Source organism: Tripterygium wilfordii, chromosome 19 (assembly GCF_013401445.1).
Source record: "Tripterygium wilfordii isolate XIE 37 chromosome 19, ASM1340144v1, whole genome shotgun sequence".
Taxonomy (NCBI): Eukaryota; Viridiplantae; Streptophyta; class Magnoliopsida; order Celastrales; family Celastraceae; genus Tripterygium; species Tripterygium wilfordii.
Window position 1 is genome coordinate 11,026,100 of NC_052250.1, and position 68,692 is coordinate 11,094,791.

At 34.5% G+C, this 68,692-nt stretch overlaps 4 protein-coding genes across 4 annotated transcripts; 3 read left to right on the forward strand and 1 right to left on the reverse strand.

Moving 5' to 3' along the window:
• Window positions 1–844: 844 nt before the first annotated feature.
• On the reverse strand, window positions 845–17,484 carry LOC119985728 (probable LRR receptor-like serine/threonine-protein kinase At1g56140). The gene is made up of 24 exons (XM_038830094.1): window positions 17,228–17,484; window positions 15,814–16,006; window positions 14,661–14,732; window positions 14,373–14,444; window positions 14,219–14,290; window positions 13,747–13,818; window positions 11,931–12,002; window positions 11,752–11,823; window positions 11,511–11,582; window positions 11,354–11,425; window positions 11,173–11,244; window positions 10,818–10,889; window positions 10,664–10,729; window positions 9,472–9,537; window positions 8,573–8,617; window positions 7,695–7,759; window positions 7,010–7,362; window positions 3,678–3,876; window positions 3,427–3,594; window positions 3,035–3,153; window positions 2,188–2,398; window positions 1,871–2,102; window positions 1,592–1,742; window positions 845–1,335 (listed from the first exon to the last, which is right to left on the reverse strand). The coding sequence occupies exons 1-24, from the start codon at window positions 17,337–17,339 to the stop codon at window positions 991–993; spliced, it is 3,045 nt and encodes a 1,014-aa protein (XP_038686022.1). The 5' UTR covers window positions 17,340–17,484; the 3' UTR covers window positions 845–990.
• A 5,737-nt stretch (window positions 17,485–23,221) lies between these two features.
• Window positions 23,222–26,043, forward strand: LOC119985562. Its single transcript, XM_038829852.1, has 4 exons — window positions 23,222–23,308; window positions 24,827–24,974; window positions 25,134–25,557; window positions 25,662–26,043. The coding sequence occupies exons 1-4, from the start codon at window positions 23,222–23,224 to the stop codon at window positions 26,041–26,043; spliced, it is 1,041 nt and encodes a 346-aa protein (XP_038685780.1).
• Window positions 26,044–31,181: 5,138 nt separating this feature from the next.
• Window positions 31,182–31,962, forward strand: LOC119985733 (auxin-responsive protein SAUR71-like). Its single transcript, XM_038830103.1, has one exon. It carries the CDS (start codon window positions 31,362–31,364, stop codon window positions 31,743–31,745), a length of 384 nt encoding a protein of 127 aa, XP_038686031.1. The 5' UTR covers window positions 31,182–31,361; the 3' UTR covers window positions 31,746–31,962.
• Window positions 31,963–50,007: 18,045 nt separating this feature from the next.
• LOC119985564 (transcription factor MYB10-like) lies at window positions 50,008–52,225 on the forward strand. The gene is made up of 3 exons (XM_038829853.1): window positions 50,008–50,146; window positions 51,145–51,274; window positions 51,388–52,225. The coding sequence occupies exons 1-3, from the start codon at window positions 50,008–50,010 to the stop codon at window positions 52,223–52,225; spliced, it is 1,107 nt and encodes a 368-aa protein (XP_038685781.1).
• The last annotated feature ends 16,467 nt before the right edge of the window (window positions 52,226–68,692 follow it).

The window sequence follows — 68,692 nt, forward strand, 5'->3', positions numbered from 1 at the left end:
TCTACATGGGATTAGGGTACTTCACCGGTATTCTACCAAAAGGTGTGGTCTCAATTCACAAAGTGTTGACGAGATATTTCAAACCTCGAATCCATGAATTTCATGGAATGCCAATAATCAACTTCGCCAACCCCTTGGAGTTAAATCATGGGAGTTTGTTTGTTGAGTTTAAAATATATGACATATGTTGATTGGTTTAAAAATGACGACGTATCTTTGTATATTTGTAACTACATATAAGGAATCATTCCAACACTAATAAACCAAATTTCATTATGATTATATAGTTAAACGTGCTTTAACAAAAGCACTAGTAGGATAGGTGCTCCTTTGGAAGTCCTCAATCAAAACACTAACGAATGATTAGCTCTTTTGAGTAATTTAATTTTAAATAAATTCTCTCTTAGGGTCTTCACAGTAACTATCAACTATTTCATAAATACCTAGATGCTCATACATAAAAATAATAATATACAAATATGTAGGTTTAAATGATGTGAATGAGGAAGTTCTCTTAATGGCTGAGACATGCCTCTATATTTAACAACGTAGGTGATAGTTTAATGGTGAATCTCTCTAGTGTTAAACCGTATGTACTCGAAAAGTCATAAATTCGATTCCCACTAAGAGCAATACCTTTGTGATCACATGTTACGGTTTAACCCAACTTGCCATGTCATTAAGTGGAAAACTTCTGCACATGATTAGAATTTAAGCCTATATCGGTTGTCCAAGGACAAACTTATATGGTATCGTTCTCAAATTTTTTTTTTTGTTGATAAAACACCTCTATAGTTATTTGAAAGAAGGGCACAAAAGTAGATGGAAAACCAAAATTTACATGTCCCAACTATTCACTATCTCTTGAAAATTATATACCTTGTATTTCATGATCCCAAAAATGACAGTGGAATAACCAAAATAAAAAAAATGGTAGCCAATCAATATGATTTGACAATTATATACATATATTGTTCCCCAAAACCAGTCTTATCTACCAATAATCTCAGTTAGCATGGGTGTAGTGGCCTCTCCAGGGGAACCCAGTGCATTGGCGACCATGTTTGTACTTGTGAGCGAGTTGTAATGACTCCCATTGCTTACTTGAGTAGCATTTTCATTCATGAAGTATCCGGGCCTTGAAGTTACAGTGCTCACTTCAATATCTCCAGAAATCATCGCCATCGCTCGTGACATTGAAGGTCTTAAATGTGGCGATGCCTGAGTGCACAAAAGACCGACTCCCATCATACGTTTTACTTCTTCCTCGTCAAAGTTTAAAAGATTGGAGTCCACCAGTTCAAATTCACGATTGGTTTCATGTAGCTGCCAAGCCTGAGAGCCAAAATGAATAAAATCCTTTAGTGCTATTTTGTATGGGCAGCTAATTGTTCAAAAATCTAAAAGTTATTGGCTTGCATCTGATGCTCAGGTCGTGTTGATCCTCAGCCTACAAAGGATGAGGTGCACTTACATGTATAAAAGACGGATGAAAATGTGTCATGCACAACTGGTTTTTCATAGCATTTGACATGGTAAAAAGATAAAAGGAATAGGATGTAATGAGAGGAAAAGCTCAATTGTTTCATACCCAATCAAGAAGATATGCCTTTTCTGCATCCAAACTCGAGTCAGAATTTGGCCTCCCACTAATGATTTCAAGAGCCACGACACCAAAGGCAAATACGTCAGCCTTCTCTGTAAGGTGTCCACGCATGGCATACTCCGGAGCAAGATATCCACTAGAGTAACAGGAAAAGAAAGCATAGCATAAGAAAACATGAGTGACAAAATTTGTTTTTTCCTATGATGAATAGAAAGACACAAAGAATAGAAGGAAAATGAAAAGCTTAGCTATTCATGATCGTACATTGTTCCAGCAATGCGTGTGCTTATGTGGGTCTTGTTATCATCATATAGCTTGGCCAAACCAAAATCTGAAATTTTGGGGACAAGATTAGAGTCCAGCAGAATATTGCTAGCCTTCACATCTCTGTGTACAATACGGAGCCTTGATTCCTCATGAAGATAAGCAAGGCCTCGAGCTATCCCCAAGCATATATTATATCGTGTTGGCCAGTCTAGTTTCAGATGCGTCTTGCCTGTGTAATGCAAACCATATGTAAGCGATCAACATTGCTTACATGTATTAAAGTTGTATTGACACAACAAAAATGCTTCTCTTACCAAATAACGCCTGATCAAGACTCTTGTTTTCCATATACTCGTAGACAAGGAGTCGTCGATCTACCTCAATGCAGCATCCACACAACTTAACAAGGTTACGGTGTTGCACTGCAGATATGGTAGCAATCTCTGCCACGAATTGGCTCTTTCCGTGATGGGATCTCACAGAGAGTTGCTTCACAGCAACTAGTCTCCCATCATTGAGTTTTCCCTATAGAGCAAGATGTTAAATATGTAAAGAAGAAATAGTTATGCTACCACTTAAGGGTAGACCCTTAACCAAGTTTATTATATGAATTGAGCAAAGTAAGTACTATTATATTCGATCCCCCCTCCACACCCCCTATGAATTTGATAGAAATCGCAAAATTAAGCCTATGTTACTGTTGTATCTCGACCCGTTTACTTATAGCACTCATTACTCTTACATTTTTCCAATGTGGGACTTTTGTGTTGTGTTGGAAATACTCCCCAAACAGAAGAGTCCCCGAATATGGGCCTCTTTGCTGAACCCTTTCAAATATGGAGGGATTGGGCGTAAAATGTGTGGTCTCTCTGGAAGTATAGTAACAATGTGTGCAAACCATGAAATCCAACCACTAGGGACTTGTTCTCTTTTACTTTTCTTACCAAGGTCAAGGGCTATGGCAGGCTGTCTATCTAATGCTACACATCTTTTCCTCTCTTTCTTTTTCCCATACAATAGGTGGGCTAAACCCAATTGAAAAGGTCGAGGTGCCATCACATGAGTAAATGGAATTAAAAGCAACACCGTCAGATGATAAGATGACTTTATGTATGCAATCATATGGATTATAAGAAAAATCTTCGTAAATGGGTGGCTTACCTTATAAACAGGTCCAAATTCTCCCTCTCCAAGCTTACTGGAAGGGTTGAAGTCTTCTGTAGCAGTCTTCAGTTCAGCATAGCTGAAAGTGTAAGGTTTGGTATCTATTCCCATGAGCTCTGCAAATGGAAGGCAAATACAGATCATGTTGGTGACGATCAAGTCATCTATGGCAAACAACAACCATATGCCATTTTGTTTGGTTGAAGAATGAAGATTCATATGTTGTCGGCCAGAAAGTAATGAAGATTATTCAACCTATTATCTTAGTTTGTTGCTACTAAGGTAAACAACACCAATATGCCACTTTGTTTAACACTGGCATTGCAATGAAGAAAACAAAATATACCCACAATAAGATAATAGAAAGACTCAAAGATTTAATAGCTTACCTTCGTCTTCATAAGCCTGGCGCCTTTTTCTTTGGACAATAAAGGAAATGAAAAATAAAGCTAAAAGACATGCAGCTCCTACACCAAGAACAACACCCACAATAAGACCAGTTCTATTGTTCCTGATCTTGATTCCAGGAGGAATGTTACTAACAGTGGGTATGAAATCTGTACGCAAGCTCAACTGTTAGTAAACGCCATTTGCTGAAATTAGTAAGTGATGTAATCAATTTAAGATCCACCAGCATTACCTGGGGTCGCACTGATGGCTGAAATAGAAGGTCCATATGTTCCTTGTGATGGGATGCAACAAGTGCCTTTTCCAGCCCAGAACAGATGAATTTCTAAATAGTTTTCTGTCACCTGAGCCGTAAAATTCCTCAGAACAGCTCTGTTAGAAACTCCACCTGCCTCCTTTTTTATGTCAAAATCCTGTAAAACACGGTTTCCCTGTAATCAACGCAAAAGGAAGTTACATGAAGAGTAAGAACAAGAAATACAACAACTAAAGAGTTTTGCGAGATTATTTTCATTAACATGAACAGAGATATTACATAAGAATATATACGCAAAGCTTTGAGAGTAACGGCTATAGCAGACTGACACTACAGTGTCTGTACAGGGAGCCGTTTGAAACTAAACACTTTAATTTGATCTTATACAATCTTGAGCATGAGCTGTATTGTAACTCTTCATTGGGCCTGTTTCTGTGTGGGCTTGACTAGGTTTGGGCTTGGTGTACATAACTTCCTCTTTAACAACTACTTTGTAGGAGAAAATAGATCCCAGATTACTTGAAGATTTATCTTGTATTTTTTATTATCATGATCATACCTGAGACTGGGAACTGTTTGATACAGAACAGTGAAAATTCCTCTTTATTATTCCTGATTTTAGGTGTTCACAGCTGTATATTGTTTTTACTTAGTATATTGTAAATAAGAAGATTTGGGTTTGGTTGTTACCTTATCTCATTCCTAATCTAGTTTCCTAGTTTGGAGGAGTATTTTCTCATTCTAGATTAGAATCACATCCCTTAATTATGGTAAATTAGTTGCCGCTTTCCTGTATATATATTCTTGTATTTACCCAATAACGATTGTGAAGAGACTTGACGGTTTTCTCTAATAAAACTTCATGGACTTGGAGCAGGTTCTGAACCCTAAATCCTTCTACTGACAGATTAAGGGATAGCTACTGAAAAGCCAGTTTCAAACCCCAAAGTCACCTTCAACCAGGAAGCTATGATCCCAAGTAAAAAGGGAGGATCAGATAGCTCTCATCTCCCCATTACAGGTCACAAACTGAATGGCATAACTTCATTCAGTGGTCTCAAATCCGTGATGATGTTTATTTGCGAAAAAGGGAAGGACTATTATCTCACAGGAGTCTCCAACCCTCCAAAGAAGGACGATCCAAAGTTTAAAACATGGAAGTCATGAAACAACATGTTGATGTCATGGTTAATCAACTCAATGGACAACGGCAAAGGAGAGAATTTCCTACTCTATGGAATAGCGAAGGAGATATAGGATGCAGCAAAGTAGGCCTACAATGAAAACACATCAGAACTGTTTGAGATTGAAAGCATTTTTCATGATCTTCGCCAAAGAGATATATCATATATATTTCCCACCCAATACTTTAACATCCTCTTTCCGACAACATATTTTTTTGCTAGGAAGTACGGACACTTCTAAAATGACGAATTCCGTGTCAGACACCAACACGCCTCTTGACACGTGTCCAGACCGTGTCCTGGTTTTCTTTTTTTAAATATGGGGACACGGGTTGGACACTTGGGGACACGGGCTCAGGCTGGACACAGGTTGAACGTTGATTTTGCACAGGTTGATTTGAGAACTCTGGACAAGACTGTAAAAGCTTTTAAAGACACTACCAATATAAATAAAGTATTCTGTAAGACTTAACTCACAGTTAACCTATGATCTAGGCTTGTCACATTACATTAGTATTGCAATCTTTCTCTCTCTCCTAACTTTCTATGTCACATCAGATCAGTGTTGCAATCTCCCTCTCCTAGCTTTGTATCCTAACACACTAAATGCTTGTTTTCAATCTCCCTCTCATAGCTTTGTATCCTAATTCCTAACACACTAGATGCTTGTTTTCAAAATTTGTGTTACTAGTGGACTTTGTGTAACGTGGGCTCCCAATTATGCCTAAATCAAGCCCAACCCACTTGTTTTATAAAACCAAATAACTGAATAAGTCTCCAAATATGCACAATTCAACAAAAACCCACCAACATCAAGAGTTGTATATTAATTTCTTATATATGACCTATATATATTTGATACATATTTCAGGATTTGTATATTAATTTCTTATATATGACCTATATATATTCAAAATATATTTATGCATGCGTGTCCTTGCCGTGTCCGTGTCCTATACATTTTAAAATTATCATGTCAAAGTGTTCGTAGAGTGTTCGTGTCATGTCCCATGTCCGTGTCCGTGCTTCCTAGTTTTTTTGCCTTTAGGTATATAGTCGTTTGACTCACCAAGCACTTATTTTGCTACTTGTTTGATATAAACCATTATTTCTCCCCACATGTAGTTTATTTCCCCAACTAAATCCCATTTTGCATTTTTAAGTAATTTATACCGGTCATCATATAAAATTTGGAGGACAGATGGCACTGTCGTGCTTGTGACCTTTGAAGTGACTAGAAAATCCCTACCTCTTACTGCATCATCAACAAGAATTACTGAGAATGCAGTTCTTGTGGCTGAGCATGTCAGTCATGTAAAAGTTCAACATTGTCTTTTACTTGAAGAAGAGCACGCGAAAAGCGACAGGTTCACTATTTTGCCCTTTGTGGTGACAGAAGTAAAGAATGTTTAAGTACGTGAGCTAAGAAAAGCTTCTGAGAAGAAAACAACTTATAAAGTAAAGTGGATGATCTAAATCGGATAGTTATATGAGCCGTCTCGTCTTACGCCTCTAAAACAAAGGAATGAATCGATCATTCGATGCAGTCTCCTCTGATAAACAAGGATCATGATTCATGAGTCCCTGTCTAGACAAGCGAAGGGATTCCCTCCCATTTTTCTGAATCTTATTCCTAGATATATGTCTAAGAAGTGCCCTCAGCAGGGCAGTTTACTAAGATAGTTGGGGGGGGGGGGGGGGGGGGGGTCCGACAATTCGCTTCCCATGGACAGTTCTTCATGGGTTTCTAAGGCTTAAGTTTCTCATATCACTCTTTGTTATTTCGTGATATGCGTTTTGAACGCAAACCCATACCATTCATGTATACTATCAAAGTTCACCATCTCTTCCTACATGTCGATTTAGATCTCCTCCTAAAAATATTTTCACCCTACTTAGAATGCCCTAAACAATCTCATCGATATTCTTCCAAATTATTTGTGTATTTTCATCTAATCCTATTTGCAGGGTGCAAGCACTTATAACATTAATTTTTCTCTCTTTCCTTAACATCAATTTAGCTATTATTATCGCCTTAAAAATGGTTTGTAATAGAAATTTCAGCTTAAGAAGAAACAACTAGATGCCCTATGAGTCCATGAAAATTCTAAAGGCAACACAAACCTGGATATAAATATCAAAGAGACGTCTCCCGAGACCTTTCCATGTAGTGGAGTCGTCAATAGAAATTTCTGCAAACTGGAGGTTCACAATGTAGTTGCCATTCTCGAGGCCCAAGCCATAGTACCTCAGTGATGATGGTGAGACACGTGCTGTCTGGAACAGTTCTGAGTCTAGACTGTCTGTGGATTGAGATGAAATCCCAGCAAACAGTCCAACGTTACTAACTGCCCACCTGTTTGTGTCAGTAACAAAATAGTTTGCTGGACCAAGAGTTTCATTATCCCTCTCATACACAGTTCCTCCATTAGAAGATGTAATCTGTGGACCCCCACACTTAATTGCAAAGTTATAATCTGTTACACCAAGAGATAGTAGAGGTATTTATCAGAGTAGGTTAAGAAAAAGGTAATCTGACCATCAAATTAAGAAAAAGGTGATGATGATGATGTGATGATGACAACCACATTTGGAGACAATGATTAGGAATGCTTTTGGTCATACATAGCAACTAACAACATCAAAATTTGGCAGAAAAGTGTAAGAAATGTTTTCGGCAGAAAATTGTACATAAATGTATGCAGACACATGCTTTCAATTATCTTGATTTCAATCTCCATAAAAGTATGAATAAAAGAAAGCATTTAAAAATTCATTTTTAACCAGAGTTAACATTGCTTATACTTACACCTTCCACGGCCTCGATTGCAAGGAAAGTTCTTTTGAAGACAGATGAGTCCCGATGGCAAACCACTGAAAGCAGATAAATATGCACTTAGACAATAAATGTGGGATTAAGCCAGGAAACAGACACAATTATTCAAGGAATTGGGGAAAAAAGAGCCACATTCATGAATTTTGAGTCACTTGAACCCATGCTTGAAAATTTTGTTCCTATGGGTTCTCGTGGGTTTTATAAAGAAAGTAAATATCATAATGTCCTTATTAAATGTAATGTGTTTTAATGAGATTTTGAACTCAATAATTAATTAAGAATATATTTGTCCAGAAAGTTCATAACCCATGAAAACACCCCAATTTAGGGTAATTCTATGAAATACACCAAAATAATCATCAATGGGTTCTAAGGTGTTTGTTAAACGCATGAGAACAAATTTAAAAGGCTCCCAAGTTTTGCTTCTTTTAACACCCAAAACACAAGCCATCAAAATACTCCAAAATCCATAAAAAAAAAAAAAAAAACTCCTAAATTGGGGAAAAATTATTAGGCATCTCTAAGCAGACACAGAGAAATATGCAAGAGGAAAATCAGGAATAGCATGTTTTGGAGTATAAAATAAATAGGCTCAAAAACACAGTTCATACACTTCCTAGTTCCTATGAGCAAACATGTAGAACACTATTGCTCAATATCCATCTTTTTGCCCAAAAAGTTAAGAAGTAGTGTGTTGAAGCTTTAATAGGCATATTGGTCCTTCATTGGTCTCATGAGATTGTACTTGCCAATAACATTGTTCTTAGAAAAAGAAACTGTTCATTAAGCTGCAGAAATCTTTGTTTGAGACCTTCAAGCAGTAGAAGTAAACATATCACCAGGAGACTCACCTGATCTTTGAACCCTTTATCATGAAGTTGTTGGCAACCAAGTTACTGCATGTAACGCCCCCATAAGGGTCTCAACATTAGCGTCTATCTCATAAGCACATACACAGAAAGTTCATTTTGCTTAGCATAATTAACTAATATACAAGGTAATGAATAAGGCATTACAAAATCGTTTTAGAAAATGATAACAGCTAGTAGAATACCCCATAACAGAAATTTTTAAATGAAAAATGAATGCAAATCTAGCAGTAAACATGCGCACATGAAATTTCCCTTTCGGTTAAGAACATATGCACAGGGCCGGCACTGCCCTTTTGGTGGCCTTGGGCAAAAAATTATTTGGAGGCCCTTTATACTTAAAAAACATAAAATATAACACATGAAATTTTTGATGGCTAGAACCCAATTTTGGGAGGCTAGGCCATCACGCCTTGAATTTCATTACATAAAATTTACAATCAGTCATTACAAAAATTGGAAAAAGAAAAAAAAATTTACATTTTGAAAATTACATGAAATTACATAAATATCTTAGACCTCACAACATTTTGAACAATCTCTTTTGAACACCTTGGTGTTTTCCTTTTATATTAGACCCATTATCATATCCTTGCCCCCTCACATCATCAAAGTCAAGTTGTAGGCACTTTAACACTTCAATAAACTCCTTAAAAATACCCAAACCAGATGTATCATCTACTTGCAAAAACTATATAAAATACTCTTCAACTTTTTCAGTATACACTTATATATATATATATTGAGGCCCCCCAGATTGGGGGCCCTGGGCGGTCGCCCAGGCTGGCCGTGCTCAGGGCCGGCCCTGCATATGCATGTGCAAATGAAGGCATATATGTTTATAAACTGTTGTAAGAATGTGAAAATTTAGAGAGACTCACAGTTGTAAGTTTTCATTGCTGACCCAAGATGGTAAGCTTCCCATGAGATTGTTATATGAAACATCTCTGCAAGCATGAAGCAATAATGATGTTGACCATGTATCCAACCAGATGAAAACCAAATGATTGCTAATTATTAAATTCGTATATTGGCCAATCACATTTATCTTTTCCTTCTTCATATTGGCCAATCACATTTATCTTTTCCTTCTTCATATCAAGTAAGCATTTCACACAGTCAAGAACCCACAATTTCTCCATGCCAAGCTGATGCAGGACCACAGTTATGAACAAACAATTCAAATCATTGGGTGTCACATAAAACGGTCATTATTTTTCGAATCGATACCTAAAAGATCTCAGCTCAATTAAAAGCTTAGTTCCAAGGAACTCAGTTAGCCCTCACAAATCTATCCAAATAACTTACAGGATGCAAAAGATTTTACAAAGAGATGACTCATCAACAGAATCCATACATCTTTGCATTTAGTGCACCCACAATTGAAGAGAAACCATATCTTTTTTTTCACATTAGAGAACACTCACCAAAACATATTGAACAAATGCAAAGGAATAATATCACATGCATGCCACAATTTAGATAATTCAACTCACTCACTCCACATATACTTTGTACCAGCTCTCCTAGATAAGAATCTCCTGTCCAACTACTGGCTTTGAAGCTTATTATGTACAAATTGTAACTCAACCACTCACATTTCTTTACTTAGCATGCTAATAGTAGCTCAAAATTTCACTTTCTTTGACAGACTGTCACATCATTAGTATCGAACTACCGATCTTCACCCATTAGATTGGAATTTCATCAGCTCTTGGCATCTATAATTGTCCAAGAATATACAAGTGCTAGAAATAGCATAACGAGTAGAAGATATATAACAGGGAATTCTTGGCCTAGTGGTAGCCACTCCTTAGCATTTTGAACCTATTGTAGGTTCGATTCCTCCCACAAGCTAAAAACAACTAATAATAAAATTTGTGCGCTTTTTGCACATTTAAGTTCCAATTATTAAGAGATGCTAGATCAAGATACAAATACAGTAAAGATCCAGAAAAGTTTTCTTGCTGGTCAATACGAACATGATCTATTCAACTACATTAATATTGACGGCAAACTCCATGTTTGATGCATCATGACACCAGTGAATTCATATATGGCAGCTGCACTTACATGTTGCTAAGAGACGAGCTTTTTTCCACAGGAAGAGTTTCGTTCAGCGCATTGTTTCCTAGGAACCTGGGCTCAATGGCAACAAGTAACGCTTCATTACATCAAACACATTTTTGGAGGAGTAGAATACAACAAGAGAGAGCTGAATTATTACAAATGGGTAAGAGAACCCAGATTGAAGAGCGAGTCAGGAATAGGGCCAATTATCCTATTAAAGCTCAAATCCCTGGAAAAGAAGGGGGAAAGATCATCCATTTATTACCAGATAAACATGATCAGACATCCATAGAAAAAAAATGATGGATGTTTGAAGTGTGATGAGCATATTACTAAAAGAAAGTTAAAATGCAATCCCCAAAAAGACCTGATGTAATCTTGTTCATCATGACCAGCTTAGTGATGCAACGACAATTTCCTGCTTCAAATTCCTTAGTAGAACCTAATTTTATCATCATGTATTACAATTTCTATGGTAATTAAGCAGTCATCCATCCATGGGAATAACTCACAGTTGTGTCAAGCTCGGGTATTCTCCTATGTCTGATGGAATTGAATCAGAGATATTATCATTCCTTAGCTCCCTGCAGAAAATTAAGTACATTGCTGCAAGCCTTCCACAAGAGAAATGAAAAGGAGAAAATCACAGCATGCAAACATCTAAGATTTATGAAATCATACATATTTCCTTACAAGATAGTTAGAGACTTCATATTCTTCATAAACGCCAATGAGGAGCCCCCGTTAGATATGTCACTTATTCGCCTGTAGTCACAATTGACATGAGATGTTTGACATTTAGACTGGAAATGGTAAAGGAGATGGTCAACCAGTACATATAGAGACTCACAACTCTGTCAGAGCTGTTAGATTAGAAAACGTTGACGGAATTGGACCTTCAAAAGAGTTTCCTTGAAATCTCCTACAATGACATGTACAAAAAAGATAACATAACTGTATAAACATACATAGCATTCACAGCATAATACAAATTATTTATAAAGACACATCTTATATCAACAGAATTCATTATAAGCATAAGACTACTTGAGAAAAAAATTAAATTAAGAAAAATACGACAATAGTCATACAACGTTGTAAGCTTTGTCCAGTTTCCTATAAAGTCAGGAATCCTGCCAGTGAGATTATTGTCTGATGCCCACCTGAAAACAACATAAATATTTTCTCAAATTTGATCTGCGCCATATTCTTTCGATATATACTTGAAGAATAATTTCTTACAAGAAAACCACTACCGAAATGTTCTTACACTATAACCATGTTCTGCAGATTAGCAAATGTCGAAGGGATCTTACCGCTTACTCCAGCACTATCAAAATATCTGTCAAGATAAAGAATTTTCAAGTACTGGTACTGCCTAGTACAAGATAAGTAGAAGATTCCAGTTGTTCATATATAATGAAATGATAGAACGGAAGTTGATCATAAACAGGGGTGAAGCCAGAACGTAATATGAGGGGGTCGTCAGCCGTCAGGGGCGGATAAAAGATTTCAAGTTAGGGTCGGCAAAGTAAATTTTTTTGGTTATCTATTAATTATACTTTCAAAAGTACAAAGGAAACATTAAAAACCAAAAGTTTTATATAGGATAAGTAATAATTGTCACATGTCTTCTTGTTTTAACCATTTGAGCATGATTTTTTTGCAGCAGGTCTAAATTGAAAATTCAGGGGAGGTCTTTTCTTTAATTTGCTCTATACTTAGGACTAATTAAAAAATTTTGAGGGGAGTCAGCTGAATTTTAATGTTAGAAGCTTAGGCACATTATGGTCATACATAAGTATTGACGAAAAAATCACCATGGAATCAAAAAAAAGACTTGAGAAATTCACCATGGGTGAATTGTTTTTGAGCTGTAGTATGGAAATATATTATTAAAGTAGTGCTGCAATCAAGCAATTGGTAGCTACTATTGTCCACAAACAAAATATTTGATCTCAAAGCTTCCAAAGTATAGATACACTAGCAACTAAATGATGGATAAGTCTAACAATAATAACATAACCATGCAAAGAAAATTTGAAAAAGAAAAAAGGAAAAAAATCAACACTTCAAAAATGCATCAAATTCAAAAAAAAAAAAAAAAACACACACAAAATATCAACACTTATGTTAAGATTAGTTACTTTGTCATTAAACCCGACAAGTTAACCTTTTGGGTTGGGATATTTCATATCATTTATACATATTCTAACACTCCCCCTCACATGTTGGCTAGGCAATCCGACGGCCCAACAGTAGGGCTACTCTCACACAAGGCCCTCACTTGGGGCAACGACAAACACACACAAAGGCCAACACTTGGGGCAACAACAAATGGGAGTTTAAATTGCAGAAGCTAAACTTTGAACCCAACATCTCCTGCTCTGATACCATGTTAAAATTAGTTACTTTGCCATTAAACCAAATAAGTTAACTAGTTGGGTTGGCATTTCATATCATTTATACATATTCTAGCAACTTCAAAAATGCATCCACTGATTAGAGCAGGAAGTTAATTACACATTTGGATCAGGAATGAATGATTTATTTAGAAAAGGTTGTTCATCAGTCCTCAATGTTTATAGTATCAGAAATTCTTAAATTAGCATATACATATGAATCCCAAGGAAACTAGACAAAAGCTTGCGATGTTAAAGTTTTTAAGCTGCAAACAGACTAGTTTCTGAAAGTCTGCCAAAATTACATAAACTGATAGCTTCTTGACATATAGTTTTCAATATATCCCATACATGTCTACAGATTCATTGTCCCTTTTAGCCCAGTAGCATGTAAATAGAATATATGAATTCACATATATTACATTTCTAAGCATTCTGGCCTCCACAAAACCATCACAATTGTAGGATTCATTGTTACTAAGTATTAGTTGTTTAACACTACAAAAACAAAATGGTCACAAGTACAGATGCCATTGAGCACGTGGGAAATTGACTTGACTCTGTAACATTTCATGAGCATGCACTTCCTAAAAAATAATAACAATATACCGGCATGCAGTCTAAGACGAGTGGTGGAGCGCTTATAGAGAAAAGTGTAATATGAAGGCAAAAGTCAGAACTCACATTTGCTCTAATTTTAATAAATTCCCAAGCTCGGATGGTAGAGGACCAGAGAAATTGTTTGTTCCAAATCCACTACAAAAAAAAAAAGAAAAAACAGTTGAAAAGGCAATGTGATGCAGTACAATGCATTTGGCCTCGATACTTTCTCCAACCATCAGCCATGAGGATGCAAACTTCAGTCAATAATATATTGCTACGCACCCAAAAAAGAAATATAAAAAAATGATACATAGTATTTCAAAATATCATTGAAGATAATTGAATTTCCTCTTCTGTTGGGAGACATGCCAATTAAATACTATAGCTAAGGAATACAGTGCGTAAAACATAAGGAATAAAATCTTTTGTCTTCCTTTCAGGAAATGAGGGGAGGAGGAGGAAAGAGTTTGCAGTTGTAGAACATCGAGAGTACACCAGAGAGAGAGAGATACCAATTGAATAATTGATAAATTTGAGAATGAAGAGTACTTACAATGATCTTAAATCAGTTAACAAACCCAGTTCCTTTGGAAGCTCCCCTGATAGTGCATTAATGCCAATGCTTCTAGTCACAGGAAGAGAAAAAATTGAATATGGAATATCCTATAATCTGAGGTGAATTAAAAATAGAGTTAAGATCCTCTTACAAGTATTGCATACGAATTAAATTTCCAATGGTTGAAGGCAGGGGACCCGTCAAATAATTTTGAGCTAAATTCCTGTAAAAAGTGGCATGAAGTTATGTATATCTAACAGAACAGGAATGAAAGGGACCATGGTGGAAATCAGCTGAGAAGTGGAAGCATTTAGCCTATTGGCCTATGCATGAACGATACATTTGGGCCTGATGGAAGGCCCATGTTGATTTGATTATCTATGACAGGAAGTACCGACACAGAAACCGTGTAAATGAATAAGCAAGTAAGATTCCATACAGATTTGTGAGGTACGTCAAATTCCATAGCACATCAGGAATTGCACCCACAACATCCAATGCATAGACTTTCCTGTGAAAAGTATTTAAATAACAGCAAGAAAACAAGACAATTTCAGATATTCTGCAATTCAGTCTGCGCTGACGTTTGAGCTTTGGCAGCATTACAGCACTCTTCAATCATCAAAACCACATTTGAGTAAGTCAAAACTAAAGAGAAAGAACGTATTCGAATATGAATATGCTAGTTCCGGGAATGTAGCTATGGCAATGACAAAATTGCTAGTTTAGCAAGCACCATGGAAGAAGGAAATAGAAGGATGATAAAAAATGAAAAATTCAATCTATAGCTCCACAAGTTCTATCTTAATCTAATGGTAAGACCAGCCCCAGCATTCCCCTGTAAACATCGTTCTTGTTTGCAAGCAAATAACATCTAAAATTATTCCCCAGATACTCAAATGTGATAATCAAAGTTTACGATGCTATAGCACCGGGAGATACATATAACAGATAGAACAGTAATTCTCCAAAACTTATACAGTTACCTGATAACTTTTGTTTAATGCAATGGCATAATGAGTTTTACCATTTGAAACAACACAATATAATGCCAATAAAACATTCAGATATACTTTCCCGGAAGGATTAATCAAAGACCCTTTTCTGTAGTTATTAACCCAAGATGCAAATACAAACCTCAAGCATGCATAGAAATGCATTTTATCACCATGCGACCACATTGATATCATCATCTTTCATTTTCTCCCTTCTTGTTTCCACAAGCACAGTCGCAGCAATTAAACTTCTCATTTACAGAGCTTATTATAACCACTCAGGCATTTCATCAAACACAAGAGACAGGTTCCCCATGAAATATCAACAATTTTTTTTCTCGAAAACAAAAGAGAACGTCTAACATAGTCTCATTTGCTAATATCCAATGGCTGCCACTTATAACATTGACCAATGACAGAAGTAATGCCATAGTTCCAACCAAACAGAACTAGCCCATCATAATATTAACGACTCCAGCTATTGTACACATAATAAGATTAAGAGCACGCAGTGAACTAGTATGTAAAGTTAAAGAGACTTGAAACAATTTCCTTCACTTTGAAAGTAGAGAAAAATAATGATTGAGAGAACATTACAGTGCACTAACGCGGCAAGTGGAGCCATTGTTGAAAGAGCAGGTGCATTTGATAAATGGGTTGTGAGTCCCATCATCGATTGTGGCAGAAGCTGTGTCCAAGGCGTCTCCACTGCAAGGCTCTCCGCTTATATTCCACTGATTCTGGTTTGCTTTTATGCCCCATCTTTGGAAGATAGAGTTCACAATTCTTGCTGAAACAAACCAAAATTTCAGAAAAGTTTTGGACTTGTCATCTACTAACGAAGTCACGAAGGCAAATGTTTCTAATGACGACTTCTAATTGGATGATTTGGATCTGCCCACTCTCTCTTGGGCAGGTAAAATAGTAAATACCAAAGGCTCTTGCGATTTCCGGGTTGAAATTATCTTCTGAAGAAAAAAAATCCCATTTCCGCATGTAAGAAGTCCATCACTTCGTAATGGAATACCCTCTCCTCCTCCTAAATCCTACTCTAGGTCTTTGTAGTGGGAGTGTATGGATTCTCAATATGGTATTGAAGCAAACTGTTGTTAAATAAAAGGGCTCATATTATAAGTGTTACTTTACACCTGTCAACTCTATTGTACAAGGAAAGTCATCAGTTTTCTCTAGCTCTTGATATGGAAGGTATATTACTATTGATTTTGCTCTTACGAGTGTTTTCCTTTGATTTTGTAGGAAATGAACATAAATTGAATATTTTGGAGACTCAGATGAATAGTGCCTTCTAGACATATTGATAAATGTAGCAAATTTCAAGTCCTGAAAAGCTCAGAAATGACCCAGTATGAAAGCTGTCCGGACAGCTACATATAGCTTGAAATCTTTCAGGACACCCCTCTAAGGTGTCCGGACAGCGTTCGCGGATATGCACTTTGTAAGTTGATTTTAAGAGGGCATTTAACATTGGTAACCAATGGGAAACGAGTTTGTAAGAGTAGATAGGTATTTTGACATGTAAGAAAGGGGATAAAATCATAATCTAAGGGTTGCCTCTCATTACATTCTCTCATTACCATAGTTGTAGGAGTAGTGTAGATTTAGTTTCTCTCTAGATTTCTTTGTTTTTCTTAGTTTCTCCCTATGATTTTGTGTAAACACTAATTTAGATGACAATAAATTAAATATTTATTATCAATTTCATGAGTGGCTATCATTAGAGAGATCCAATCGTCAAAATCAATAAAAAGGCCATCATGGACCAAAATCCAAACGGATCAATCTTGTTGGGAGGTACTGCCCAAGGAAAGGAAAAGGTTACTTCAAGATCAGCATGAAAAATAACTTTAATAATAATATGCTATATGCTTATATGTACAGGCTTAATCAGTTATATATATATGTGTGAATCAGGGTTTTAACTTGTGCAGAACTTATGCATACAACGAAAGAGAGAGGGGTAGGGAGCTTGAATATATATATATACACATACCATCATTAGCATCTGTAGTAGGTTGAGTCCTATTCTGTGCTTGAGCAACCCCAAGTAGCAATAATCCAGCTACTAGACTTCCAAACACCCATACTTGCCTTGACCACAACATCAAATTCCTGTCTATTAATTGATGAGAAAGTAGTGAAGGGATGAGATTCTTCTCCTCTGTTCTTGAGTTTCAGAGCCACCACAAATACATAAACAAACACCAAGACCTTGCTAGTCAAACTCGACCCACAATATTTTACAAGCTTTTCAAGGCCTTGTGTATATACCAAGTCCGATCATGTCTAGTATTGGTCAAAAAAAAGAGTTGAAAATGTGTTTATTACATAATTGTGCACGTCTGACGCAATGGAAAATTGGTGCAAGTTGGACTTTGGTAAACCGACCGACATGTATAGTTTATAAATATAAGTTTTTTTTTAAAAATTTTTTGTCGGGTTGTAATTTAAGTTCCTGTTGCTTTGTTTTTTTCTAAAGTTAAAGGGGCAGCCAGACTTAGGGTGAGAGAGAGCAAGGTGGGGAAACTTTATGGTTTATTTTTTTCATGTATTTGGATTCTGAGTATGAGACTGTGAGAGATTCCAATATGTAAAAAAGAGTGTAGAGAATAGGCTCTGGAGTAGGGCTTATGATAATTTATTGGGTTCTTGGGTATTATTGGATTTCTTGGGTAAAGAAGGTCACTGAGAATATGATTGTACAAATTTGTTAGAAAGTTTATCTATTTGTCTTTTGATAACACCCATGATTTTTCTCTCTTTTTAGAGTTTTTCACGTAAATTCTTGTGTTGTGATTGTGTTACTATTCTCAATCAAATTCAATTTCTTTATTGTCGTGTGATATTTCTATCAAGGAGGATCAAGTCTAATTTCCCGACACTTTAACGTAGATAGACAAGTCAAACATAATAATGATATTGCCTATTTTAGACTTTTACTCAGGGCAAAGCTACCCTATGCTAAGGGGGACCCCTTAATTTTTTTAATAACCCTAGTTATATAATAATTTATATAAAAGATCTTCCTTAATTTTCAATTTAAACCCTCTTGTTATAAAAAAAAAAATCATGCTCATGATTGAAACAAGAAGACATTTGACAATTATTACTTATCGTATTTTATAAATTTTTAGTTTATTGTTATTTTCTTTACTTTCGAATGTATAATTAGTAGATAACCTAAAAAATACTATTTTATAAATTTTTTATTTTTATTGTTATTTTTTTAACTTTATAAACCAAGAGCGAGCTTGTGATGACACTGATTTTGATTAAAGAAAATTAAGTTGGTCATAGATGAAGAATTCAACCTCATACTTTTCATCCAAATTAAGTTTTTCAATATCATAAAGCGTGGGAAGCTATAAAGAGATCATGAAAAGTCAATATTGTTGATTAATCATACATATATAAGCTAGAACCCATGATCCTCTTGGGGACACCAATCTGTCGAAGTTTATATATATATGTGTGCATTGTAATTTTCACACAAACCAAACCCACTCACTATATGTATATATATTGATAGGATCAACATTAGAAATTACACATATCTAATTCTCAAAACAATACTCTGAAAGTGTCTGCCATAGGAATTGATTGATATTGATATAAAAGTAAAGCAAAGTGTTGGTGGTAGTTTAGTTCATCAAATCAGACGGATTGTAGTGAGCAACATCCGTCTACGATTAGAGAACAAGAAGTGAGGAGAGAGAAAAACAAACAAATCACTGTTACCCTTAGTGGCATTCATTGCCTCTGTTGCTATTAATGACAATGAAAAAGTCAAATGAATTCCGTTATTTTGAATAGCGAAAATTGAAATTGGGTATTAGATGCTCAATCAATTTGTACAGGGTGTTATATACCAAAAAAGCTCTATATATAGTACTTAAGTGCAGCTCTTCTTAACATATTCTTTAAAATACAATAAATTGAGTCATTCTACAGTTTTACAGAATCACAATTCAACAGCACTCTACATTAACTCATCTAAATCATCATCTATAACTTAAAATATTCATTTCTCTAATCACTTTTAAATTCTTTTCAGTTTAATTTTTATTGATTATATTATACAATAACAAATATATTTTTGACAATATCATTTTTTGATAAAATAATATATGACATAAATATCAAAAAATATTAAATATATAGTTCACAAGATATTCAGATTTTCTCAATTTAGTCTAAAAGTTTACTCAAACGGCTATATTGAATCATATATATAAATAAAGATTATTTGAAATCTTTATATATAGAAATAAATATTATTTATATTTATCGAAAATTATTTTTTTTCCTTGATTTTCATAAAAAGATTAAAAATTTAAAGTTGGATGGCAAACTATTTAACAATTAAAAGTTGGATGCCAAATATAACACAATAAAAAATATTTAAGAATTATATAATATACAATTTAATAGTGAAAGGTATGAATATTTTAATGATATAATATTAATACAGGATCTACAGTTGTCCGCTTGATGTAGGGACGACTGTAGATCCGTGAAAATTTTCCACCAATATAACGGTCCTGCTGCATCCCATGTTTTGCGATGTTTGGCCTCTATATCCGGTAAAATAAGGATACAAGATGAGTTTACAGTTGCTATTGGAGATGCTCTAATCATGATTAAATATTTAAATGTGCAAGTTGTCACTCTAGCTAATTCCCAAATCCTTTTATAAAGTCAGGTTTTTTTTTTTAGAAATACTTGTTAGTGAAATTGTTTTTTTTTTTATTTATTTTCATATAATCAATATTATATTATGTTATATAAAAAAATAATTTCAAATAATTAGGACCATTTGAAATTTTGAATAATGGTTACTATTTTATTTCATTTATTATTGTTGTCGTCTTCTATAACACTTGGGATTTGTTGCATGTGTTCAATTGTAATTGTTTATATATATATTTTTTGGCCCTTTTGGTTGAAGCAATGGTTTGGTTAGTAAGTACCACACGTTGGGTTCGGTATGTTGTTTCGGCCCATTGGGCCTAGACGACTTGTTAACAAATCTCATGAAGATCTAAGCCGAGCCCGAGCAATGAGGAAGTTCTCCTAATGCTTGAGATAGAGACCTCTACATTTAACCACTTGAGCGATAATTTAGTGGTGAATATCTTTGGATCAAACCATATAAATTTGGAAGGTTCTGAGTTCGATTATCGCGGAGAGCAATATCCTTGTAACCATGCGTTGAGTTTTGACCCAAATTATCCTGCCGTCAAGTGAAACTTCCATTCGCGAGTTCAAGTATATACCGGATGTCCACATGACAAGCTTATATGATATCTTTCTCTGTCAAAATGTCCACATGACAAGCTTATATGATATCTTTCTCTGTCAAAAGAAAAGGAGAAAAAGAGAGACCTCCATCTTTAGTTGAACGAAAGGCACAAAAGTAAATAGAAAAACGACAATGCAATAGCCAAAATCAGGAAAAAAAAAATGGTTACTAGTCACACTGATTTGACAATTATATATATATTGTTCATGATCCCAAAACAAAGTTATAAAAACCTCCAAAAATAGGGAAGAAAAAACCAATCTTATCTACCAATAATCTCAGTTAGCATGGGGGTAGTAGTGTCTCCCGGGGAACGCAGCGCATTGGCGACCATGCTTGTACTTGTGAGTAAGTTGTAATGACTCGCATCGCTTACTTGAGTAGCATTTTCATTCATGAAGTATCCGAGCCTTGAAGTTACAGTGCTCACTTCAATATCTCCAGAAATCATTGTCATCGCTCGTGACATTGAAGGTCTTAAATGTGGCGATGCTTGAGTGCACAAAAGACCTACTCTCATCATACGTTTTAAAAGATTGGAGTCCACCAGTTCTAATTCACGATTGGTTTCATGTAGCCGCCAAGCCTAAGAGCCAAAATGAATCAAATCTATTAGTGCTCTTTTGGATCGACAATGATAAGACTCGGGCACAATGATAAGACTCGGGCCATTAGGTTGTACAGAAATTTTTCACAAGATGACAAGATAAATTGACTCAAAGTCTAACTCGTGGCCACAAAAAATTTGCGACCATGCTTGTACTTGAACTCAGGACCTTCATAATTTATACGGTTTGACCCCAGAGAGATCCGCTACTAAGATTCGGAATAACTAGTCAAATTGGATTCCTCAGTTGGCAAATTGGATTCCTCATTTGGTTGAATTTGTTTTATAAAAATAAAAAAACCTTCATTACAGGTTGTACAGTTTGGTTAGTTTAAATTTCTTGTTGCAGGTTGTATAGTTGAATTAGTTTAATTTTCTATTTTTCTATTAAGGTACCGGTGTTTGAACACACATTAATTAAATAGTTCAATGTAACTTTGATTATAAAAAAACTAGTTGCATGCTCGCGCTTCGCGCGACACATAATTAATTTAAAAAATAAATATTTTTGATAATTTTTCGATACTTTATTACCATAATGAATAACAGAGCTTGAATTATAGAAAATGAAAATAATTATGAGATGAACAAATAACTACAATACATTTTTCTCAATATGTTGATAAATAATTTTCTAAGAATGAGCGAAAAATTTGATGCATAAAGAAAAAATATGCTCAGAGTTTAACAATTATTTTTTGCGTTGGTTTTTTGAACAAAGTTGTAAAATAACTAAAAAACATCTCATAAATTATAAATTCTATAGAAAATATAGCGCACCTTCTTTATCTCCTAGTTTTTACATCTCATTTATTATTGCTTCTTATGTCAGCAAGTCACAATTTTTCATACTATGTAAATAAGCATATATAATATATAATTTGTTGTACTATGTATCTCACATTTGATTAAATTCTTCATTTGTATGATCATCCACTAAGGGATTATCTTATACGGGATCATTGGGATCATCCTCTATGAAATCTCCTAAGAATGCATCCTAAACTGGATCTTTTCCATCATCATTGGTTGTTGTTTGACAACTAATTCCATGATTTGTAGAGACATATCGTTAGGAATTTTGTTGAAATTGTTCATTTTTCCCATGAAGTTTTTGTAGTATGTCTTAGAACTTTATTGCGATATTATATGTTTTTGTGTGTTATTTTATACTTATATTGTGAATATGTTTCATTTAAGCTTTTATCTTTTTGTTTTTATATGCAATTAATAGGTGATAATTGATATGACTATTTGTTGTATTATTAAATATCATTTTAAAATTATTTGTATATTATTAATTGTATGTGCTTGTGGGTCTTAAAGTTATTTAATATATTTAATTTTTTCTTTTGTTTTTTGTGTAGGTTTTTTTAGAGGCATCCACGTGGCACCAAGGAAAAGCCTTTTGGATCCTCCATTATATATATAGATTGATGATTATTTAATTTAATAAGATAAAATAATGGACAAAATTCTTGCCACTTAAATAATTAATTAATGCATTAAAGATTTAAGAAGTCATTGTATGTAATAAATACGTAATTAATATATTTCGAAAATTTTATGGAGTCCACCACTAAGCAAAAATTTATTTATTTATTGATATATTAACAGCGTTCCTTAGGCAATGCTTGGCATAAGAATTCTCCCCGCAAAACCCTCTTTCAACATATATCTTTTTTAAATCGGAGGGCGCAAAAAAGTTTCTTACCTAATGATAGGGCACAAAAATTTCTCAATTGATGACTGGGTAAATTGGGTCAAACTAAAGTCTAGTGCGCGGCCATAAGGACATCGGTGTTCATATCATTTGCAAAAATTTGTTTAACAAATTGTTTGTGTGATAAAACAATAAAACAATATTTTTAAAAAAATGATAAGTTCGACTTTTTCTGGCTTTCTGCCTAATCCTTTTCCTCTATTAAAGGCAAAAAAGATTGATGAAAACAACATTGGCTTTCCCTTATCTCATATGATAAAAACACACATACTTATTCTTACTGAGGACGAGTAAATCTGTCTTGAGTTATTGGACATCTCAGATAGATCAAATTAGGCGGAGCACGGTTGGCTAGATGGCTGAGAAGATAAACAACCGTAAGCTATCAGATAAACCTAAGGTGTTTTCCTTGAGAAAGACCCTCCGTTACTTAAGTCAGAAAGTAGGAAAAGAAATACTAAGAACTTGAGGAAGCAAAGCTCTTAACACGAAAGTATTCAAAGTTGTGAATGAATGTTTACCTTGTGAAAAATATCTTTTTATAGTCTTGGAATGATCTTTCTTTGATTAGGAGTCGGACTCCTGTTTACTATATGATTCATGAGACATAATCTGTTTGTTCTCCTTGCTACAATAGAATTCTCATCCTTAATGACTTGTTACCTGAACACGTTAGGGTAGAAAATATCTCGGTAATGAGATAATGCTCAGTTCGATATTGAGGTGAGCATGATCATATTTATGTCAGGCACCAAGTATGTTCAGATAGTAATTATGTTCAACTGAGATGATTATCTCGGTTCGAGAATATCTTCTCGGTGACAAAATAATCTTTGGTTCTGACCTGAACTTTGTAATATATTCTGATTGGTTTTTAAGTATGAACACCTTCAAGTTGTTTGCTCGTGCCACGTGTCACGTTCGGATTAGCTATTTGTATACGGTGTCATCACTTATATATACTTGCACTAATTAAAATTAATTTTGTCGTTTCATCATCCACATGTTTGTAAGATCAAAATAGACTATTATTAGATTGATTAATCAAGGCCTAATATTTGACTAATGAACAGAGGCGTAGACAGGAGCTACACTAGGCTATAGCACTCCCACCAAATTTTAAAAATATAAACTTTTAAGTCTTTTTTTGGCAGAAAAATTATACTTGACCTAGTAATAATGAACAATGCATGACAATGGTAACCATGATACTTGATATTGTTCATTCCATTATTGTTAATATGAAACAATAATACATACTAATATTTATTTTTTGTTAAAAAATTGGATTGCATTTGAAATATAACTTTTAGTTAGACATTTACATCTTACTTCATCTTGTACATGATTTTTGATTAATTTTTATCAATTTTAATATGTATTTATGTTAATCTTTTCAATTACTTTTTGAGACCAAACATCGAGAATATGAATTATCATCGATAATATCATTTCAATGAATTACATCATTGTAAAATAGCCTTGATATTTTTTTTCAGAGACGCTATCCTCAAACCCCAACTAAAACATGAACCCAATCACTTGCTTTTGCCTCCTTTTAGTAAAAAAAGAAAACTTGAATCCATAGCCCAAAAAGAACAAACAAAATCCGAAAATGATAAACATGAAATCCTAATGAATTCTTGGGCTCCATATGTCCCATATAATACACATGAAATCTTGTGTTTACAACTCAATAGCTGGGATACCAAAACACGGATCACCTTCAACATTGAATGGATTTGTTTAACAATTAATATCCCCACTTGCACTAACCATAGTTTAAGCAACAATCACATTCGGTTCTATTACATAAACCCTTTTTCTTAGATTAAAACTTGCAAATTCAACTCAGCACATCAGTAATCTAAAATTTACTCGAATCTGCCTTTGGATATCCCAGTCTCTTTCTTATGTTGGCTGGCTGCAGTTAATTAAATCTGTATTGTTCTCTATTCAGGTGTTTTGGAGCTCAATCTCTATTTTGCCTATTAGTAGTGTCCGTCGGATTAAAAATATTATGTCCAATTTTTTGGGGAAGGGAGCTTCTCTTTCTGAAGGGGGAGCCCAGAGTGCTTGGAGTTCAATATATTATCTGCGAAAGGAAGGTGGGCTTGGAATTAAAAATCTTAGTGACTGAAATCGAGCTGCAACTATTAAACAAGTGTGGCGTATTTCATCCAAAACCAAGGATTCTTTGTGGTCTCTTGGGTTCACCGTCATTTAATCAAAGGAAGGAGTTTTTGGCATTTGAGTTTGCCTAACAGTCCCTCTTGGTGTTGGAGGAAGGTTCTGCAAAGTCGGGAGAGGTGTCGTCACCTTTTGTCGATATCAAATTGGAGATGGGAAGGATGCGGCTTTATGGACAGATTTTTGGCTACCAAATGGGCCTTTATGTGAGATAATTTCGGTAAGGAGGGCTACCTCGACTGGCTTGCCATGGAATGCACGGGTGGAGTGTATAATCTTGGGCTCGAGCTGGCGATTTCCAAGGAAAATTGATGAGTTGCATCATGTTTGGGATACCATTGATTTTCAGCCTAAGCGGCCATGGCTGAAAGATAAGCTTGTTTGGCGTGGGATGAGCTCAGGTCTATTTTCTATTAATTGTGCATATGAGAGGAAATTAGGCATACGAGAGCTGAAAATACTATCCATCATGTTATATGGTATAAAGGTCATATTCCAAGGGTTTCATTCATTATGTGGTTGGCTTGTGCACAACGTCTTTATACTCTGGACAGGTTAGCAAGTTTTGGCTTTGATATATCTTCGCTTTGTAATTTATGTGGAAGGGAGAATGAGACACATGCACATCTTTTCTTTGATTGTATATATGCTGCTGATGTCTGGCGTATGATCAAGGCTAAAACTGGTGTAGTTTGGCCGAGATTAACATGGGCTGATTTAGGAGTTTGGGCAAGCAACTCTCTAAAAGCCCAAACCCTAGTTAACATGGTTACAAACCTTTGTCTATTTGTCTCAGTTTATGAAATTTGGTATAAGCAGAACTCGCGGCGCCATAATGCACTCTCAAGGCCAGTCGCTTTTGTGGTGGATTTTATATGTGAGAAGGTGAGGAGTAAGATTCAGAGTATGCTGCCTTTAAAGGACGGACGGCGGTACCCAGCTTTGTTAGAGGCTTGGAGACTTGTGGAAGAAGTGGCAAACGCATGAGGTTTGGTTCTTTGGATGACTTCTTGTTGTTTGTTCTTTGGCAAGTGAAAACTTGCATAGTTTGTCATTGGTTTTTGCTTTGTTGGGGTATGCCCCTCGTAATCTGTACAAATTTTCTTTTAATGCATCTTATTTACCCATAAAAAAAAATCTAAAATTTATTTGGTATTTACAAACAAAGACTCCACCAAATGCTTGATTGGAAAACAGGTAGCCGCCACCTGATGAGACCAACTAAAGGCTATAGGCTAAAGGCATAGGCTGGAGGCTACGGACACAGAGACAGAGGCAGCATCCTCTTACTAGCACCATCATTTTGCATCAAAAAGCCAGCACATTAAGCTAATGGTGGTAGCATAGCTTGTTCCAGCACAGGTAGGTTAGGTAAAGAGCGCCCTCAGGCAATTAGAGTAGGTAACCACCGCCTCTTATTAGGTAGGTGAAGACTCTCAAACTTACGACAAAAAGAAATAACTTGACAAGCAATGAGAAATGATTAGTGCATGTAATCACTCTTGAGTAGGTTGTCCAATACATTACAAATGATTTGTTTATAGACAGAGGTTTATCAACGGGCAAAAGAAATAAATAAGGAAAAGATAAATTTTGTTTTGAAAGCATATATATCTTCTATTAATTTTCTCTCTTTAACCTTTCATTTTGTGAGCCTTGCTTTTTATCAACCCCTTTCCTATTGCTTTACATAGGATGAGGTATGTGTCTGACGGTTCAAGAGAGATTTTTATCCTTTACTAGCTCTGATTCTCCAATGGTAATAGATTGCTAGGTTGGCTTGATGTGTGTGGCTGTTACCAGTAGCTAACGGTTCAAGGGAAAAGGTGGTTGGAGTTATAGCTCTAGGTTCCAACAAATAATTTTTTTTTTTTTTAAATTTGTGTTATTAGGATGTAGGAGTTATGATTTAGGGTTTAGAATTTAGGGTTTAGGGTTTAGTGTATAATTTAGGGTTTAGAATTTAGATTTGGAGTTAGGGTTTAGTGATTAGGATTTATGATTTTTTTTTTCAAAATCATCTACATTCTAACATTATGATGATCCAAAATACTAATGGCACCAAAAAATTTAAAAAAATATTATTATTTGGAGGATTTGGGGGTAACTACATCTAACTACAACTACAGCCCTCATCCCCGGTTCAAGAGATGTTCTTGAATATTGGGCATGATTTCCTCCTTGATTTGTGTGGATGTCTAAGAGTCCAAGAGATGTACGGATATTTGCTTGATCTCCTCCTCGAATTGTTTGATTGATAGAGCTATTATCATTAACAGTTGGTTCATGCAAAGGCAAAAGAAAAGGGTTCCAATCCTGTTCTTTTGTGAGATACCTTTTGGAAAGCTGAACAAGCTAAAGTCAAAGTTCGCTCTCAGTCAGATAGGTTTAGCCATTTGTATGTTGTCCATTAGAACCCAAACCTTGAATCTGAATCTCCGTCACAAATTAAGAAAATTTCATTGCAAATTTGGTTTGCGACGGAAAATTTTCGGTCGTAAAAACGCTCATCCTAAAATTTTCGCAAGGGAATTTTTTCGTCAGAAAATTAGCGACGGAATTGCTTTGTGTCAGAATTTTGAGATGCGATTTCCATCACAAAAAGGTTTAATTTCTCAACAATTTTTGCGATGGAAATATGTTAGATATCAATGCAAAATATAGTTAGTATTTGTGATCAAATTCCGTCGCAAAAAAATAGTTTTCTTGTAGTGCTCGCAAGTCTCCCTTCCTGCTCCAGTCAATCAGAAAGACAAAGAAGGAGATGATTAGTCTCTCGTTAGAGGTCTTTGGGTAAGGTAGAGATGCTTAGGCCAAAGAAAAAAAAACTTTACCATAAGTATCAATTTTCTACGTAAGTACCTACTTTAAAAATTAAAAATTACATAATCCCACATTTGTCATTCTTCTTCATCACCACCTTCCGGCACCGTCATTCCTCCACTACCATCACACCTCCACAATCATCTTTTTCATTTTCTCCTTCTTCTTCGTCTTGTTTTTATTAGCGTTCGTCTTCATCTTGTTAGATCAGAGATGTAATTTAAGATCTGAGATCTATGTTACTGTTTCAATGTTACTACAGATATGAGATCATATGTTACTGTTTCAATGTTATTATTTGAAACAGTAACATTACGCAAGCAAAATAGGCCAACTTCGGGTCTCCCTATTCGGTGGCCTTTTTGGACAGAATCTGGTTGGGCATTGTGCGTTTTAGTGAGGGGAGTTTAACGGCGATGGTGATATAGCGAACCGTCGCCAGAATCGTTCTGGATTTGAGACTTTTTTTCATATTAATGATTGAAATAGTAACATAAATTGATATATAGCAGAGCTAGTAATGTAATTGACATTTTCATGGTTACTTATGTATCCATGTGTTTATTGAATGGACCTAAATGTCCAATAGTCTCCTTAAAGATACCGGCCTGAAACTTTCCCAATAAAAATTATGCGAGGCGGGCCCATGGGGTACTTAACGCAAAGTTCTTTGGGTGTGTGTTGGACGGATCTAGGCCCAAAAAATCCCCTACAGTAATAAAACAATAAAACATAATTTGTTTAGAAAAAAGATGATAAGTTTTTTTTTTTTTACCTGGCTTTCTGCCTAATCTTTTTCCTCAATTAAAGGCAAAAAGGATTCATGAAGACAACATTGGCTTTCCCTTATCTCATATGGACCAAGAATTTTATTATCTTAATTGATTAAACACCCACGCATATACACACACACATACTTATATATAATTAACATTAATTTTTGTCATTTCATCGTCCACATGTTTGTAATTAAGATGAAAGTAGACTATTATTACATTGATTAATCAAGGCCTAATATTTGACTAATGAAGAATAGTTGCCTGATCAAACAAGTTCCATTTTATTCATATTGCATGCTACATCATTCATATATCTCTCATATTATGTGATCTTGCTCTCAATTACATAAATTTTAGTGTGATGAGTCAAATTAAGGATTAATTTTTTGGCCAATTCAACTTTTCCAAAAAAAAACTATATTCTAAAATTAGAAATTCTTGGAACAAAATCAAAAGTATCTAAAGAAAGTTATGAAATGATGTGAATTGAGTTTGCCAAAAATTAAAATAAACCAAAATCCTTTACGTTGGGAAATTACATCAGGATCATCTTTTACATAAATATCGCACAGCAATAGAGAAATTAAACTTGAGAATAGCAACACAATCAATACAATAATATACGTGGAAAAACTCCAAAATCGAAGAAAAAACTACAGGCCTTGTGAAAAGACAACCAGAGAAAATTCACTATGTAGTGAATTGTTACAACTACACACTCAATTCTCTCTCACATCTTGAACCCAAAGAAACAGATAATAGAAATTAGGTTACAATCCTAGAAAATAAAACTCCTATTTATAGCAAAAAAAATGATGCCCCATCAGCTATCCGAACGCCTATTTAACCCGTTCTGACGACAAGAACTTAAAGACATGTTTTCTAATGTAGTTGTCCAGACACCCTTATCAACTGTCTGGATATATCTTCATCTTTTCTCGATCTAGATGCTCAGTAAGACCCCTCTCCCACTTCACGCACCTGTTTGGACAACAACTGTAGAAACAACATTTCAATAACATAACTTGCCTCCACACAATCCAAATCGACTTTGAATTAATTGATCAATCCTAACAAACTCCTTTTCATCAAAAAATTTCATATTAATACTTGCCAATTCAACTAAGCACATCATCATTCTACAATTTATTTGGTATTTAGAAACAAAGACTCAATCAAATGCTTGAGATCTTTATCTACTTGATTATCTCGTTTTAAAATAAAAGAAATAATGATGTCTTTTACCATTGGTTAAGGCGCGTGCGTTGAACGCCCTTGTTGGAAAAGTGAGACGTAGCAAGAGAGACGAAAGGCGTGGATTAACTAACTATTAAGAGGGAGCACGAAACTGTACGGAACATGAAGAAGTGCTTCCCTACCGGCAAATTACGTCTTCTCACACCCACACACTTTCTCTCTCTCTTGATTGATTTTTTTTTAAATGGGAGGAGATTCGAACCCTGACTATCAGGATAATACACACAACCATTACCAATTCATTTAGTGGCTCAGGTGTTTTGATTGAAAAATTATAATGTCATTTATTTATTTTTCAAATTAACACTAATAAAATGTAAAAAAGGAGATAATTACGAATTTTAACTTTTAATAATAATTTATCTATGATATTTCTAATTTTGAGTATAATCTAATAGGATAATGCTTGAGACCCTCAAAAAGTGACCCCCAAAAGACCCCCATTTAATGTGAAGGGTTGGATGTGAAGTGGGTCATATATATATGTTTTTAATCAATGACTATTTTAATACCACATAGATTTAAGAGACTTTTAGGGATCAAATTTTAGGGGTCTCTAGCATTGTCCAATCTAATAAACCATATTATTCAACTATTTTATTTTAACCAAAACCCACCTAAGAGATGACCTACCCTACCCTGAAAAATATATGTTTGTTTATTTGTTGCTTGGTAAATATCGATCACAAATTTTATGTGCAGGGAACACTATATTGTTTGGCCTTACTAGACATGAATGAGATCCATAGATTTAAGTTAGAGATTTTGTTTTACCAAGAATATCATTCTATTATCATCCTAAATACGGAAATGATTAGAGTTGAAAAAAAAACATATGTTGTGAATTTCATCCTAAATCTCAATCTAATCAAAATAGAGTTAAAAACAAAAATTGATTGGATTTTAATTTCCACCATCTATAATTTTTTGGGATCGAATGTTAGATACACGTATGTCTAATTCATTCAATTGTCAATCAAATCAAGTCTCGTTGGTCTTATCATCTATAATGGATTGATTGATGATGCTTGCATTGGTCATATTAAAAAAAAAGATTCAATCTTCACCCTCACTACAACATTAACCATCCCCAATTTTTAAATTCTATTAAAAATTTATCAATAATATAATAACACTCACTAATTGTACTTGCCAAGTACTCCTACCTGTACCTCTCTCTCTTTCTCTCACATCATAACCTTTCAAAAAGCGCTAACCCCCTACCTTCCTTTCTTCCCTCTCTTGCTCTTTATATATTCCCTCTCACCCTCCACACTTCCTCCATACACACACTCTCTCTCTCTGCCCCTACAGATCTATCTTTTTCTCTCTCTAAAAGCTTAATGGAGTTCAATTGATTCATTTCGAGGCTCTTTTTCTTTCTGGGTACATTCCATTTCACTTCAAGAGGGTCTTAATTTTTCTGGGTAACTATTAATTTGTGAGATGAAGCAGTGGATACGAAGATTGGCTCGGGTCGCCGATTCGTCGCAGTGCAGCCTGCTTCGATCCAACTCACAGATAGTGAGGTCGAGGGCCTCGTCGGCGAGAAGAATCGGGCGGACGAAGTCGGTCCCGGAGGGTCACGTGCCGGTGTACGTCGGAGACGAAATGGAGCGGTTCGTGGTGAGTGCAGAGCTCCTTAACCACCCGGTTTTTGTCGGGTTATTGAACAAATCGGCTCAGGAATACGGTTACGAACAAGAAGGGGTGTTAAGGATCCCGTGTCACGTGCTCGTGTTCGAGCGAGTCATGGAGTCGCTCCGACTCGGTCTGGAGTCACGTGACCTCCAGGATCTGCTAAGCTCTTGCTTCTCTGAGGAGTTATGAATTATGATATCTACTTTTTCTGGGTGTTCTTGGTAGAACAGTAAATTACGTGGGCTGTCGAGGTCTTTTTTGTAAATACGACCTTTAACCACAGATGGCAAAACAAAACAGAGAAGAAGAGATGGAAATGGTTTGTGTAAAAAGGACTTGACACACCAACATTCTGTGGTGCTAAATTACTTTCTTTTCTTTTTATATAATTTTATTCTTCGGTTAATTTTTCTTTTCATTTAATAAAAACCTAAATTATATGCGATGGTACCAAAATCGCCCCGTACTAGAATTTTAACTCATGGCATAATATATAGAGCTAACACATCAACCGAAGAGTTGCACATACTCACATCGGCCGCCACATCGATTTAAAGCCGAGCAGCTCATCTCAGAAGGCCATGGGTGACCAAACAACCAGGAGTCGTGAAGCACAATATACAAAGTCAACACATCAACTAAGGAGTTGCACATGCTCAACCATGAGTCCCAGGAGACCAACTCCACTTAGGAAATGAACGCCTTGGAATTAGGGGAGAAGTGATTTACTCCTATTAAAGTTAGAACTCTCGAACTCATATAAAGAGGGAACATCTAGTACTAGGTAAATTATTTTGAATCCTGCCCTTGAGAGAGAGAGAGTGCTCCTAGCACCGAACACTCCTACACTTATAGCATACTGATTTGAGTGTCGGAGAGGTCCTCCAGCAAACACGCTCAGACCCCCCTTAGCTCACGTTTCTTATTGTGCAGATCATACGAAGAAACACTTTTTGATTTCAATCCTATCACCTGACACGTCACCAAGACCAATCCAGTTTTAAACATCATCAATATGATATATTCAATTTAAACATTAAAAAAAGTTCTATACATAACAAAATCACAAAAAGGATCATCTCAAAAGAACACTTGTATTAGATGACACACCAAAAGTAATGATGATTAAGTAACAAGATTAAAAGACAAAGGAGAGGGAAAAGAAGCGCTTAATCCGGGCAGTTGATGAGCCAAACAATAATGATTATTAAACAAATCATTCAAACTTGACAATTACTTTGATTAATTGAATAAAATTACATGCTTAAGTCAGGGTTGTCTCACCTAAAACCAAAATGTTGGCACGATTAGTGCCTCAAATTATCACATCATCCACCTAATATGATTAGGCAAGCTGCAGTTTTATGTGCAATATTCATGTATATTTGCTAATCATCACAAAAATTACTTAATTATATGCATAAATATTTTCATAATAAATTTTTTTTATTTCAAATGTATGTATATATATATATAGCAGAGAAATATTAATCATAATATAAACAGTAAACAAAAAAAAATTATATTGTAAATGTTTCAAACAAGATAATTGTTGCTAGAAATTACAATTTCTTTTAAGTTTGCTTATCTGTAAAAATTCCATTTTGTCCATATGTATATATAAATATATGACAATATGTGAGAAGGTTAGGAAGTAATAACAAGAGTTTTTGGACATTATATATGTGATTGAAGAATAATATTTTTTTTCTATGGTTAATTTTGTATTTTCAATATATTAATAATGACCCCACAAAGAGAATGGCTAAGCTTCATCACAAACTATTTGTCACATATAAAACAAACCAATTTGTGTGACTAATTAATAAATCAATCATAATCTGTCAATTTTAAATCACCTCAATCAAATTAAACTAATAATCAGAACAATAGAAAAACCCTAAATCAATAATACATCATGTGATTCTATATCGACTCACATGAGCATAGTCTTTGATGTATATACCAATCATTAATTCAAGTTAAATTTATTCATAAGAGTATAGTAATCATGTTAATTAAGTCAACAAGGAAAATTAATTCAACCAAAATGTGTGAAAAAATTATGTGTGAACTTCACTTATTTGTGTAAGCTTCATGATCTAAAGTATGTTATTTGTTTCCTCAAAAGTGTGATTAATTTGAAATACATGCATTGACACACACACATATATGGATTCGGGGTAGGTGGAGTGTTGAAAAACACTGGACCCAACGGGTGCACCAAAAAATTTTAAAAATTCATACATGTTTAGTATTTAGCATTACGAATTTAACGTATATTTTTTATTCAAAATAAAAATAAAATTAAGCATGAAAATGACATAGCAATTCTAGACCATCGGATATATATATATATATATATAAACCAATGAAAGGAGAATTAATTGGGGGATTTGGTCTCGATACATGATGGATTGTGTATTTCTTGTAGAATATAATTAGAACCTTCAATCTATCTATCAAACAAATTATTTTTTATTAAATTTTGAAACCTAAAATGGAAATCTTCAATAAAAATTAATAAAAAAACCAAAACCAGAGTCTAAAATAAATTAGTTAAATATATATACATATATACATATACTATTTGAATTACAAAAACCAGTTTAGGAGATATGAAGTCTGAACGTACTTACTTGGTAGGTATTCACCAAAAGCTCATCATATGGTTAGTAGCACAGAAACAAATATTTTTAAAAAAATGCAAGCTAATTATTAGAAAAATTAAATGATATACAACCTAAACCTTGAAAGGAATATTTAAACCGAAGAATGCTCTCCGCAGTTTATTAGTGTGTTTGCAAACTGTCATATTACGCGTCTTTGGTGCATATACTATGACGTATAGTGTATGTGTGTGTGTGTATATATATATATATATATATTCATCAATAATTGGCAGAATATTTGGACAATATATTTCCACGTACCCGTATTACAAAATTTGCATGTGTTTGTAATTCAAATGGGATTAGGCATTGTGATATGCTAAGTTCATTTTTTTTATTGAGATTAATTAGAAAGCTTGTTTTGGATGTTTGATGAGACTTATGAGCAAAAATTCGATTTAGGTTTAGTTTAAAAGAAAAAATAAAAACTAAAAAAATGAGAAAAGTATAAATTATTGTGCTAATTTTTTATATTATGATTTTTTTGATATTTTTTATTATAAATATTTTTTATTAAATTTAATTGTAAGTTTAAAATTATAAATTAATTACCAGATATTTTTATATAAATAAAATTAAGCTAATATTTACAATTTTTTATAATATTATTTTAATAAAAGAAAAGAACAAATGAAAAAAGAGAGAACAAACAAAAGTTTTCAAATAATCTCGTGGGGTGTTTGGTAGGAGTAGGACGTTTACCCTTGACTTATAATCTGTACCAAACTGACTAAATATACGATAAAAGTGTAATGATATATATTCGTAATCATCATAATATATATATGTATGTATATGTATATGTATATGTATATGTATATGTATATATATATATGTGTAATTTCATGGTGGAGTCCAATGATATCAGGTGTAATACGGTGTCATTCGGGAGTTTCCGACGATGATTGTTTTTAGTGTTGTGTTCTTCTAATTTTTCTTGTTTTTCGTTTAGTCTTTTTAGTTGTACTTTATCATTATGATAGCCCAAGTATCAATGAGTCTCAATTACTTAGTTTATTAGGTCATGAATCAATACAATCAAATAAAAAATTACGTGCAGTTGATTAGTTGTGCCAATGACATGAACGCATGAATTGTGGGCTAAGCACATGTTAAACCTCGGCTAAGCACAAAATACCATGTTCTTAATTACTGTTTAATATATTTATAACAATAATTGAGTACATTTGTTTTACTAAAAGAATTTTCGTTTCTTGACAAAATAATAATTTATAATAAAAAAAACAACTAGTTGTCACATGGAAAACCTATATATGGATGTGCTAAGATACGATTCAATGATTAATAAGATCTCTTAAATAAATGTGATCCCATACAGCAAACCAAGAATCTTAAATTTTCTAAATTAAACAAAAAACAAAAGAAAAGAAAAGAAGATGAACAATAATTTATAGATCTTTAATTGTACCTTCCATGGAAAGAGCACCAACCATTTTTACTAAACCAATGTTTCAATCACATGGTTAACCATAATGTAGAATCTCATGAGCTCACATGGAGTAGGAAACTCTAATAATTTAACTACTACATTCTCTTTTTGGGAAGCAATTCTATTAAAATTAAACAACTTGGAACTCCTATCAAGGTCTTTGGATCAAGTCCTTGTCCGTTATGACTCTCTACAGCTCGCGCCTCAGTGACCGACACCAAAGTGTGTGTGTGTACTTACCCCAAGTGTAGGGTATCGTCAAGTAATAAACCGGTGAGTCCGGTATCGATCCACGAGGAAGCAATGCAAATTTGAAGTGAATGATATGCAAATGACTAGCTAACACTAATAAACACAATGAATATCAAATTAAAGCAAGTAAAAGAAATGGGCCGAATGACTCGGTAGCATGAGCGATTTTGTAATCAAAGTAAGCACAAATTGGATTTAAAACAATTAATTAAAAACCTAGTCTCTAATCCGTCCCGGTGACTACTCGGTTCTCATACTCAAGGTATCATTGCAAACACACACAACCATACACAATGCATTGTGTGATACTATCAATCATGCATATGCAAAGAGAATTGGGTTATAAGACTTCAATTCATACATGTAGGCCATCGGGTCTCTTAATCTACGATGAACGCAAAGGGATAAGCACCTAATATTATGAATTAATATTCCCCCTTGGGGCTTGGCTTGGCTAACACCCTAGTTTCACACTCAAAGATCAATTAACCATAACTCTCCCATGCACATTCCTAATTTAACCCAAAACCCCATCATCAATACACATAATTAATAGCTATGCAATGAAAAACTCAATTAATTAAGGAAATCATGCAATGGGTTTAACAATTCTCAATCGAACGCATTAGATGCAATCCCTAGACTAGACAATCCAAGAATACAAGCAAATATGTCATTCCCATAGATCCAATCACACAACTATCACGAAATTAAAAGAGAGAAATCGAAGCTACGATTCTTTGAGCATACCTTAAGTAATCGAAACCGAGCACCCACCGTTTGGGACTAGAAACTAGAAAGAGAACTTAGCCACTCATCATAATGGACATAAACATCAATTTTATAGATGAAAATCAATGTCTACACACGAAATCACAAGAAACCAAGAAAAAACTTAGAGAGATAAATCGAGAAAAAACAATACTCCTATGGTGGCTTCCTCTTGGAGAAGTCAATGAATGTTTCATTAAATCTCAACCTTGCAATATGTAGCCGTTGCACTTGCATTATTTTCCAAGTCTAGCTTTGCAAGATTTGAGTTGTCATGTGCACTTGCAGCCATCTTTGACCATTTGATTAAACTTGCAGCAAATCTTGACCTTGGTATCTCCAACAATTTTGTCATCTTTGACCATTTGATCAAACTTGCACCAAATCTTGGCATTGGTATCTCCAACAATTTCCTTTTAAATGTGTGGCAACTTGCAGCCATCTTTGACTCCAAAAATCAAGTAAGATATTCTTTTAAGTCAAAAATTGCAAGCAAGAATGTTGTCTTATGCACAACCATTGGATTCACCTTTAAATGATCATCTTAACCCTTCAAGTCTTGTTGTAATCTAATCCATTCATAAAACAATTCAATCTCGGCCATAGATTAGTGTACCGTTGGAGCTTGTAGTCTTCAAGAATATCTTCATAATCTAAGTCCCGACACCTCACAGCAAAAAGTGCCCAATTCAGTCATTTAAGCCCGATTTCCTGCAGAACCAACGGGAAACATGTATAAGGGTAAAATTACTTTATTTAAACACAAATGAATTACTATAAGCACTGGAACATCCTAATTAGATAGTATTAGGACCTCAAAATAGAGGTCTGGTCACTCAGCATTAGTAACATTTTGTTCGCTTTGAGCTAGCCAATACTTGCTTGCAAGACTTTTTCTTTCCAGGCCCAGCACCAACACATATTAGTTTGAACCTAGGAAAAACGTTTGTTACTAATTAGTAAGTTTGACCTATTATATACTACACTTCACATTTTCACCTGGGCGATGCGAGACAAAAAACTTAACTCCTTCGCCACTCAATAGCTTGCCTAGCACCACCCCGATTGCGCTGTAGAGGCTTGTGGCTCCATCCACTCGAGCCGGGCGAACAAATAGTAATATTAAAAAGTAGAGTGTCAAACCCATGAGGATTGATTGAAATTTACTTAGTATCGATTATGATTGACTCTAAATTCTATTTGAAGGATGAAAAATTGATTTTGGGATTAAATTAAATTAATAAACTAGAAAGTAAAGCATAAACAAGTAAAATCGTTAACTTGGATCAAGAGAGAAAACACTAGGGCGTCTAATTTCACCATCACCAATTATACTCTATTCCTTTGGTATACTAATTCCAATTATCATCTATGTTGACAGTCGATTTCCCTAACCTATCCAATACTCCATTCCTGGTTATATCGAAAGTATTTTTGTTAGGAATTCATGTTATTCCTAACATTCGAACTCAACTAGTAAAAATTCATTAAGTTCTATGAACAGTCATGTAGCAACCACATATGTCATGCCCCTATATTTCTATGGTTCATGCATATATATGATTTCTATTTTCAGAAACACAAATCCAAACTTCTTCTTTTGGTCTTAGTTCAAAACATCAAATCATTCAAATGTTGATCAAGTATTTAAAAGCATTAAACACACAAATAGATACTCAAACATGGGATAATAATTAAGAATTAGCATAACCACAAAATCATTGAGTATTCATGGCCAGCCCTAGCAAAAGAGTTTACCTACCCATGCTACAAAAACACAAAAAAAACTAAATAATAAGAATTCATGAAACTAAGAACACAAGAAAAATTAGAGAGAATTGTGGCTCTCTAACTCTCCACACATATTGCTGCCCGTGCACCTCCTATTTATACTGAATGCAATCCCTTGATTTTTCACTTCCTGGTTTCCTTCAATTAGTGCAGTAAATTCCAATCCTATTCTACCTCTATTTCCTTCTTTTAAATCTCCTTCAATTGCCTTGATTTTTCTTTGATTTCCTTCAACTAATATCGGGTATTGTCTTTGACTTTCTTTCACTTGTTACTGTGCCTCCAAAGTCCTTTTCGTGTCACTCTCCTTGTTTGATTAAGGTTTTGGACTTCAAGCAAACCATGGACTTAGTGCATCAAGCATGACACTAAGCCCACCATATCATGGCCTCATAATATTCCTTAAATCAAGAAACCCGTTAGATTGGGCTTCAATAGACTTATTACTCCTGAAAACCAAACCAATAGAATTTCTATAAATATTCACAATTTATTGCAATAAAAGGAGATGAAATCAAGCCAATTTGAGGTATACAACCTGGGAAGCACGGACACTCCTACTGACATCGAATGCAAGTGTCAGACACTTGATGGGCACAGCATGCACTAGAGTCAAGTGAAGAAGAAGAAATGCAATCCCAGAAATATCGAGGTGAAGATTAATGAGAGTTCCATAGATAACAAATCAGATAGATAAGTTCCCTATCATGAATTGCGAAACAATGTCGTGGCCTTTTCACTACAAAACTTGTATCTGGAACAAGTACGTGAATGACAATACCAGACAACGCTGAAGAACAAGGAGCATTTCCTAAATCTGTAACAGGAAGTGTAAACAACTAAATTGAATGGAAAGAACCATAAGTAGTGAAATGAGAACTATTGCAGAAACTTAACAGCGAGAAATGCTCAGAAATTTTCCTTCTCAACTCATCATCAAATGAACTTTCTGTATCTGGATTTTTTACGGCACAACCGAACGAAGCAGATCCTCTTTTCCTCTTGTTATTTGATCTTTGCGTAGCGTCAACTTGGTTGACTGATTACCTTTCAAGTAATAAGTCCTTAAAAGCTTCTTCCGGAGACAGAGAGCGGAGAAATAAGCTTGGTTTTGAGCAACACCCATGCATGAAATATGCTTGAAGCCATTGTTGAAACAGCAGGATGATACCACTTAAATTTGGGTCCGACCCAATGGGGCGAATTCATGAAATTAAGGGGCAAAGCCAAAACCACCAGCATAATCAAAGTAAAACTTTATATAATTTATAAGCAATTTTGACATTCAACAACATAATTTTAGGGCAGATGACTGTCAGCAGCTAGTATAAGAAACATTGAGAACGAATTCTTGAAATATTATTAATCCAACCATGGGATAGGCTTCTTCTTAATGACTCTTGTTTTGGCCATCCTGAGAAATAAAAAATTATACACTGGTTACATACTAATTAATAATTAGATTGTGTTACCTGATAGAGTAATAAAATATGTCTTCATCCATGAGTTGAGGAAAGACCTTCAACCAAAGCAAGGCCTTCAAGAAAACTGGATTGTGCCTTATCTACTAAATACACTGGAAGTCGTTGTCGTGTGTGACACGAAACAGTCGTCATCGTTGGCCTTCTTTATCTCTGCCGTCGTCGGCTGGCTTGAATTTCTAGAGAAATTTGACAGAAATTCGGGACCTACGTTGTCTAGAAAATCGAAATCGTGCATGGACCATGCTTTTAGGGCTTCCGTTTTTAATTTTTGAAACGGTAGTGATACTCATACATAGGATTAGTGTCCATAAGTGTACATAATGACATAAGTGTAAATAATCACTCTTATCTCTCTTCAGATTTCACTTTTCTCTCTTTCCTTTGTCTCCCACTCTCCTCTCTCTCACGCGAATTCTCTTTTCCTCTCTCACGGTCAACGACGGATCTCCACAGTCGTTCGACCACCACTATGACCGCCACTGCTGTCAAAAGAAGCATCCGGCCCCTAGAAGTAACACCCAACGACCATTTGCCAAAAATCTACCATGAAGCCATGGGTATCCATTGGAAAAAAATCACAGATCCAGTTGATTCCGATGTCAGTTTGGCAACCTGACACCACCAATGAACTCTCCTACGTGAGGAGCACCTAGCCCAACTCTTTGTCGACCGAAACGGCCATCGGAAAATGGAGACTCACGTAGAAGGTATGCTACAGTGCGTTAGTACATTGTCCCAAATTAATTACACTGTCAACAAAAAACTTAATTATCAAGATTGGGAGCTGAGTTCAAGTTTCTTTGGTGATAGTGAAGTCCAATGTCATAATATAGTGTATTATTACGTTTCATTGTTTGAATTTGTTATGGCCTTGTTATTATTAGGTTTCACATGTTCAATATCTGCAATTGATTTTGTTGACTTGTGTTTTGACTCTTTGTGTTCAAGATCGTACTTGTTTGTTACTTTTTTTTCTTTATTTATTATATAAAGGATGAATTCCATTTCTTAACGTGTGGTTTTTGTGTTGATTTGATTGTTTTTGCGCATTTTTCTCTATCCATTGCTTGGAATATTAACTATTTCATTCTTATTTTTTCCTGATAGTTACATTCTCATTTTAATGTGTTGTCCTAATATTGTAATCCATTGATGCAAACTCTGAATATTACACTTTGCTATTTTGGTAGTGTATTTGTTCTCATTGTTATGTACGTTGTGATTTATGATAGTGTATTTCCCCTAATGTGTTTACCTCAGTGGATTATTACACAATGAAATCTGACTGTGTATTTAGCCCAGGGGGTTATTACACTATGCATTTAGAAGTGTATTTAGCCCAGTGTGTTATTGCACTGTGCAATGCACAATGTAATTATCCCAGTTGTTTATTATCTAGTTCATATTGATTGTGTAGTTAATAACATGTAGTTAAAAATAATAATAAAAAACAAATGCTCATTTCCAATTAAAAATTGTTTGTTTTAGGATGGCAAAACACAAGAGTCGAAAGGAAAAAGCTCAATATTCCCATACAATACGGGTCCAATTTACAAATGATAATGTCACTATTCGGAAGCATATGTCTAAAAAATAGGCATAGAGGTTGTTTACAAAAGACATCTTTTTGTTGTTTGGTAGCATTACTAATAACAATGTAATTATCTTCTTGAAGAACTGTCTAGAGCCATTTTGTTATGATATTGTTTTGTGAAATACTATGATAACATTATATAAGACAACGTATTTAGCTTCTTTCTTTTTTGAACTGTTTTGTACAATTTTTTATGAATTTGTTTTTTATGTAATATTACAAGGTGTTATTACACTATCAGGCCTAATAATGTAATTAGAATTCTGGTGAAATAGTGGTAATCCCTTATCAAGTTTCTTTGGTAACAGTAGAGTGTTGGGACAATGTGATTAATCACATTGTCTAATGTGACAATGTAAGTAGGACTATCTCCATTACATAGAAATCCAACATAGAGAGTGTCCTATTACACCATCAAAATGGGACAATGTAACACATTCTCCTACTAAGATGCCATAATTTTGATCGATTTATTATAACTTAGAAGCTGTTTAGTTGCACAAAATAATAAAATTACACTTTTAAGAGGCAATATCAGTCCTAAAACTATGACAATGTATTTGTGGTAGTGTAGTTGTTGTAGTGTAATTGTAACATAGGCTTATTACACTGTCTGATAATACACTCACCTAATCACATGTCCTCTTTACCGGCTTTTTATTACTTGGAAGCTATTTTGTTGCACCAAATAATTAAATTACACGTTGTATGCCCTCTCTAAAGCCTCTACTTGCTCGGTTGTATACTTCACATACTTACCCGAATCCACATGTTACTAGTTTACTACCTCTTTGTTGTGCATAACATGTGTCATAGACTAACAAAGATTGACCAAAAATAATTAAGTTCAAAGCTTCTGTTTTTCGGGTCACAAAATGCACAAAAAAAAAAACAAAGGAGAGAAAATCCAATCAAAATGTCTCATTACATTGTCAAATGGATATAGTGCTTTATTACACTGTTGAATTCTAACGATATTTTCAGTCGAAAACATGGTGGGTTAGATACTTCTCATCGAGATGAATCCAGTGGTGGTGTTAGGATTGTTCGGATCTGACGATTTTCATCTCGGTGGCCGTGGACTTTTGACCACGATTCTAGCAACTACGATTGACAAAACTCATCGGGATTTGTTGGGTTTTGTTCCTCATCTCTTTGTGGTTCTTTTGGGACCAGTCGCGTCACAAACAATGGCCAAACGACAACTATGCCGTGTGAGTAGTGGTGAGCTTGAGTGAAAAGAGAGAGAGATGAGAGGAAAGAGGAAGAAGCTGCAATGAAGAGAGATAATGATAGAAAAAGAAGAAAAAGTTGTATGAAACATTTGGAACGTAGATCAAAGTTGTAAAATGAGTGACCAATATGAAACAAAATAATGCTTGCGACTCTCAAAAAGTGACCCCCAAAATACCCCTATTTAATGTGGAGTATTGGATGTAAAGTGGGCCCTACATGTGTGTTTTTTAATTAATGACTATTTTAATGCCACATAGATTTGAGGGACTTTTGGGGGGTGATATTTTGGGGTCTCTAGCAATATTCTATGAAACATTTGGAACATGAGGGATCGAGTTGTATCAGGGGTCATCTGTCAGTGATAAAAAATGTCTTTTAAGAGACTAAAACTAGGCGTTACATATCCAAAGAAAATGGACTTTACTAGTATTGTCTTAGTTTTCAATTGGGCCGAAAACCTAAAACTGGGAGTTATAAGTCTAAAGCAAATGGGCTTAACAAGTCCAAAACAAAAAATAGGCAAGCAAAATGTAATGTTTTTATCATTTCAGTGTTTAGTCACTCAACGAAAACAAGTTTGGGTTGAGAGAAACCGAATAAGTATCCTTTTTTTTTGTTTAATTTGATTGATACTCAAAACAATATACCAACCGGTTATTTATAGTCATGGACTACTAAATCCAAATAAAATTCTAACTAGAATATAATAATAACTTAAGAAAGTAAACCGTGTATTATTGGACACTAACACTAAACTAATCACTAGAGTCTGACTTTCTTTGTAATTCCTTAATTGAGAGATGTATCATTATTTCTTTTTTTATGCCTTATCCACTCACTCACAATCTCTATCCACATGAACCCCAAGACCCAAACAAAATGGAGTCAGGTGCTCTAAAACTTCTTTTTTTTACTCTTTATTCCCCTTCTTTTTATCCATCCCTCATTAATCTGTAAGCAATTAATCCGTCGGTGGATCGTTTTTGCTTTCGTCAATGTCACTTGTATCTCCGATGAGGAGCGTCTCACTCATTAATTGGCTTATTTAATGGATTTATGGGCTTCCTTGTCTTGTGAGATTCCGGCTAATAATGGAGGAAAGATGCCCAGGGGTATCGAGGAGGAAAAGCCCCAACCTATTAAAAAAAACCTCTCCTTTCATGAGCCTTTTTTTTAGCGTATACAACACCACTGTCAACGCCAGCATTTTCCGCTAGCAGAGACGTTAGGCATACGTCATACCAAACGGACCCTTTAATACTTTCGACATCAAAAACCAAATAGATATTGGCTGTGTTTAGCGAGGCGATTCACAGAGCAACGGAACCACCTCACCAAACACCATAAAATTTTGGGTGGTACCGCCCTCAAACAAAAAGCTTCAATTAAGAGCTTTTTGTTGGGCGGCTTTGATTTTGGCTTGAGACCCATGCCAAAAAAGCATGGGTCCCACACCTTAAATTGACTTTCTTTTTTTTTTAATTTTTATGTTCTATGGGTCCCAGAATTTGGTATTAAATATTGATAAATTAATAATTACATTTATACATTAATGATAAGTTAATAATTATACCTATAAGTTAATAATTATACTTATAAATTAATAATTATGCTTATTAAATTACTATTTAAATATTAAATTAAAGTAATTATAATTTTAAGATGATAAATTAATAATAATATAAACAAAATATATTTTACACAATTTAACTTTTAACAACAATTAAGAGCTTTACCAAACACCTCATAGTTTATTTCAGAGCTTTAAGCTCAGTTTTTTTTTCACAACTTAATAGCTAGCGTTGAAAATCAACACAACCGCTCAATCAAACACACACATTGACAGGTATGAGCCATAGCTTAAACTCCTTTCTATAAGAATCACATACCTCCACTTGCCTATAAATAAATAAAAAAGTAGTCAAATTTAGAAAAATCGCGAAGCAACAAGCACCCACATATGCATTAACATGTACACATAAATTTTTTGTCTTCATTTTTTAACTTTTATTAAAGTCTAATTGAAGGAATGCATGGAATTTAGTGTTAATCTTATTACCTTTACAATTGTGAAAATTCTTGTTATTGGTGAGCTTCTCCAGCCAAAGGCTTGAACTCTTTAGTAGTAGTAATAGTAGGATCTATATATGTATTTCTCTCTCAAAATCTTGTTCTTTATGTCCCTTTCACTTTTATGTCCCTCTTATTAGAGCACTTGTAATGGTGTTATTTTGTCTGGACCAACAAATATGTATGAGGTTTTATGTTTTGTTGATGTGATTGTATTGGGTTTTGTGTTTTACTGATGTGGCTATATTGAGAGATGTGTTTTATATTTAAAGATTGTGTTTTGGTGTAGTTTTATTGGGGACAACATGAAGGGCATGAGAATTTGTTGGCCACCATGTTGGGTGGGAAGGAAAATGTACAGGAATATGTGTTTTGTTGGTGTGGTTATATTGGGAGATGTGTTTTGTTGGTGTGGTTGTATTGAGAGACGTGTTCGCCTTGACTTTTTATGTAATAGAAGTGAGACCCAATATAAATTTTTGCTGGACTAGCAAATTTACACTACTGAAGTTGTTCTTATATGTACTTGTCATGGACCAAAACAAAATACTTGTTTGGCAGTCATAAAAGTCTTCGTTTGGCAGTCATAAAAGTCTTTGTTTGGTTTAGTGATCCTACTAAACCAATTAGAAAAAAAAAATTTGTCAAGATTAGGTACCAAACATGGTATTAAGCTCTTAATGTGGTAGTTATTTATTTATTTTTTGGTTTCCTAAGGTATCCCCAGACAAGCCCATGACTAATCATCCGAGGTACGGTCGGACGCCAAATGCAGGGACCTCTCCCAAGAAAGTCTTGATGTGGTAATTATCTAGTTTCCCTAACAAAATACTTGAAATTAAAAATGGTAATTAAATTGAGTTATTATAGTGCTTATAATTAATTAATTTTTTTTTTTTTTCAAATGGTTAGACTTTGTGAAGATTGCATGGGGCATGGAGTTTGGCTCAAAAGTGTACTGTACTTAATTATAACTACTAACATGGGCGGGTGACCTAAATTTAAAGACATAAAAATTAATATGTCACATTACCATAGGGTTTCTGGACAATCACACCATGAATGGCGCCAAATTACGTCTTCTCTTTTCTGTTTTGTTTTTTTTTTTAAAATGTAGGGGAGCGGATGGGGAGACTCGAATTTGAGATCTCTATGAGATATCACACAAATGAGTGTCATTTGAACTACTCATGATTCTTAGTTATTCACTTCTTCTCTTTTATATTTATAAAAAATTTGGGGAAAGAAAACTTTTGGTCACTGAAATATTTTATCAGATTCAACTCAATCACCCATTTTTCAAATGTTTCTATTTGGGTATCCAAATTTTTAAACTATTCCAAACTAGTCACATGGGCAGATTTTATAGAGTTCAAGCATCAATTAGCTGAGGTGGCATCAAAAAATAGAACATTTAACCCAGAAAACCTAAATATCCTCATCATACCAACTAAGTCACAAATGACCCAGAAAACCCTAATATCCTCATCCCACCTTCAACCCCTTCAACCACCACAAAACCCAAATCTCTCCTCAAATCAACACCACCAACTACAATAATAACACAAACCACTCCTCTCCAATAAACCGACACTATAGGGCGGGCCTCACCTAGTCTTACTCAAGCACATCCTGAGAAGTGAGAGGAATATGAAGGAAGCTGATTCCGAACCGAAATCGAAGGCATTGGTGAAGGGGTCATTGAGGAGAGATGAGAAGTGAGAGGAAGATGAGGGAGATTTAGAGAGAGAGTATGAAGGCTTCTTTAGTACTCCACCATGAGATTGGGAGAGGGGGCTACCGACGACGGTGGAGGAGGAGAGAAGGGGAGGTGGGGAAGAAGGGCTTAGGAATTTAGGTTTGACATTCTTAGCATATTTAATTAATTATTTATTTTTTTTCTAAAATTCCACATCATTCTCACATCAGCCTAAATTAGTTGATTTTGATTATATTGTACCACGTGGGATGGTTGGCTGTCCGATTTGGGCGAAAACTGTCCGTGTGACTAGTTTAGAACAGTTTAAAAATTTGGATACTCAAATTAAAACGTTTGTAAAATGGATGACTGAGATGAACCTGGTCAGATATTTCAGTGACCAAAAGATATCTTTCCCCATAAAAATTTGGTAAAAATAATCACCAAAAGGAGTCAACTTGGTTGACATATATATCTTTGGCCTTAATTAACCATACCCACCACCATTTTCTTAACATAAATAAAACCCACCTAGTATATTGTTCGCGTTGGGCCTAGCTTGAGGTATCTAGATTCACATAAGAGCGGGGTGAATTGTGTCCCCGAATTACAATGAGAATTTCTTTTTTAAAATAAACACAAATTTACACCAAAAATCACGACACATGGAAGCAAAATCAGTTCAAATGTAGTTGATCATGCTAACCATAGGATTCTAGTTTCAATAGAGCAAGACCTTTCCTTAGCTATTCCTTGTTTGGAGCCTTCATGTGGACCTTAACAATCAGTTCTAGCATGTCCTTCATGAGATCAAACACGCCATGATCCCTTTAGGGTAGACTAGCATTGGACCAGCAAGCTTGGAGTGGCCATTTTCGCCAAATACATTGGTGGCTGCACCATAGCCAAGAAACTTGAGTGGCTAGGATCTGTTGTAATTTTTTTTATAGCAAGTCCCGCTGTAATGGCTCTAAAGACATTAAATTTTTTTTATTTTATTTCTTAAAAGTTATGAATGTGTTTTGATCGGGTTTACGAGTGCAATGATATTTTTTCTCCATACAAAAATCAAACTGATTATGAAAAAGACATGAAAATTATAAACCGTTCAATGTAAACTCGAAATATTATATGTCTATCTTGTGATGAATTTTATTTTTATTGGAAACAAAAAAATATATCATTGGACTCATAAACACGATCAAAACTCAATCATAATTTTATTTTATTTTTAAAATTTTTTTAAGGTCCTTATATTTATTAAGGCCGGAACTGTTGTAAAAAGAATCATAGCAAATCCTCGGCACCCTGGAAACTCCCTTAATATTTAGGTAACTTTCTAGAATGAATTTTCAATATTTTTCTGCTCATCAAATGCAATTCATGGTCCAGCAATCATTCACATGCATACTACACTCACTTGAACACAATGTTGCACAACTTGTATCAGTCGGGTCCGACAAGCACACTCAGCACAACTTGTCACTTGCATAAATAAAATCATCACTAGCACAAATCAATTTCAATTTCTTATATGTTTAGAATATTAGCCATAAGGCTTAATTCAATCAGCTCAAGTTAATCTCCCTTATAGTGGATCACTTTGCATGTGAACATAAAGCACACTCTAGGACTTTAAGTCCATTTTTGGGTTGTTGTGACTCTCCAAATCGGTTCGTGGACTTCATATGATGATCAAAATATTTAACCTGCAAAGAAATATGAGGTAAAACTCCCAAATTTATATGTAAACTCAAAAGAGCTTTATTGATAGTACTTAGGTTAATCATATTCAAAACAAATTCAATAAATTGCAATTCATATATGATAAATCAATTTAGGTTATGTATAATATCCGTGCAAATTTTCAGATCAAAATTTGCACAAGTGCATCATCTTCTAGCACATAATTGACCAGGGAGAAATAAGAATTGGTTTAAGAATTCTAAATATGAAATATTCCTTAACGTCTTAAATACATTTCAGGTCAAGAATCACACAAATAGGGATATACCATTTGGAGGTAGGCGTGCGCAAACTGATTTCTGGATAGATTTGAGTACCCGAAAATGAACTAGTCCAGAATCACTTAATTCATTTAAAACACGATTAATCATTATTGAAAACAAATAAATGATGTTCAAATTTATTGTCGTGATTATCTAAGACATTTCACATTCACTTAACACATAAACAACTTTATTACATAATCAAATAACATATGACAGACAATCATCAAAATCATACATGTAGGATCTATGGTCCAACATAGCTCACACGCACAAATTTAATATGAGAGAAATACTAGATCCATCTCCGCCAATTGAATCCATAAACCTTTGATTATGTTGAAAGTTATCAAGGTGTACTAAAATTTAAATATTGGTGTAATAATTGATCTTGAATATCAAATATAGATAGTTCATTTTGAATGAGGTTGAAAATTATGATGATGTACAAAAATAGGTGTAGTAATTGATCTTTAATATTACATATATAATTGTGTACTCAAAATTAATTAAAATCTAAAATATCCTAATTCTAGATTATTCAAAATATTTATAGTTTTTGTATTCCATAAATAATATACCTTTCTCATTCTTCCATATTTGGTAAATAATCTAAAATATAATTGAATTTTGTTAGACATTCTTAAACAGCATCATTATTTCCAAAACTGATATATACCCAAAGAAATACTAATCTTTAATGAGATATAATATCTTAAATTCTCCTACATTAATGGTATGATTTTGGATAAGATTCAATTACAATGGGTAAAACGTGACCAACATATATTAGAAAAACATTTCTAGAAATTTATTTTCTATATGTGGAAGGAAAATAAATCCTATATATATATATATATATATGTATGTATGTATGTAATAAAACGTGCACGTGGTGCATGTGTGTGTGTATATATTACAGTTTTGTTTGTTGTAAATCTACTTATAACTTTCAAAACCCAATTAAAAAAATTCAATAATGTTAAGTACCCATATTTAGGTTGGTAAAAAAAGTGAATTGATACTTGAAAGTGGACCAAAAACAAAAACACACACATGAAAATTAATTTTACTGAAGAGAGTGAATTTAAGATTTAGGGTGGATTCCCGTTAATGTTCTAAAAAATTTATGTAATCGATCCCAAACTTTTGGAATAAAGATTTGACGACGATGAGAGTAAATAAAAAATAATTACATTAAATCTTGCTGGATATATATTCTTCTATTTATAGCTGTTATTTTAATTAATGTCGCGCACACACACATATATATACAACCTGTGTCTATCTATCTCTCTCTCAATCACTCAAACAAGATACAGACTCTCTCAGTCTCTATCTCTTCCCCACTATATATATATATGCTTATATATAGAGAGAATTAGTGATTGTGTTTTTGTGTTAATTAGAGAGAGAAAGAGAGATGGGAACAGGAAGAAAGCCCTGTTGTGTTCAATCAGAAGTGAAGAGAGGTGCATGGAGTCCTGGTGAGGACCTTAGGCTTATTGCTTATGTTCAGAGAAATGGACACTCAAATTGGAGGACACTACCCAAGAACGCAGGTATTTGATTCTCTCTCTACTTCCATCTCTCTCTATACTGAATTTGCTTATTTGTTTCATCAGCAAATCATTTTCACTGGTTGATGCAAAGTTCAATTCTAAAATCTCTTATATATTTTTCACTGGTTGATGCACGGTTCGGTTCTGATAATTCTGATTTGATCATATGTGTAAATTGCCTTGTCAATTTTTGTTCCCAATCAATGGTGTTTACTGATGATTGGATTAATGAATGTTTATAGTTTTTTTTATTTTTTAATTTGTGAAAAATGTGTGTTTCTACTTTCTACTGTTATATTGAGTGTTGAAAATTAGATTGAATTGTTTTCACATATTTTTTTTTATTTCTTTCTATGTCAACCTTTGTACCGTTTATAGTTTAGTTTCTTAAAAATTCTTGATTAAATGAAGAAACTTTTTTCAATGAACCTAGACATTTTTTTCTTCTTTTGGCATACATGATGAAATTTTTGCATAATTTATATATAAATGGAGGAAATATTTAATTATATAAATATATAATTGTTTGTCATGCGTTGTTAAATCCATATTTTCTTAGTTGTACTTTTCTTAAATACAATTGCGGGAAAAAAATTCCTTAATTTTTTTTAAGAAATTATACATATATTGCTTCTTTCTTTAAAAAACCAAGCAAAAGAAATTTTTCTATAGTTAATTGAAAAATCATATTACATCATCACATAATTTTCCTGCAATAATAAGATATTATTTTTGTTAAGGATAATGTATTTTAACTTCTTACGCATATAAAGTACAACAAAACACAAATTAAGAACGCCCCACCTCAATTTTGCAAACTTGTTCTATTGTTTTTGGTCTACAAGGTAGGTTGTCTCATAAGTGATGACAGATTTCTCTATAGCTAAAGTAAGGCAATTCAATTAATTAGGAATTAATGGTAATCCTATTTTCATGATTTGAACCTGTGATACTAAATATTAAAATGTTCTAAATATTAAAGAAAATTTTTTTTGTAGGTCTGCAACGATGCGGGAAAAGTTGTCGTTTGAGATGGATTAACTATCTGAGGCCAGATGTGAAGCGGGGAAACTTCACGAAAGAGGAGGAGGACAAAATTATCAAACTGCATGAAGCTCTGGGGAACAAGTAAGAACCCTATTAAAATCTATATAAGTTGACTTGTTATATGTTTTAATTTAAACCGTACTAACGTATAGACCAAAATCCCTTATTCTTACTAACTTTTTAAAAATTTCCAGATGGTCGAAAATTGCATCTCATTTACCTGGAAGAACTGACAATGAGATCAAGAATGTATGGAACACTCATTTGAAGAAAAGATTATCCAAGGATGATACCAATTCCGCCACAAATGGACCAAACTTGACCTCCTCAGCCTCGTCCTCTTCGACCACCACGATCGAGTACTCTAGTGGTGGGAATATCGAGATGGGAAATATCGAGATCCAAGAGGCGCAAAATCCCCAATTCTTGAACCAATTTGTGAGCTCCTCCAACATGGGCATGAGAGAGATATCAAAGTTAAGTTCAACTTTCTCTTCCAACAATTCAAATATCCTCACTCATCATGAACTACTTGATTTGCCAAACCCTGGATTTGATGAAGCTATGGATATTGCATTTGATTTCAACTTCTTGGGAGATTATCATGAGGATGATGAAATGTCCAATGCTATTACTACTACTACTAAACAAGACAATGTGCCATCATTAGACCCTAATAGGGATATTTGGAAGATAATTGAAGAAATGGAACCAAGTGAGCTCCAACACCATATTGATGAGGCAGCAGAAGAGAATGAAAGGGAGATGAAGTGGATTACTTACTTGGAGAATCATTTGGATCTTGATGATGATGTTGGTGATGAAACTAGTACAAAGAATTTGTTGTCAAATGATGCAAGTTTTGATGATCAATTATTACAGCCAGACCAGAGCTTTCATCAGTATGAACAGTTGGTATTGAATCCTCAAGTGGATCAAGGCTTTGGTCGTCTTCATGCTTGTCCTTCATCATCAACCACCACAAACAACAACAACAAGAAGAACAGCAGCAGCAGCAACTATATTTTCTGATTATTATTACCAGAAAGTATAGGGATTGATCAATCATGCCCATATGTATGTATTGGACCAACTTTTTTTTTTGTTAGCATGTAAATATCATAATAAAACTTTATAGGAATTTCTTTCATGGATGATGATGGATTGTTAATTTATCTTCTTAAATCTTATTTTTCTACTTTTAGTTGAATATTTTAATGGCAGGTTGACTCTCCAAAACAGAGAAATTATGTCCGAGTTATCAACTTGGCACAATTTTGAACTTCAGGTTATCAAATTGACACATTTTGACTGTCAATGTGCAAAGTGAAAAAATCCCTATCTTTCGACGATGAAATGTGATATTAATCCCGCAATTGCATATGATTGTTCTAGTCTATTATACCACTATTAATAAGACTACTTTGATATCAATTGATCCTATGAATGCTTACCAGTATTCAAAGTTAGTGAAGTTGGTAGAAGAGCTCTTGAAGTATAGTGATGGCCTGCTCTTCATCAACACCTGCACAAAGTGTTGCCTAAAAGGTTAATAATATAGGTACATGGTTTATATTACAAAGAAAATCATTAATGCTTAACAAGCTTATTGGGAGGGCCATATGCCAATTTTACTAGTCACGATCAAGCTCGACCTTTGAGTACAAAATGGTGTTGGGTCCTGAGTACCAATTTTTCTTCCACAATACCTGCAACAACATATTAAATAATACATCAAAATCTGCTAAAATGAATCCAAATTCGTCCAGAAGTTCAGATATAGAAAAAAAATGAACCAAAAAATTCAAAGAAAACAAAAAATAATCATATTATTTATTTTGAAAACAGTAAAATTTCATAACTGAAAAGTTTAATTTCACTCATTATAAATTAGTGAGATTTTCAATCATAAAAGTGAAATTTCTTTAAGCTTCAATCATGATATATAAATCATATTTTGCATATAAAATGTTCATATGAACTTTCATAACAAACGGAATACATATGATCACTTAAACAAATAATATTAGATGATCACCAGAACCTAACAATTCAGAATTCTAGGGCACGAAGCCCAACAATGTTGATTATCATCTCCTCTACTTGGGCCGGTAACCTTAAGAGTGTATTTGGATTGAGGGATTTGAAGGGAAGGGAAGAGAAGAGAAGGAAAATGAAGTTTCCTTCCAATTCCTTTGTTTGGATATTTAAAAAAAAATTAAGGGGAGAGATTTGGAAGGAATTGGAGGAAATATTTCATTAAATTTTTGTCAAAATTCTTCCTCCTCAAAATAGAGTCATTTGGAGGGAAATGATGACTTGTTAAGTTATTTATATGTTAAAAATCTATTTTACCCGTATACATAACACTCTAACATAAATAAATAAGGATAAATTAGTAAATGGAACTAATTTTTTTTTTCCTTTCTTTTTTATCTATTCAAACAAAAGAGAGGGAAAATTATTATTCATTCCATTCGCTTCGGAAGCCCGGGGCCTGCTGTAATAAAATTACAGCAGGCCCCACTGTAATAAGCTTTTTTAACATTAAAAATTTTTATTTTTATTTTTAAAAATCATAAATATGTAGTGTTCATCGTAACGAACACAACGATATATTTTTTGTTAGAAACAAAAATCAAATTCAACATCAAAAAGACACAACAATTCTACACCATCGGATATAAACTCAAAATATTCAATGTTTTGATCCCGATGAATTTGATTTTTGTTTCAAATAAAAAATATACCGTTGGATTCATTATGAAAAATACTACATATTTATGATTTTTAAAAATAAAAATAAAATTTTTTATTACCTTAAAAATACAATTACAGCATGTCCCAGGCACCCCATTCGCTTCCCTTCCCTCCCCTTCTCTTCTCTCCTCTTCCCTTCTCTCCAAATCCCTCAATCCAAAGTACTCTAAAAGACTATCCAATATTCACCTCTAAATTTAGCACTGTGTGCTCCTATAGATATTACTTTCACATCTATTGATATATACTCTCTGACTACAAGTATGCTATTATTTTCAACTATAAAAGTGAGAAAACTAACCAATCTAATGAGGCCTGCGCATATACAGTAAAACAAATATAACGAGGGTCCACTTGTTAGGAAGAGTTTTTGTCAAAACATCTGTCACTTGTTCTTTACTGTTACAGTGAACCAACTTCACATCACTATTATTTTCAGCTTCTCTAATTGAATGATACTTCACATTCATATGTTTTGTAGTAACCGGTTTTCATCCGACCAAAAAAATAAAAAATAGAAAAACACAAAAAATACAAAAGCCTGTTATTGAGACCGCAAGCTCACAAAAATTCAAAAAGCCACTTTTGGACCCACAAGCCTACAAAAACTCATTTCCTTGACCCATAAGCCCACGGATATTCAAAAGTTTGTTTCTTGAATCCTTAAGCCCACAAATACCCAAATATAAGCCCAATGCAACCAAACCCTAGAAATTATCTACAAAATAAGGAAATTAAAAGATTTTGGGAAATAAAACCTTAAAAAGGAAAATGTGACAATTTTTAGGGTTTTGCAAAATGAATGAAAAATACAAAACAGGGTAATTTTTTTAGGGTTTCTAAAGAGAAAAAAAATAAAGTTTAAGGGGATTTTTTGGTAAAAGAGTAGAAATAGGGTTTTTGTGTGAGGTGGTATGACATTATATAAGGGAGCTAAGGGAGGTGAGAGACACACAATTGAGAGAGGGAGGAAAAGAAAGAGACGATTGAGAGACATACACAAAGAAAGAGGGGGAGAGCCGAACACAAGAAAAAAGAAGGGTTTTGGTAGCCGCAAGTGAGGTGAAGGAAAAAAGAAGGCTAAGGTTGTTGGTGGAGGAAGGTGCCACTTGAGGAAATCCTCTCTCGGTTCCCTCCTTTCCTCATTTTCTTTGCCCAATCGCTTCTATATAATCACCCAAAACACTAAGACAAGGTCTCCCTCCGATTCTCACATGTTTTGTTTATATGTTTGAGCTAGTTTCACAGCTTGAGCTAGTTTACATGTTCTTTGTTGCATGACCATTCTTTCATTCTGACCTCACCCTTTATCCTCCTCACATCGTTAATTAGGGTGTTGAATCCAACCTCTCTAGCATACGCATTGTAGAACTCATACGTTTCTTTCCATCCTTCGAAAGTCATCCCAACCATATCTTCTGGTTGCAGAATCACAAGATGCCTTTCAGACATTTCCTCCGACGAATCGATGGCCTCGACTTCTTCCATTGATTCGTAAGTGCAAACTTGAGAAGTCTGAGGTTCGTACCAGATTCAAAAAGAGAGAGAGAGAATTTTGCAGTTAATTTTGTGGTAATATGAATTAATTCAAAACCTTGGGACTATGAAATATAGGCAAGGCACGAAACAATATTTTAGTTGTAATTGTCAGTCACATGCACACAACTAAAAATGGTTGATAATGTAATTGCTCAAGTATGATAATTTTATTATTCGAGTTATTGAACAATAATTGTTAGAGTAGTTTTTGGTTTATCTCCTTTCGAGTGGTTTGTTTCTTGTGTTCGAGTATGATAATTTTATTGTTCGAGTTATTGAACAATAATTGCTCGAGTAGTTTTTGGGTTTTTCTCCTTTCGAATTGTTTGCTATATTATTAGCCACGATATTATCAATAACAATGTAATTATTGTTTGGACGATTCTAAATGAAATAGGATCCATTTCATTTATAAACATTATAAAAGTTGATCAAGTGGACTAATGTTACTCCCTTCAAATCATGGATCAAATAACGATGTGATTATTGTTCAAACATGTAACATGTCATTTGTTTAGGGACTTAGGGTTTAGGTTATAGGATTTAGGTTTTGCCGTTTTAGGGTTTAGGCTAGGGTTTAGGGCTTAGGTTATAGGGTTTAGCTTTTTCCGGTTTAGGGTCATTTTATAAGTGGCATATCGAAATCCAATACATCACCGATTTCATTGTTTTGGCTTTAGGGTTTACGGATTTAGGATTTAGGTTCTAGGGTTTAGGGTTTTACTTGTTTAAGATCATTCAATAAGGATTTAGGGTTCATGGTTTAGGGATTGATATAATATTTTAGCATGGTAATAAATTGGGATTGTATTTAGATTTAACCTATGGACTTGTCAATTGTTATATGGGATGGTAATATTATACAACTATGATTTATAGAATAACATACAATATGATAGATTGAATTATCTATACATCTATAACTATATATTAAGTAGAGGCTCTAACAAGTATTTATCTTATTTTGGCACCTAGGATGCTCTACTGCCCACGTGGACTCCTCTCATTCTTTATCTCTAATACAACACATACGATTTCTCTTGACAAAATTACCCAAAGCCAAAAAAAAAAAAAAGAAAAGAAAAGAAAAGAAAAAAATTAAATAAATAAAATGAAACTTCTTCAACTTGTATATATAAAGCGAAGGCTTTAGCCAATTGCTCCATTTATTTGACATTTGGACAATCTGTCTATCAAATTAGTTGCCATATGGATTCATAAGAATTCATCATTTGTCATTCTTTCAAAAAGCCCTCACTACCAATTAATATTAATAAACTTTTGTGCCTATTCTTATTCATGTCGTCTAAAAAAGTAGCTTATTATTCAAAAACATATGTATTACAATTAAAAAAAAACTACCATATCAACATAACTACTAAAAATCAAATTGACAAATAAAAGATTTTGGGAAATAAAACCATAAAAAGGAAAAGGTGACAATTTTTAGGGTTTTGCAAAATGAATGAAAAATACAAAAAAGGGTAATTTTCTTAGGGTTTCTAAAGAGAAAAAAAAAGGTTTAAGGGGACTTTTTGGTAAAAGAGTAGAAATAGGGTTTTTGTGTGAGGTGGTATGACATTATATAAGGGAGCTAAGGGAGGTGAGAGACACACAATTGAGAGAGTGAGGAAAAGAAAGAGACGATTGAGAGACAGACACAAAGAAAGAGGGGGAGAGCCGAACAAAAGAAAAAAGAAGGGTTTTGTTTATATGTTTGAGCTAGTTTCACAGCTTGATCTTGGGATTTAAGTGTCTTTTTTATCTCAGTTTTGAGCTGTTTGTTTAGTTAATAATTGGCGATCCACAGACGATTTTGTATCTAGCACTTTGTAAGCTTATCCGTGTACGTCTTGTCATAATGTCTTCCATAGTTTGAAAATCTTTATCTATCAACCTTTATGGATTCAATTGCTCAAAAAAGCCTGGTTAATCTTTAATTTTTAGTAACTGCTATTGCGCTTGTATCTTTATGGAGTTTATCTCGCAATGGAGAAGGCAAATGCATGTTCATCTGATGGTTTATATGCCAGAGTTTTATAAAGATAACCCTTAATGATCAATAGGAAGCACGCTTTTTTGAGATTGAGTTATTTATGTGGCTCTTAAAACAAAATGAAATAGCAAGCACTCTTGCCTGTGCATATGTATATTGTGTAAACCTATTTGTCCTGTACACATATTCAATGGTGTTGTGAATTACATAGTTTAGGGGTTGCGGGTTAATTTTACCTTGATTTGATTTGAATTTTGATTTACATTTGAGTATCCATTTTTATTTGTAAGTTTAAAATTGAGTGTAGACCATTTCAATTAAGGAAATCATAAGTTGGTTTTCTTTATTGGAATTATGGATCTTATTTGATCTCATTATAAATTTGTCATAAGTTGACAATGATAGGTTAAATTGATAGGTGATATTGTTTCCAATAGTTCATTAATGCCATAAGTTGGTGTTTAAAATTAAGCCTACCAAAAGTTGGTAGTGTATTTTCATTAAACCTACTAAAAGTTGGTAGTGTATTTCCAAATAAAAACTATTATAAGTCGATAGTAATATTAACAACATTTTTTTTTAAATACTATCATAAGTTGATAGTATTCTTACAAATCTTTTTCCAAAAACTATCATAAGTTGATAGGGTAACCGTTTTCAAACGGGAGTTGTGGGGTGCCTAACACCTTCCCCACACTCAATCGATCCCCGTACCCATTTTCTCTGGTTCGCAGGTCTTTACGGTGTCTAATTGCACTTTAAATCAATTAGTGGCGACTCTAAATATTTTTCATCATCCAACGCCTATCTGCGTCGTGACCCCGGTTGCGACATGTTTTATCTTCTCATGTTGTATGGGATTTTCTGCAATAGCAATAACAGACTTGCTATCACACTTGATCACTGTTGCATCACTTTGCTTCAGCGCCTCCAAGTCAACAAGAAGCTTTCTAAGCCAAATAGCATGATTAGCAGCTGCAGTAGCTGAAATGCACTCAGCTTCAGCAGTTGATTGGGCCACCACCTCTTACTTCTTGGAACTCCATAAAAAATAATTGAGCCAAATGAAAACACATATGCAGAGGTACTTTTAAAATCATCAATTTGCCTACCAAATCACTATCCACAAACTCTTGCAGCATGCCTTCCTTTCTTTTCAAATCCCAAATGCCATAATTTGCAGTACCTCTCAAGTACCTTAACACTCTCTTGGTTGCACCAAAATGAGCTTGAGTTGGGGAGTGCACAAATCTTGACAACAAACTAGCAAAGAACATCAAGTCTGATCTAGTTGTTGTCAAATAAAGTAAACAACCAATAAGACTTCTGAAAATAGAAATATTCACTTTATCCTCAATATCCACTTTTGACGCTTTTGGTTCACCATTAGAGGAGTATCAATAGGCTTGCACTCTATTATGAACCTTTTAAGTATATCCATGGCATACTTTCTTTGTGAGAGAAAGATACACTTATGCACTTCCATTCTCAGAAAATAGTTCATCTTCCCCAAGTCTGACATCTCAAATTCTGCCATCATTTCATCTCTAAATATTTGCACATCAGCTGGATTACTTCATCACAAAAAAATCGTCAACATAAAGTGAGACTATCAATTGAGTTTCATTTCTAACATAAAGTGTAGACTCATTCTCACTTCTTTTAAATCCACATTTGAGGAGGTAGGAACCAATCTTACTATACTAGGCTCTTGGAACCTGCTTTAATTCATACGAAGTTTTGTTGAGCTTGTATACCATCTCTTTTCTAGTTGCAACAAATCCATCAGGCTACTTAACATAAATCTCCTCCTGCAACATGCCATTAAATAATGCAGACTTGACATCCAAATGATACATCTTCCATCCAAAATGTGTAGCTATAACAAGAAGAAATCTCACGGTATCATGCCTTGCCACAGGTGCAAATGTGTCACCATAATCCACACCAGGTAGTTGAGCATATCCTTTCACAAGTAATATGACATTATGCTTGAAAATGGTGCCATCAGGATTCAGCTTTGTCCTATACACCCACTTTATTCGAATGACGTTCTTATTACTTGGCCTCTCAGTAAGATGTAAAGTTGAATTCTTCTCAATCTCTTCCTTCATGCATTCCATTCAAGAAATTATGATGCCTTTACATAAGTAGTTGGTTCTGCAAATGTCACATTACATCTTTCATAAATATTTACAAGAGTCTTGTTTAAATAGCTTGAGGCTCATTGTACTGTCATCACCACTAGGTCCACTAGCAGATTTGGCCTTTGCATTATCAATATCAGGTTGAGTTTTGACTGACTGTTGCACAACCTGATCTTTATCCCAATCTCAAAAAGCATTCTTATCCAGACATACATATCTGCTTATAGAAATGTTCTTGGTTTGGAGATCATAAATTCTATATCACTTTGCCTGAGTTGAATAGCCTAAGAAAATGCACACATTTTCCTTTGGATCTAGCTTACTCTTCTTGATAGAAGGTATATGAGAATAGAAAATGGAACCAAACACCTTGAGATGTTTGGTTGATAGCTTTGTTCCAAACCAATCTTCAGTAGGAGTCCTGTCGCTAACAGACTTTGTGGAAAGCCTATTCAACAAATAAATTGATTTATATACAACTTCTGCCCAAAAAGACTTTGTGAGCTTCTTCTCTGTCACCATACACCTAGCCATCTCCATTACTATGATGTTTTCCTCTCTGCACTCCATTATGTTATGGAGTATAGCTGATAGTTAACTGATGATGAATTCCCAAGCTATAACAGAAATTATTAAACTAAGCATAAGTGTACTCATTGCCATTGTCTTATATGATCTTCTTTATCTTACTCCCACTATGTGCTTCAACTAGAACCTTAAATCTTTTAAAAATAGTGAAAACTAAATGAAATATTTGTTCTAACTCAATGAGACAGTGTTCATTTGTCCACTAACATTCACATGCACAAGCTCAAGCTTCTCACTTGCTCTCCATGCCTAATTGACTAAAAATAGTTGTCTTGATAACTTTTCTACCTGACAAGTCTCACAAATATCATCACTAAGGCTTATTTCTGTCAAACCTGGAATCAGCTCATGCTCCTTGGCATCTTTCATAAATTTTAAATGAAAATGACCATATCTCTTGTGCCAAAGCCAAGTATCATCAGCTATGCAGTTGTATACATGCTGCATAGCTGAATTTCAGTACAACGGGAAGCTGTTATCCACTATTTTAATTCTGACTACCTCCAACCCATTTGAATAAAAAAATAACACAATAGCTACTTTTAAAGGATAAGGAGTAGCCCTCCTTAAGCATATGTGTCACACTAAGTAAATTTTGACTCAATCTTCATTTCCCATCTTTACTTTTGTTATGATTTCCTATTATGTTCCGATAAATATTTTAATTGTTTGCTTTAATTCCATATACCCTCTCTGCTGAATTAAAGCAAATATATATTATTTACATATATATTATTTAGGACTAATTAGGTGATAAATCCCTTGAAAAAAGTAGTTACGTAATAAATCTTACCAATAAAATGTTATAACAATAAGATCGTAGCTTAAACATCAATCTTCCATTAAATAAGAACTTACCTAAAATAAAATTAAAAGACATGTTTAACCTTAATTATATATTACAACTAGATAATCAAAATTAATATTATTCCACTCAACTAACAATAAAATAATACTATTTCATTGAATGCCAAATAAAATAGGGAACTTCCAATTTCAAATCCTCAGTTTAAGATAAAAACAAATAAAACAATCTATGAATTACAAAAAAATACAAAAAAATAGTACTATTTCACTGAAACCTCAATAAAACAGTGAACTTTCAATTCTAAATCCTTAACATTCAGTTTTATGATAAAAACAAATAAAACAACAACAAATGAAATACAATAGTACTATTTCACTGAAACCTCAATAAAACGGTGAACTTCCAATTTCAAATCCTTAACATTTAGTTTTATGATAAAAACAAACAGAATAAACTATGAACTGCATCAAATACAATAAAATAGTACTATTTCACTGAAACCTCAATAAAACAGTGAACTTCCAATTCCAAATTCTTAACATTCAGTTTTATGATAAAAACAAATAGAACAAACTATGAATTACAACAAATCAAATAGAGTGTAGGTACTGATTAAAATATAAAAATGAACACATATAAGCATAAATAACAAAGTGATTTCATGGAAATGATGATCGATACATACAGAAAAATATACTCAAAACGCATACAAGATCAAATTCATACATATTCGAAAAATTCAAATCACTAACGAGAAAATCAGACAAATAAACAACGAGAAGAAAGATAATAATAAAGATCAAGATCGAATTGAATTTAAAGTCAGAATAATAAGTTGAATCGAAGATAATTAGATGTTAATGGATTGTGAAAATTTTGGGTTTCTCAAATCAATCCATCAAGAAAAATCAATCACAAAAATAAATTAATTTAGAAATCACTAGATCTCCTACTTAATTTTGAAGTATGTCAAACAATAAACAAAGATTGAATGAGGACATATCTCCCATAACTCATAGATCTTGATGAAGATGATGGAATCATTCAGGAGGTTGCCGGAAGATCCGTCATTGTAAGAGATTGATAGATCATGGATGGACCTCTAGATAACCTTATCCTTTTGATCTCAACTCAAAGAACAACAACAAGAAAGAGAAGCATAGGAAAATACACATCAAGTCACACACCTACTATCCCCAATCACAAAAGTAGGTTTTTCCAAAATGGGCTTGGGCCATAATTAAAGATAGAAAGCTTTTGGTCCAATGGGCAGGCTAAAAGCGCCTTTAGAACGTGGTGTCGTTAATATATTCAATTCGTTTTATCGAAACGTCGTTATCGGTAAAATTTTTGACGCTTTTGAAAACTTCGTGATTCGAGTAAAATAATAAATGAAGATGCTTACAGACTAAGCGACATATATTTCTATAAATATACGACGCTAAAAAAATGTCATTCAGTATATCAAATTACAACGCTTTTAAGTATCAGCGTTGTTGAATGATGAAACAAATTACACTTATTTTTCATTTAATGATGGTTTATTAGGTTTCAAATTGAAATTTTCGGGTAATGATTAATTTGGTTATGATATGATAAATTTGGTTTATTAGGTGACCATCGCAATGGCACGTGACCTACCATTCTTAATATCATCCTCCTATTTCGATAATATGACAGTCATTTCATCTCCTTGTGAGCATTATAACTTGCTCGGAATGAATCACACTGTGAAGGATTCTTCATGATATGCCACACCAAATAATCTTCTCCAAGATCCATACCATTTTTCTTAAGTTTTTGGTAATAAGAAGATAGCTTTATTTATACCATGATCTCAGACACCACTAGAGACATAATAGAACTTCGAATGAAGCATGTTCAAGTACTCATTCTTTGAGAACTCTGCACATTTCTTGCCAATGACATCAAGAAATTCTTTGGTCGTGGCAGATTTTATCGTTAACAAACAACATATAAATAGCAAAAAAGAAATATGGCTATGTTCTTCATTAATAGTATCAAGTAATAGGAAAGAAAAACTATCAACGAGCGGTGGCTTGGTTGGCAATCGGTTGGGTTAGTCATATGTGTGTTCAATGTTCGATTATAATGAGAAACAATTTCTCCATGGTATTTTAAAAAAAAATAAAAAAGGAAAGAAAAACTATAAATGCGTCATGTAAAAATTATTTATTTGTTGTACGTGCATGACTTCTAAGACCTCAATAACCATGTTCAAAATGCGGAGAATGACTCTTAGTGCACAGCATTTGCCTCTATAACATCAACATCTCTTACAACACACTATCCATGTGTGTGTATATATATATATATATATATATATATATATATATATATATAGGTTCAATAATTCTTGTACATCAATGGTGGCAAGAGCTGCAAAAATCAGTCCCATTTAATCACTTCCTTGTCTTACTACTGCTACTAATATTTTCTTTCCTGTATTTGCTCAAATTCACTGGACCCAACAAACTCAATCTGCCTCCACCACCAAAAATTCCAATTATTGGAAATTTTCATTAGGTAGGCACACTCCCTCATCAATCTCTAGCAATAATTTCAAAGAAATATGGCCCTCTAATGCTTGTTTACTATGGAAGCACTCCAACTCTCGTGGTTTCGTCCGCGGAATTGGTCTCCGAGATCATGAAATCAATGATGTTGCCTTTTCAGATCGGCCTAAAACAAGAGCTCTGGAGTTGGTCTCCAATGGACACCAAAACATAGCATTTAGTCCGCACGATGGGAAGTGGAGACAAGCGAAGAAGATTTGTGTGCATGAACTTCTGAGCCAAAAGAAGGTCGAAAGTTTTCGATCTTCAAGAGGACTAATTGTTGCGAATATGATCAAGAAAATTTGCGATTTCGTGTCGCAGTGGAGTATTCGTTACAATTGATCTGCAAGAATTGTTTCTTGCTATGTCGTACAACATGATATCCACGGCCACTCTTGGTCGAGTTTTTGACAGAGGAGATGGTTGTGAGAGCTTCGCAGAATTAGCGAAGAGGGCCGTAGACTTTCTCAAACCTTTTTGCTTTGAAGATTGGTTTCCCTATTTTGGATGGATTGATTTCTTAACTGGTTACAAATCCAGCTTGAGAAAAACTGTCAAAGATTTATATGACTTCCTTGATCAAGTAATCAAAGAACATCAGGTCTCAGAGAAAGAAAATCGACGTCGAAGACTTTGTGCATATTCTTCTTGATCTTCGTAAGGCTAACAAGGATCTCACTCATGACTGAATCAAAGCCATCATTATGCCATATCTCTATATCTCTCTCTGTATATTCCATTGCAAAAAACCTGTTTTCTTTGTAGTGATCCTTGAATTACATACGGGACATGTTTTTAGGGGGAGTATTGGATGTTAATTATGTATATATGTGCTGTATATCTTTTATCATTAATTAGAGATATTAGTAATACGTTAGCATAATTAGTGGTCACAAATGGATTAGGCATGATTGTTGTAATAGCATATAATTAGGCCTAACTTCTAAGGAAGAGATGTGTTCACATTGTAACTTGTCCTCCATATATACTGGAGTTGTACATATTCAACATAAGAAAGATACACTGTCTTTACCGTGTCCAATTTCTTCATGGTATCGAAGCAAGTTCGTTCTTGAATTTGTTCCATCTCTTGTTCTTCTTTTCTGCTATTTTCAATCTCATGGCAGATGATGGCATTTCTGTTGGAGGTTCCAACAATTCTAGAGCCATTACCACTTCAAAATCCATTGCGGTTCAATCCTCTGTGGTTGAAGGGGATGCCAATCCTTCTCAACGGTTGAGCATCGTAAGGTTGAATGAATTCAACTACCTTCCTTGGTCAAGAGCAATCACTCTAGCTCTTGGTGGAAGATCAAAACTAGGCCATATTAATGGTACTAGTGTCGCTCCGGATGAACAATCATCCGAATATACGTCATGGCAGAGTTCTGACCAACTTGTTATGACTTGGATTCTCAACTCTATGGAACTACATATTGCGGAGATCTTCAGTTATTCGGAGTCAGCTTGTCTTCTATGGAGGGCAGCTCGTGACATGTATGGAAATCAAAATAACTCGGCCATGATCTACCAGATTCAGTGCGATATTGCAAGTCTTCATCAAGATGGTAAGCCATTTGTTCAATTATTGGGAAGTTTTAAAAGTTTGTGGAATAAGTTGGAAGTCTATCGTCCTTTTACTACTGATGCTCTTAAATTGAGAAAAAGGACAGAGGAAGATCATATTTTTCAGGTACTCGCTAGCCTTAGTTCTGATTATGAGGATCTTCGTAGTCACATTTTGATGAACCCAGAACTGCAATCTCTGGAAAATGTGTGTGCTACCATAAATCGTGAAGAGCATCGCAGGAAAGTCATGACTCGTAATACCGGTCCCAGTTTTTCTGGTGCCTGTGCATATGTGTCCTCTCATCATCAGACCAATGACAAATCCTACAAAGGCAAGAGATCAAAGGTGAAGTGTGAACATTGTGACAATCTTGGTCATTCGCAGGGGTGTTGTTGGATTCTTCATCCTGAACTCAAACCAAAGTTCCCAAGGGATCCAAAACGTGGTTCTAATCACAAGGCACATTTTGCTGCTCATTCCACTGACACTTTCTCAACTAATCCTATTGACTTGCTGAATGGGTTTACTGCTTACCTTCAAGACAAGCAAGGTCAGGACATGAAACTTGGAGTTTCTAACAATGATAGTCTATTGCTCTTCTCAGCCCTTTTGCTGGTTTTTTGGACAAATCTGAATGTGATCCTGAGACAAGCCAAGGTATTTTTACAGCTTTTATGACTGCATTAGATATTAGTGTTGTGCATGATCTTTGGATTGTTGATTCGGGGGCTTCAGATCATATGACGAATAAATTAACCAACTTATATGCCTTTGAAAAATTCTCTTCTTCTGTGTCCATAGCAAATGGGAAAGGAGCTCGTGTACTGGGTAAGGGTAAACTTAAACTTGTCTCAGATACGGTTGAATCACATGCCTTATATGTTCCTTCATTTCCGCTTCAACTACTTTCTGTTCAAAAATTAACCTCCTCTCTAAATTTCCACGTCATATTTACTCCTCTCAAGGTTATTTTCCAGGACCTCGTGACCAAGAAGACGACTGGTGAAGGTTTTTATTTGCATGGCCTTTATTACTTATGTCCAAATGCTCAAGGTTCCAAAGGATTTCACATTGCTTTCACTCCTTCTCAAGATCATCTACTTTGGCATCGTCGGTTAGCACATCCATCCAAGTTAGTTCTTAGCAAAATAATACCAGACTTGGTCAAAGAATCTCTCCCATGTGGGACGTGTCATTTGTCCAAATCTACTAGGCTACCTTTTATTTCCTCATTATCTAGAAATACCAAGGCATTTGAACTTGTTCATTCTGATGTTTGGGGTCCCTTTCCCGCTTCACTTGATGGTTCTAAGTTTTTTGTAACCTTCATTGATGATTGCTCTAGGGTTACTTGGGTGTACTTGTTAAGAACCAAGAGTGAAGTTCTGAATTGTTTTAAAGATTTTCATTTGTTGGTTGCCATTCAATTCTCAACTCATATCAAAATCTTGCGATCTGATAATGGAACTGAATATATGTCCAAAGACATGACACAATATCTAACTTCTAATGGAGTAATACATCAGCTAGATGTGTCGGTACACCCCAGCAAAACGGGGGTTGCAGAACGCAAAAATCGTGATCTTCTTGAAAAAACGCGGTCTCTTATGCTTCAAATGAATGTTCCCAAGTGTTTTTGGTCTCATGACATACTTATATTATTAACCGCTTACCTAGTCGAGTACTGAAATTCAAGGCTCCACTTGAAATATTACAGAGTAAAGAACCTGATCTTTCTCATTTGAGAATTTTCGGTTGCACTTGTTTTATGCATCTACAGGTTGGGCATCGTGATAAACTTGATTTCCGAGCTATTAAGTGTTTATTTTTGGGCTACTCAACAACTCAGAAAGGTTACAAATGTTATGATCCAATGTCCAAAAAATTGTTTGTCTCCCGAGATGTTCGCTTTGTCGAAACTATGCCTTATTATACTGCATTAAGTCAGGGGGAGTAGCTAGATGATTTGTCTCCGGATCAAAGTTATGCTATTTCTGGAGATAAAACTACTGAAGTTATTGATGAAATAACTGGTGGTTCTCCACGATATATTAATGATCAGCCACTCATGCCAACTGTTCAGTCTGCCACTCCGGAAGAGTCTGTTGATATCAGTCAGCAACTTCGTCCACGGCGTAATCCTAATAGAATACGTGTTCCTCCAGCAAAGTTACGTGATTTCGTAACTTATACAGCAAGATATCCAGTTCAAAATTCTCTTGCTTATCACAGAGTGTCTTCATCTCATAAAGCCTTCCTTGTGGCTGTTTCCAATGCTGCTGAACCAGGAAATTTTCAGGAGGCACATTCTCAAGCTGTATGGCGTCAGGCTATGGATGATGATGAATTAACTGCTCTTTCTGAAAATCAAACATTGAGTATTGTTCCTCTTCCTAAAGGTAAACAACTAAACATGTTGTTGGAAGCCTTGGGTTTTCAAGACTAAATTTCACTCCGATGGGTCCATTGACAGGTATAAAGCACGTCTTGTTGCTCAAGGCTTTACTCAGCAATTTGGTGTTGACTACAAAGAAACTTTCACACCGGTGGCTAAGATGACCACTGTGCGTGTTCTCTTGTCGGTTGCTATTAATCATGGTTGGTCATTGTCCCAAATGGACGTCAAAAATGCTTTCTTGAATGGTGATTTAGATGAAGAAGTGTACATGAAGCTTCCGCCTGGGCATCCCCAAGGTAATCATCCTAATCTGGTTTGCCGCCTACATAAATCCATTTATGGATTGAAACAGAGTCCACGAGCTTGGCATGCTAAATTGAGCACTGCTCTTCAAACTCTTGGCTTCAAACGAAGTTCTGCTGATTCTTCTTTGTTTATACGAATCACTCCTGTTGACAAGTTAATGATCCTTATCTATGTGGATGATCTCATTATTATGGGCAACAATGTTGCTTCTATTACCACCTTAAATAGTACTCTTCAGCAGCGATTTCCTATCAAAGATCTTGGATCATTGAAGTACTTTCTCGGTATCAAAATGGCTGCTTCTACGAAAGGGTTGTTCTTAAATCAACGTAAGTATGTTCTCAATTTGCTTCAAGATGCGGATATGCTGAATTCAAAGCCTGCTGTCACACCGTTAGATAGCAAATTGAAGCTTGATTCTTCGGGTGAAGTCCTTCGATCTCCTCAATACTACCAGAAGCTAGTTGGTAAACTTATTTATTTGACAATTACGCAACCCGACATCACCTATGCTGTTAGTCTTGCCAGTCAATACATGCACTCACCTACAGTACAACATTTGTGCTTAGTTAAACGTATCTTGCGGTATCTTAAAGGCTCTATTGGCCGCGGCACTGTTATGCATAATAGTGGTCATTTGAATATTGTTGGTTATACCGATTCTGACTGGGCAAGGAACTCACTTGATCGTTGCTCCACTACCGGCTATTGTATATTTGTTGGTGGTAACTTAGTTTCCTGGAAGAGTAAAAAGCAACATGTTGTGGCTCGCTCTAGTGCTGAAGCAGAATATAGGGCAATGGCTTCA

Coding starts and splice junctions, on each gene's coding strand:
- LOC119985728 (XM_038830094.1), bottom strand. CDS start 17,339: ATGTTGTGGTCAAGGCAAGTATGGGTGTTTGGAAGTCTAGTAGCTGGA. Junction 3,595..3,677: donor AGCCATCAGTGCGACCCCAG/GTAATGCTGGTG, acceptor GCTTGCGTACAG/ATTTCATACCCACTGTTAGT. Junction 3,154..3,426: donor CCAGGCTTATGAAGACGAAG/GTAAGCTATTAA, acceptor TTCCATTTGCAG/AGCTCATGGGAATAGATACC.
- LOC119985562 (XM_038829852.1), top strand. CDS start 23,222: ATGGCTGAGAAGATAAACAACCGTAAGCTATCAGATAAACCTAAGGTG. Junction 23,309..24,826: donor TCCGTTACTTAAGTCAGAAA/GTAGGAAAAGAA, acceptor TTCTCTATTCAG/GTGTTTTGGAGCTCAATCTC. Junction 24,975..25,133: donor ATATTATCTGCGAAAGGAAG/GTGGGCTTGGAA, acceptor TTTGCCTAACAG/TCCCTCTTGGTGTTGGAGGA.
- LOC119985733 (XM_038830103.1), top strand. CDS start 31,362: ATGAAGCAGTGGATACGAAGATTGGCTCGGGTCGCCGATTCGTCGCAG.
- LOC119985564 (XM_038829853.1), top strand. CDS start 50,008: ATGGGAACAGGAAGAAAGCCCTGTTGTGTTCAATCAGAAGTGAAGAGA. Junction 50,147..51,144: donor GACACTACCCAAGAACGCAG/GTATTTGATTCT, acceptor TTTTTTTTGTAG/GTCTGCAACGATGCGGGAAA. Junction 51,275..51,387: donor CATGAAGCTCTGGGGAACAA/GTAAGAACCCTA, acceptor AAAAATTTCCAG/ATGGTCGAAAATTGCATCTC.